This window comes from Triticum aestivum, chromosome 3D (assembly GCF_018294505.1).
Source record: "Triticum aestivum cultivar Chinese Spring chromosome 3D, IWGSC CS RefSeq v2.1, whole genome shotgun sequence".
In the NCBI taxonomy this organism is placed as follows: domain Eukaryota; kingdom Viridiplantae; phylum Streptophyta; class Magnoliopsida; order Poales; family Poaceae; genus Triticum; species Triticum aestivum.
In genome coordinates this window covers 382,841,370-382,912,913 of record NC_057802.1, presented here as the reverse complement: position 1 = coordinate 382,912,913, position 71,544 = coordinate 382,841,370, and the positions used below count along the sequence as shown (strand labels likewise).

The following is a 71,544-nucleotide window of genomic DNA, read 5'->3' as shown; positions in this document are numbered from 1 at the left end:
TAACTGTACCTGCTCCTTTATTGGAAAGCAGTTCATCACAGAAATTTGTTCCTGTGACTCCTACACCAATTAGTGAGGAAGCAAATGATGATGATCATGTAACTTCAGATCAAGTTACTACCGAACCTCGTAGGTAAACCAGAGTGAGATCCACACCAGAGTGATACGGTAATCCTGTTCTGGAGGTCATGTTACTTGACCATGATGAACCTACGAACTATGAGGAAGCGATGATGAGCCCAGATTCCGCGAAATGGCTTGAGGCCATGAAATCTGAGATGAGATCCATGTATGAGAACAAAGTATGGACTTTGATTGACTTGCCCAATGATCGGCGAGCCATTGAGATTAAATGGATCTTCAAGAGGAAGACGGACGCTGATAGTAGTGTTACTATCTACAAAGCTAGAATTGTCGCAAAAAGGTTTTCGACAAGTTCAAGGTGTTGACTACGATGAGAGTTTCTCACTCGTATCTATGCTTAAGTCTGTCCGAATCATGTTAGCAATTGCCGCATTTTATGAAATCTGGCAAATGGATAAACAAAACTGCATTCCTTAATGGATTTATTAAAGAAGAGTTGTATATGATGCAACTAGAAGGTTTTGTCAATCCTAAAGGTGCTAACAAAATATGCAAGCTTCAGCGATCCATCTATGGACTGGTGCAAGCATCTCGGAGTTGGAATATACGCTTTGATAAGTTGATCAAAGGATATAGTTTTATACAGACTTGCGGTGAAGCCTGTATTTACAAGAAAGTGAGTGGGAGCACTACAGCATTTCTGATAAGTATATGTGAATGACATATTGTTGATCGGAAATAATGTAGAATTATTCTGCAAAGCATAAAGGAGTGTTTGAAAGGAGTTTTTCAAAGAAAGACCTCATGAAGCTGTTTACATATTGAGCATCAAGATCTATAGAGATAGCTCAAGACGCTTGATAAGTTTTTTCAATGAGTACATACCTTCACAAGATTTTGAAGTTGTTCAAAATGGAACAGTCAAAGAAAGAGTTCTTACCTGTGTTACAAGGTGTGAAATTGAGTAAGACTCAAAGCCCGACCACGGCAGAAGATAGAAATAGAATGAAAGTCATTCCCTATGCCTCAGCCATAGGTTCTATAAAGTATGCCATGCTGTGTATCAGATCTATTGTATACCCTACACTGATTTTGGTAAGGGAGTACAATAGTGATCTAGGAGTAGATCACTGGACAGTGGTCAAAATTATCCTTAGTGGAATAAGGATATGTTTCTCGATTATGGAGGTGACAAAAAGGTTCATCGTAAAGGGTTATGTCGATGCAAATTTTGACACTGATCCAGATGAATCTAAGTTTCAATCTGGATACATATTGAAAGTGGGAGCAATTACCTAGAGTAGCTCCGTGCAGAGCATTGTTGACATAGAAATTTGCAAAATACATACGGATCTGAATGTGGCAGACCCATTGACTAAACTTCTCTCACAAGCAAAACATGATCACACCTTAGTACTCTTTGCTGTGAATCACATAGCGATGTGAACTAGATTATTGACTCTAGTAAACCCTTTGGGTGTTGGTCACATGACGATGTGAACTACGGGTGTTAATCACATGGTGATGTGAACTATTGGTATTAAATCACATGGTGATGTGAACTAGATTATTGACCCTAGTGCAAGTGGGAGACTGAAGGGAATATGCCCTAAAGGCAATAATAAAGTTATTATTTATTTCCTTATATCATGATAAATGTTTATTATTCATGCTAGAATTGTATTAACCGGAAACATAATACATGTATGAATACATAGACAAACAGAGTGTCACTAGTATGCCTCTACTTGACTAGCTCGTTGATCAAACATGGTTATGTTTCCTAGCCATAGACATGAGTTTTCATTTGATTAACGGGATCACATCATTAGGAGAATTATGTGATTGACTTGACCCATTCCGTTAGCTTAGCACTCGATCGTTTAATATGTTGCTATTGCTTTCTTCATGACTTATACATGTTCCTATGACTATGATATTATGCAACTCCCGTTTACCGGAGGAACACTTTGTGTGCTACCAAACTTCACAACGTAATTGGGTGATTATAAAGGTGCTCTACAGGTGTCTCCGAAGGTACTTGTTGGGTTGGCGTATTTCGAGATTAGGATTTGTCACTCCGATTGTCGGAGAGGTATCTCTGGGCCCTCTCGGTAATGCACATCACTTAAGCCTTGCAAGCATTGCAAATAATGAGTTTGTTGCGGGATGATGTATTACAGAACGAGTAAAGAGACTTGCCGGTAACGAGATTGAACTAGGTATTGAGATACCGACGATCGAATCTCGGGCAAGTAACATACCGATGACAAAGGGAACAACGTATGTTGTTATGCGGTCTGACCTATAAAGATTCGTAGAATATGTGGGAGCCAATATGAGCATCCAGGTCCGCTATTGGTTATTGACCGGAGATGTGTCTCGGTCATGTCTACATAGTTCTCGAACCCGTAGGGTCCGCACGCTTAAAGTTTCGATGACAATTATATTATGAGTTTATATGTTTTGATGTACCGAAGGTTGTTCGGAGTCCCGGATGTGATCACGGACATGATGAGGAGTCTCGAAATGGTCGAGACATGAAGATTGATATATTGGAAGCCTATGTTTGGATATCGGAAGTGTTCCGGGTGAAATCAGAATTTTGCCGGAGTACCGGGAGGTTACCGGAACCCCCCGGGGGCTTAATGGGCCATAGTGGGCCTTAGTGGAAGAGAGGAGAGGCGACCAGGGCAGGGCCGCGCGCCCCTCCCCCTAGTCCGAATAGGATAAGGAGAGGGGGCAGCGCCCCCCTTTCCTTCCTCTCTCCCTCCTCTTTCCCCCTCCACTCCTAGTCCAACAAGGAAAAGGGAGGGAGTCCTACTCCCAGTGGGAGTAGGACTCCTCCTGGCGCGCCCCTCCTGGCCGGCCGCACCTCTCTCCCTTGCTCCTTTATATACGGGGGCAGGGGGCACCCTAGAGACAACAATTGATTGTTTGATCTTTTAGCCGTGTGTGGTGCCCCCTCCACCATAGTCCACCTCGATAATACTGTAGCGGTGCTTAGGCGAAGCCCTGCGTCGGTAGAACATCATCATCGTCACCACGCCGTCGTGCTGACGAAACTCTCCCTCAACACTCGGCTGGATCGGAGTTCGAGGGACGTCATCGGGCTGAACGTGTGCTGAACTCGGAGGTGTCGTGCGTTCGGTACTTGATCGGTCGGATCGTGAAGACGTACGACTACATCAACCGCGTTGTGCTAACGCTTCCGCTTTCGGCCTACGAGGGTACATGGACAACACTCTCCCCTCTCGTTGCTATGCATCACCATGATCTTGCGTGTGCGTAGGATTTTTTTTTAAATTACTACGTTACCCAACACAGACTCCAACAACGCAGCCGAATATGAGGCCTTATTACATGGACTTCGGATGGCCGTCTCCATGGGCATACAACACGTGGAAGTGCGCGGGGACTCAAACCTCACAATATCTCAAATAAATGGAGATTTTGACGCCAAAGATCCAAAATGGCAGCTTACCGTAATGCCGTTCTCAAAATGTCAGCTCGATTCGAGGGGCTCGAGTTCCATCATGTGGCTTGAGAAAGCAATCAAGCGGTGGACGTCCTTGCTCGCATCGGCACCAAGCGCGACCCCGTCCCACCTAATATCTTTCTGGAAAGGCTTTTTAAGCCTTCCGTGGTATGGCAAGGAGAGAGCGGCAACACCAGTCCGGATCCGACCACTTCCCCAGATTCCGAACACACTGACATCATCGGGGGCTCCGCCACCGAAATAACACCGTCAGCCCATCTCATCATGGCAGTCATTGCCCCATGGACCGAACCCTTCTTGGCCTACCTTAATAGGCGAGAACTCCCCGAGGACCAGAATGAGGCCCGCCGCATTATCCGGCGTTCGAAGGCCTACAAGGTTCACGACGGAGAGCTCTACAAGAAAAGTGCTACCGAAGTCCTTCAAAGATGTATCTCCGAGGAAGAGGGGCGGCAACTCCTGGCTGAAATTCACGCCGGTCTCGGCGGTCACCACACCACCGCTTGGGCCGTCGTTAGCATGGCCTTCCGTACAGGTTTTTATTGGCCGACGGCCCGAGCAGACGCACAGGACCTTGTCCAACGTTGCGTCGGATGCCAGCTTTTCGCCAACCAGAGCCATATGCCACCCACCGCTCTGCAAACAATCCCCATCACTTGGCCTTTTGCGGTCTGGGGGCTTGATATGGTCGGACCCCTTAAAGGAGGAAGCCATAAGAAAAAAATATCTGCTGGTCATGGTGGATAAATTCACCAACTGGATAGAGGCCAAACCAGTTAAAACGGCCGAAGCCGGACCAGTGATAGACTTTGTATCCGGCGTTGTACACCGTTATGGTGTTCCACACAGCATCATCACCGATAACGGCTCCAACTTTACAGCCGACGAGATGAAAAATTGGTGCGCCAATCTGGGCATTAAGCTCGATTACGCCTCCGTCTATCACCCGCAAACAAACGGTCAAGTCGAACGGGCTAATGGTCTTATTATGAACGGCATCAAACCTAGGCCGGTGCGGTATTTGAAGGAATCAGACAAGCACTGGGTTGAGGAGCTCGACTCCGTACTCTGGGGGCTGCGGACCACGCCCAATCGCACTACCGGATACACACCTTTCTTCATGGTGTATGATGTCTACTACACAACCTTCTTCTTGTAGACGTTGTTGGGCCTCCAAGTGCAGAGGTCTGTAGGACAGTAGAAAATTTCCCTCAAGTGGATGACCTAAGGTTTATCAATCCGTGGGAGGCATAGGATGAAGATGGTCTCTCTCAAACAACCCTGCAACCAAATAACAAAGAGTCTCTTGTGTCCCCAACACACCCAATACAATGGTAAATTGTATAGGTGCACTAGTTCAGCGAAGAGATGGTGATACAAGTGCAATATGGATGGTAGATATAGGTTTCTGTAATCTGAAAATATAAAAACAGCAAGGTAACTAATGATAAAAGTGAGCGAAAACGGTATTGCAATGCGTTGAAACAAGGCCTAGGGTTCATACTTTCACTAGGGCAAGTTCTCTCAACAATAATAACGTAACTGGATCCCTCAACATGCAACAAAGAGTCACTCCAAAGTCACTAATAGCGTAGAACAAACGAAGAGATTATTGTAGGGTATGAAACCACCTCAAAGTTATCCTTTTTGATCAATCTATTCAAGAGTCCATAGTAAAATAACACGAAGCTATTCTTTCCGTTCGATCTATCATAGAGTTCGTACTAGAATAACACCTTAAGACACAAATCAACCAAAACCCTAATGTCACCTAGATACTCCAATGTCACCTCAAGTATCCGTGGGTATGATTATACGATATGCATCAAACAATCTTAGATTCATCTATTCAACCAACACAAAGAACTTCAAAGATAGCCCCAAAATTTCTACCGAAGAGTCAAGACGAAAATGTGTGCCAACCCCTATGCATAGATTCCCAAGGTCACGGAACCCGCAAGTTGATCACCAAAACATACATCAAGTGAATCAATAGAATACCCGATTCTCACCACGGGTATCCCACGCAAGACATACATGAAGTGTTCTCAAATCCTTAAAGACTCAATCCGATAAGATAACTTCAAAGCGAAAACTCAATCCATTACAAGAGAGTAGAGGGGGAGAAACATCATAAGATCCAACTATAATAGCAAAGCTCGCAATACATCAAGATCGTGCCATATCAAGAACACGAGAGAGAGAGAGAGAGAGATCAAACACATAGCTACTGGTACATACCCTCAGCCCCGAGGGTGAACTACTCCCTCCTCGTCATGGAGAGCGCCGGGATGATGAAGATGGCCACCAGAGAGGGATTCCCTCCCCCTCTCCGGCAGGGTGCCGAAACGGGTCTAGATTGGTTTTCGGTGGCTACAGAGGCTTGCGGCGGCGGAACTCCCGATCTAGGTTATGTTCTGGAAGTTTGGGTATATATAAGAGATGTTGGCGTCGGGAACAAGTCAGGGGGTCTCCGAGGCGGCCACGAGGTAGGGGGCGCGCCCCCACCCTCGTGGTGGCCTCGGTACTCTTCTGGTCCATCTCCGATGCTCCGTGGGCTTCTTCTGGTCCAAAAATAATCTCCGTCAAATTTCAGGTCAATTGGACTCCGTTTGGTTTTCCTTTTCTGCGATACTCAAAAACAAGGAAAAAACAAAAACTGGCACTGGGCTCTAGGTTAATAGGTTAGTCCCAAAAATCATATAAAATAGCATATAAGTGCATATAAAACATCCTAGATGGATAATATAATAGCATGGAACAATCAAAAATTATAGATACGTTGGAGACGTATCAGTGTACAACGCAGAGGCTGTGCTACCCTGCGACATTATTCATGACTCACCTCAAGTGCGCATGTACGAAGAGAGAGAGGCCGAGCTCGATCGGCAGGACAGCCTAGACGCCCTGGAGGAGGAGCGCGACGTTGCAAAAGCCCGTTCCGCATTTTATCAACAATAGGCCCACAGATATCAAAGCAGGGGAGTACGGGCCAAGACTTATAATGTTGGCGAACTCGTTCTACGCTTACCGGAGAAGAAAAAGGACAAACTCAAGCCCAAATGGGAGGGTCCCTTCATCATTGACGAAGTTCTCACTAGAGGAGCGTACCGCCTGCGTGATGCGTTAGACAATCGCCTCGAGCCGAACCCTTGGAACGCGGCCAGACTCCGAAGATTCTATGCCTAGCGCCAAACTCTTTGTTCGTCTCCTTCTCCCTATTGTTCCCATTGATTTTTCCTCTCTTTTCGCTTTTTCCTTTTTTTTGTTTAGCCTTAAAGCCTTTCGTGCGGCTCGACCGTGCACCCGTGACATACACATACTCAAATATGTACGTCCATTATACCTGGGGGCTTCTTTGACAGAAGCTTGTTAATGATATTTTTCGAGCATCAAGCTCATCACATATGCACGTTTTCCCCATATGTACCTTTTCTTCACCATTATATGCATCGATATGACTTAAGTTTTGGCCAAGCTGGGTTGCCTGGCTCCTGTGCTTATGCCCTATGTTCCCGTTAGTTCGGCTAGCGCATAAAGGGAGCACCTCTGTGATTCTTACTGCCGGGTCATCCGGATGTGTACCTCAGACTGGGTGAAGCTGAAAGCTAGCATTCTTAAGGGAATATTCGGTCGGTGGATTAAAGATGTTTTTGCATTCACCCAATTGTGAACCCCCAGATGTTACTTATACTGTGATTGTTCCAATCACAGTTCGGACATGTATTCTTACGCATGCACACCCAGGGAAAGGAACCCTTAACGGAACTATTCTCTCTAGAAGATGTTTCTTACAATCACAATGTAATATAACATAACTATCCGAATACAACTTGTCTGTTCAAGCAACTATGACCCCTACGCCTGGTTTCCACGCATACCCTGGTCTATTTTACCGCTCAGGTATTCGAAAACACTCTGCACCTTCCGGTCGAGAGGCCGAAGTGAAAATGTCTGCCACGACAATTGTTTTTACAGTTCATCTAGAAGGAAAGTACATAGTCACTTGGACTCAAAAATGTCCTCCTCTATCCCGTCCAGAAGGCTGTCTAACTTACAATCCTGCTGGGAATACTTGGCAGCTACTTCTACTTGGTCATATACCAAATTAACGGGAATCTCTTTTCCGTCTGACCCTCGAGGTCCGACCCGGGCCATATGATTTGGATCAAGCTTGGTATACCATGTTTTTACCATGGCCCAGGCTTCTCTTGCACCCTCCCGGCAGGCCGATATCTTCCATAACCGGAAACGCCGCCGCGCTCCCTTGAATAGCTGTACAAGCTCCTCCATACTTCCTCGAGGGGGGGCAGATGGCCATAAGGCCTTAGCAACACTTTGCATCACCTGCCGAGCTTGCTCGTGCATTTGTGATAGCTCTTGTAGCAGATTGCATGAAGATCCGGACATCTCCTCTTCGGGACGGCCAGTCAGCATACCTACAACCATAACTCTGTCAGTTCCTCTCCTTGCCGTCTTGAACGGAAGGTAAGTTTGAACACATACTAAATATGCCGCCTCGCAGCTTCTTATTCTCCTTCACGGAGTCAGCCACCTGGGCCCGCACATCTTTCAGCTCTTCGCCCAGCTGGGTTTTGGAATCCTGGAGTTGGTTTTTCTCCTCCCTGACCCGTTTTAGCACGCGTTCGCCCGCAGCATGTAGCCTTCTGGCTTCTTGTTCATTCGCTTGCGCGACTTCAAGTGCCTCCGTCAGTTTATCTGACAATCATGCCAGGATATATGCAACACTGTTAGCATTACTGGCATATAATTATATTTCCTCGCTGGAGGGGAATATTACCAGGTGACGCCTTCTTGGATTTCTCCAGTTCGGAGGTAACAGCAGTTAGCTGTGTCCGACACTTTTCCAGCTCTTGAGACAACAGGTTGTTTTTCTCTGTAAACACCTGGGTACACAGCGATCCTTAAATCAGTTGTGCCAACTGCTTCAAGTCTCGGGAGCTACTGGTACATAACTATCACATTTGGACAAAGTAAACTTACCTGCATATCTTTCAAATATTGGCTTGTGGCCCTGGCAAGCCCGTCTCTGGCGGTCCGGATGTATGCATCAGCCGCATTGAAGGCATTGAATGCCTCTGTTGAAAAGCCGGGGTCACGAAGAACGGCCCTCCGGCGCCAATGATTCACGGTGCTCTCCACTTCCGAGTTGGTGACGGATACATCATCCGAATCCTCGGCTGGAGGACAATCCGGCGTCACCCCCGTATCAGCCCCCGTCTTTATGGCAGGATCTGGATCCCGGCTATGGGGAGTATGACCAGCCGGACCCCCGAACATAGTCCGGCCCACTCTTTTCCCGATACAGGACAAACATAGAAATTACAATTGGATGCGACTGCTGAAGAACATATTTGCAAATCTATACCTCTTTGACGAAGGCTCGGCCGTATCTTTGTTTGCCTTCCTCTTTGAAGGCTTGCCCGGCATGGGGGCCGCTCTCTTTGGAGATGCCCCTGGGCCAGCATGGCGTGTCGTACGCCTCCCCTTTTGAGCACAGGACGGTGCGGTGGGTGAGGCAGAATGAGAGAACTCTTTCGGACGAGATGTCTCTTGATTACTTACGTGTGAAGCTGGCAAAAGACCGGGATAATCGGCGATGATGGCCACTTCTGTGCCGTCGTAACTCGCCTGGTAAAACACCCCGTCCTCGAGCACCACGAATATATCCGGATCCTCCTCAAATCCGGGGTCAAGGTCCCGATCATGGCCCTCGGGCTGTGGGGCGGGGCTGTGAAGCCCTTCGGAAATCTTTCGCCAGTGCTGTTATAAATGGGCGGATTAATATTCATTGAAAGTAGCTTAGGAAGTGGAATGCGTAGAGCAAAGGGGTTGGGATTTACCCAGCTAGGAGGACTGTACATGGAAAATCCATCTCCGCGCTTGATACGCAGAAATTCATCTTCCTCCCCTTTGAACAGTTCGGCCAATATTTTGGCCAGAGCGGCGGGGGTGTCCGGACCCTTCCTGCCGCAGTGGGAGGCGTCGTCTTCCCCATTGTAGTGCCACATGGGAAGCCCTCGATATTGGAGTGGCTGAACTCCCCGCACTATGGAAGTCGCCATTACCTCAACTATTGATAATCCGGACTGGGCGAGCGTCTTTATCTTGCTCATGAGTTGATGCACTTCCGCACTATCATCCTCCTCAAGACTCCGAGGGCGCCAACTGTGGCGTTTCTTTAACGGAACGCTTGTGAACTCAGGAAGGCCCCTCCGAACTGGGTCTGGAAGTGTGACGTCCTCAATATAGAACCATTCGGACGGCCACTCTTCGGCTGCCTTCTTTGGTGTGCCGGATAGGTATCCGGTCTCGGCGATGCGCCACATTTCGGCTCCGCCCACTTCAAATATTGATCCCTCGTGGTTGCGCGGGACGAGACAAAATAACTTTCTCCACAATTCAAAGTGGGCCTCGCAACCCAGGAATAGCTCGCAAAGGGCGACGTAACCCACGATATGCAGGATGGAGGCCAGGGTAAAGTTGTGCAGTTGGAGGCCATAATACTCCAGAAGCCCATGGAGGAATGGATGAATTGGAAATCCGACACCTCTTAGCAGATAAGGGACGAAGCACACTCGTTCCCCCCGGATGGATTGGGGAAGTCTTTAGCCTGAGCCCCGCCATTGAAGACGGTCAATCCTGCTCGAACAGGGACCAAATCCGTGAGAGGAAGAAATCCCTGTGTTTGCAGCTTCTCCAGCTGACCATGGGATACGGAGCACCTCTCCCACTCGCCTTTTCTTGGGCTGCAGGGACGGGAGGAGGAGCTGGGAGCGCTAGCCATGTTGGAGTGGTCTTTCCTAGCGATCTCTGAGGATTTTTCCGCGTGGTGCCGAATGGATCTGAGATCCAATCTCTTTAAATAGACGCTCTTTTTCATGGCTGGGGTGTTATGTGCAAAAATACTCTGACCTCTCGCATTTGCTCGACACGTGGAAGCTGAAGTTGTTGACGCACAGAAGCCGAGGGGTATGACATTAAATGGAAGGCTGGATACATCACTTTGAAGTCATCGACGGAGGAACCCGCCTTGCAATGCCGAAGACAATCTGCGCGCCGGACACCTCATCATTGAAGTCTGGTTTGGGGGCTACTGAGGGAGTCCTGGACTAAGGGGTCCTCGGGCGTCCGGCCTGTTAGCCATGGGCCGGACTGATGGGCTGTGAAGATACGAAGACCGAAGACTCTACCCGTGTCCGGATGGGACTCTCCTTGGCGTGGAAGGCAAGCGTGGGAAAAGGGCTATAGATGATATGGACACTAATGGCGCACCGGACATGTGGTGCGCCACTACTATATAGCAGTGGCGCACCATGTGTTGGTGCGCCATTAGTGTCCAAATACTAATGGCGCACCACATCCACGGTGCGCCACTAGTAACAAATTTTTTTTAATTTTTTTTCAAAACTAGTAATGGCGCACCAGGGGATAGTGCGCCATTACTAGTTAAACTAGTAATGGCGCACCACATCCACGGTGCGCCACTAGTAATTTTTTTTCAATTTTTTTTAATTTTTTTTCAAAACTACTAATGGCGCACCGTGTGTGTGGTGCGCCATTACTAGTTCAACTAGTAATGGCGCACCACTCCCACGGTGCGCCATTAGTAACTTGCCCCAAAAATTCCACCGAATGCACCCCCCCCCCTGACCGCCTTTTCAGTTTTAGAAAAAATAAAAGAAAATGTTAAAAAAAATAAAAGAAGATAGGTTTCTCATGTGATATGTGGTCTACTTGTTGGGAAAATTTACAAATATGAATTTCGACTTTATTTGCAAAATCTCTCTGGAATTTGTAAAATGGGCATAACTTTTGCATACGAACTCGGATTAAAAAGTTTTTTATATGAAAAATCATCTACTCGAAAAGATACATCCGAATTTAACGGGGGGAACTTGTTAACCATTTTCAGAATCCTCAAAAACCTAACAGAAAAAAAGTTACGGGGCTTTTAAGATCCGGAGAGGCAAAAAAATTCGAAAAAACAAACTCAGTAATGGCGCACCTGCCCATGGTGCGCCATTACTATCTTCCCGCCTTCAAAATTCAAACAATATCAAAAAAAATAGTAATGGCGCACCTGCCCACGGTGCGCCATTACTATCTTCCCTCCTTCAAAATTCAAAATAAATCAAAAAAATAAAAAAAATAGTAATGGCGCACCTGCCCACGATGCGCCATTACTATGCGGTATATATGGCTGGGCGGGGTCCTCTCCTCCTTACCTCTTCATTGTTCTCCTCCACTCCACCTCTCCTCCACTCCATATCCTCCTCTCCTCCACTCCATCTCCCCTTCTCTCCTCCACCATACTCCCCTCCTCCTCTCCGGCGACCTCCTCCTCCTCCTCTCCGGCGACCTCCTCCTCCCTCCTCCCCTCCCCTCCCCTCACGGTTTCTCCTCCCTCCTCTCTGGTGATCTCCTCCTCCCTCCTCTCCGGTGATCTCCTCCTCCCTCCTCTCCGGTGATCTCCTCCTCCCTCCTCTCCGGTGATCTCCTCCTCCCTCCTTTCCGGCGAGCTCCTCCTCTCCTCTCCTCCCCTCCCCTCATGGTTTCTCCTTCCTCCTCTCTGATGCTCCGGTGAACTCCTCTCCGGCGACCTCCTCCTCCTCTCCGGCGATGTAGGCGAGCGCCTCTCCTGTGACCTCCTCCTCCTCCTCTCCAGTGACCTCGGCCCTCCTCTCCGGCGAACTCCTCTCCGGCAAAAGAACACGGCAAAAGAACGTACAAGATCCAAAAACGAGAACAAAATTTGAAAAAATATCGTGCAAAAAACGAGCAAAAAAAAGAGCAAAAAATGGGCAAAAAAATCGCGATCCAGATCCAAATTCAAAATTCAAAAATAGCAATGGCGCATCACCCCACAGTGCGCCATTAGTATGGCAAAGCACATGTGTAAATATCGCCCCCTGGGAGGCACACTAATGGTGCATGTTGGTCTATACTAATGGCGCACGGCGTGATGCACCATTAGTATACCAGATACTAATGGCGCACCAGTGGTGCGCCATTAGTATTTAATACTAGTGGCGTGGTACTAGTGGCGCACCAGTAGTGCGCCATTAGTAGGCAAAACTGGTGCGCCACTCGTAGGCCTTTTCCTAGTAGTGTGGCGATCAAACATGAAGATTCCTTTCTCGGTAACCGACCTTATATAACCCTAGATCCCTCCGGTGTCTATATAAACCGGGGGGCTAGGTCCGTAGAGGCCAAGAATCATAACCATAGTCATACAGGCTAGACTTCTAGGGTTTTAGCCATTACGATCTCGCGGTAGATCAACTCTTGTAATACTCATACTCATCAAGATCAATCAAGCAGGAAGTAGGGTATTACCTCCATAGAGAGGGCCTGAACCTGGGTAAACATTGTGTCCCCCGTCTCCTGTTACCATCGATCCTAGACGCACAGTTCGGGACCCCCTACCCGAGATCCGCCGGTTTTGACACCGACACCAGGGCGCTCTCCGGGAGATTCAAGAGGCCAAGAAGATTGCAGCGGGTAAGGCCTTCATTATGCAAAGCGAGTATGTGAAGAAAAGGTTCTTATTACTAACCCGGATTTGGAGTTCTCCAGGGGCGTTTGCGGATCTGCTGTGCAGCGCTTCCGACGCTGCGGAGTTCTTCTGAGCCGAAGAAGGGAGCTCCACGGAGAAGCTGTTCTGGTCGCAATATCTTGCACCAGAACATCCGGTGCCCTTCAGCGATCAGCTAAAACAGCTGGTTGAACTGCATAGGGTGGCCGAACTGGCCATGAAGGACTTGATAGTCTGGATGTGGCCTGCCGAAGCTATACCCGGCAGCTACTTCGGGCTCGTGAAGCGGCTGGTCAATGTCTGCCCCCGACTGGACGTCATCAAGCGGTTGGTCTGCATTGAAGGTGCGCGGATGGCTTTCGCCCGTGTGAAGATGCAGTGGGCGAAGATGGATGTCGTCAAGCTTGCGACCAAGGGACCGCCCGCTGGCAAGGAGCACCGCAAGCCCGAGCTATATTTTGATAATGTTCTGGAGGGATCCCGCATTGTTGCGGAGCAGTGTGTGAAAGACGTGATCTTTGAATGAATACATTCATATTGTCTCGCCTTGTGTTATGAAACAAAGACAATTTATGTAATATAATGCTTTGTTTGAAAATTTACCTCCTGTGCGGCCGTTTTTATTATATTTGAGAGTTGGCCAGTTGTCGGCTTCAGCCCCCACGTAGGTAGTACGGGGGTGTTCGGGATGGAATCTAAACACTCTTGATCCAATTGTTTGGTCCTTGAAGGAGGTGTTTAGCGCAACGAACCAGGCAATCAGACTATGCGGCTTTAGCACCCTCACTTAGCCATAGGAGTTTGACAATAAAAAATTTAGGCGCAGCCCCTGGCATCCGAACTGGGAAGCTGTAAACACCTGATCGGGCAAATACCGATCCTTCGCGTAATGCGGAAAAAATCTCTAAGGACTTGAGACCTCCGAAGAGCTGACCAGCTCTCGCCGCATCATGACAGTCGGTTTTCGGCTTTCTCTACTGAGGTGCTCATCCGGGTAAACCAGGGCACAATCGCAGTAGTTCTCCCTTTACTACCTTAGCCAATATAGCGGAACGTAAGGTAGCAAGCACAGGAGCCGGGCAACCCAACTATTGACCAAAGACATGATTCGGAGCCAATGCATATAGTGCTAAATTCGGGGTGCCGAACTATACTGTAAAAGTGTTCGGACTTTGTTGCCGTAGTGCGGGGCGCTATGAAGCCCCTGGCAAATGTGAAACGTATCAAAGTGTACGGGTGCTATCTGATACGATTATCAACAAAAACAGGAAAACAGAAAGGGAGTAAAGGTAATTAGCTGGGGCCCTAAAATTTGGGCCGCAAACTATTTCCATTACAATTTGATTAATACGCCAAGGCGCATTGATACAAATGGTGCGATAAGCAACTGGCTATTTAACATGCCAAAACCAAGGGAGAGCAGCGTGTGGGTCCTGAAAACAGGTAGAGTGATCGTGAAAGAAACCACCTAGAAATTCCCCCGTACGTCTGTGCTTTTTGCCATCTTGGTTTATTTATCCTTTGACAGGACCAGTGATCGGGCCGTCAGGGAGGGCATGTGGAAAAGAAACCTGAAAAGGAGAAAAGGATATAGTGAAAGTATATGTGTCCGGGAGCGGTCGAGCCGTACTGTGGATCACAAGGTAGTTATGCCTTCGTCTATGCCCATGGTACTTTAAGTGCGTAGTTATGTACGCGTGGCACGGATGCCGCCACTTGATTGGGGCTGGGACGGAGGCTGAATTGCTAGTCGAGCTCTTGACGAGCTGAGCTGTCTTGCTGCAGAATTGTCCGGACTCTCTTGACAGTGTCCGGGAGGTCGGCCGCTGAAGTAAGGTTCTGCTTGAAAAGGCCCCTCTATACTTCTGCTGCTAAGGCAGCCGTGTGCTCCTCGGTACGGAGGGAGCGTTCCATGTTTCCATTGATTGTTATGACGCCGCGTGGTCCGGGCATCTTGAGCTTGAGATAAGCATAATGTGGCACCGCGTTGAATCGAGCAAATGTGGTTCGTCCAAGCAGTGCGTGATAGCCGCTGCAGAAGGGGCCGATACCGAAGATTAACTCTTCGCTTCGGAAATTGTCCAGAGATCCGAAGACAACCTCTAGTGTGATAGAGCCCATGTAGCGGGCCCCTACACCTGGTATGACTCCTTTAAAGGTAGTCTTTGTGGGCTTGATCCGTGATGGATTAATGCCCATTTTGCGCACTGTATCCTGATAAAGCAGGTTGAGGCTGCTGCCACCGTCCATCAGGACCCGCATGAGGTGGAATCCATCGATGATTGGATCGAGGACCAGTGCGGCTGACCCGCCGTGACGGATACTGGTCGGATGGTCTCGACGATCAAATGTGACCGAGCAGGAGGACCATGGATTGAATTTTGGGGTGACTAGCTCCATCGTGTAGACGTCCCTGAGTGCGCGCTTGCGTTACCTCTTGGAGATGTGGGTAGCGTATATCATGTTCACCGTTTTGACCTGAGGGGGAAACTTCTTCTGTCCCCCTGTGTTCGGTGGCCAAGTCTCCTCGTCATCGTCCTCGCTTTGCGACCCCTTCTCCTTGTTCTCGGCATTTAACTTGCCGGCCTGTTTGAAAACCCAACAATCTCTGTTGGTGTGGTTGGCTGGTTTTTTTGGGGTGCCATGTATCTGGCACGGACGATCAAGTATGCGGTCCAGGCTGGATGAGCCCAAATTGTTCTTATTGTATGGCTTCTTTCGCTGACCGGACTTGGAGCCACAGAATCCGGCGTTGACCGCCGTGTCATCGGTATGGTTGCCATTGTTTCGACGCTTGTGTCTGTTGCGTCGGGGCTTACCGTTGCTATCCTTGGCTTCAAGGTGCCAGGTTTGCTTGCATTATTATTGCAATGGGCTAGCCAGCTATCTTCGCCCACGCAAAAGCGGGTCATAAGTGTCGTAAGGGCCGCCATAGACTTCGGCTTTTCCTGCCCGAGATGTCGGGCGAGCCATTCATCGCGGATGCTATGCTTAAAGGCTGCTAGGGCTTCGGCATCCGGATAGTCGACGATCTGGTTCTTTTTAGTTAAGAACCTAGTCCAGAATTTCTTGGCTGACTCTCCGAGCTGTTGGACTATATGACTTAAGTCATCTGCATCCGGAGGTCGGACGTATGTGCCTTTGAAGTTGTCAAGGAAGGCCTCTTCCAAGTCTTCCCAGCTGCCAATGGAGTTTTCGAGCAGACTGTTCAACCAGTACCGAGCTGGTCCTTTGAGTTTTGATGGGAGATATTTGATGGCGTGTAGATCATCACCACGGGCCATATGAATATGGAGGAGAAAATCCTCGATCCATGCTGCGGGGTCTGTTGTCCCATCGTATGATTTGATGTTCATGGGTTTAAACCCTTCCGGGAATTCATGGTCCATTACTTCGTCAGTGAAGCAAAGAGGGTGTGCGGCGCCTCTATATCGTGCCACATCGCGACGTAGCTCAGATGGAGTCCGTCTGCGGTATTCGGCCCGGGCGTGGGTAGGCTTGTCATGTCCGAAAGGGTAGCCGTCGTCACGTGTCGGGGCATGTCCTCGCGATCCGTAGATCGATCTAGCATGTCCTGCATTATTGTCCAGTTTTTGCCGCAGGTCGTAGGTATGTCCTCGAGCTATTTTATCTCTACCTTTACGGTGAAGTGGAGCGGGCTGGTGTTCGGCTTGAGTTGCCGCCTTGTCCCGACCACGTGGTGGTCGGTCGCCCACATTGCGCGATGATGGTGTGGGCTCCAACGCCTCGTCATCGAACTGAGGTAGCAATTTACGCTGCGGGTAACTTTTTGGCTGGGCACTTGAGGCCGTATTGCTCGGCTGCCAGGACATCAGTCCATCTATCATTTAGCATATCTTGATCAGCTTGAAGTTGCTGCTGCTTCTTTTTCAGGTTCCTTGCAGTGGCTATTAGCTGGCGCTTAAAGCGCTCCTGTTCGAGGGGTTCCTCAGGCACGATAAAATCCTCGTTGCCGAGGCTCACCTCCTCCTCGGAGAGCGGATGATAACTACCGTCCTCCGAGTCTTCATCTATGGCCTGTTCATCAGGCCTGACTTGCCACTCTTCCCGATTGTCCTGTTCGACAGTTTGTTCGTCGGGGTCTTCTATGTCTTCGGCACCGTCCGGAGTGTTATCTTCTCCTGTGGCGGTGTTGCTATCTTTGCTGCGGCGTGATTTAGAGCGGCGCCGCTAACGTCGGCGCTTTGGTTGTTGAAGGAAATATGCCCTAGAGGCAATAATAAAGTTATTATTTATTTCCTTATTTCATGATAAATGTTTATTATTCATGCTAGAATTGTATTAACCGGAAACATGATACATGTGTGAATACATAGACAAACAGAGTGTCACTAGTATGCCTCTACTTGACTAGCTCATTGATCAAAGATGGTTATGTTTCCTAGCCATAGACATGAGTTGTCATTTGATTAACGGGATCACATCATTAGGAGAATGATGTGATTGACTTGACCCATTCCGTTAGCTTAGCACTCGATCGTTTAGTATGTTGCTATTGCTTTCTTCATGACTTATACATGTTCCTATGACTATGAGATTATGCAACTCCCGTTTACCGAAGGAACACTTTGTGTGCTACCAAACGTCACAACATAACTGGGTGATTATAAAGGTTATCTACAGGTGTCTCCAAAGGTACTTGTTGGGTTGGCGTATTTCAAGATTAGGATTTGCCACTCTGATTGTCGGAGAGGTATCTCTGGGCCCACTCGGTAATGCACATCACTATAAGCCTTGCAAGCATTGCAACTAATGAGTTAGTTATGGGATGATGTATTACGGAACGAGTAAAGAGACTTGCCGGTAACGAGATTGAACTAGGTATTGAGATACCGACGATCGAATCTCGGGCAAGTAACATACCGATGACAAAGGGAACAACGTATGTTGTTATGCGGTTTGACCGATAAAGATCTTCGTAGAATATGTGGGAGCCAATATGAGCATCCAGGTTCCGCTATTGGTTATTGACCGGAGACGTGTCTCGGTCATGTCTACATTGTTCTCGAACCCGTAGGGTCCGCACGCTTAAAGTTCGATGACGGTTATATTATCAGTTTATGTGTTTTGATGTACCGAAGGTAGTTCGGAGTCCCGGATGAGATCGGGGACATGACGAGGAGTCTCGAAATGGTCGAGACGTAAAGATCGATATATTGGACGACTATATTCGGACATCGGAAAGGTTCCGAGTGGTTCGGATATTTTTCGGAGTACCGGAGAGTTACGGGAATTCGCCGGGGAGTATATGGGCCTTATTGGGCTTTAGGGGAAAGAGAGAGGAGAGGTTGCGCGCCCCCCAAGGCCTAGTCCGAATTGGACTAAGGGGAGGGGTTGCGCCCCCTCGTTCCTTCTCTTCTCTCTCCCCTTTCCTTGACTCCTACTCCTACTACTTGGAAGGGGGGGATTCTACTCCCGGTGGGAGTAGGACTCCTCCTAGGGCGCGCCATAGAGAGGGCCGGCCCTCCCCCTCCTTCACTCCTTTATATACGGGGAGGGGGGCACCCCTTGGAGAGACAACAATTGATCCCTTGGATCTCTTAGCCGTGTGCGGTGCCCTCCTCCACCATAATCCACCTCGGTCATATCGTAGCGGTGCTTAGGCGAAGCCCTGCGTCGGTAGAACATCATCATCGTCACCACGCCGTCGTGCTGACGGAACTCTTCCTCAAAGCTCATCTGGATCGGAGTTCGAGGGACATCATCGAGTTGAACGTGTGCTGAACTCGGAGGTGCCGTGCGTTCGGTATTTGATCGGTCGGATCGTGAAGACGTACGACTACATCAACCGCGTTGTGCTAACGCTTCCGCTTTCGGTCTACTAGGGTATGTGGACAACACTCTCCCCTCTCGTTGCTATGCATCACCATGATCCTGTGTGTGCGTAGGAATTTTTTTGAAATTACTACGTTCCCCAACAGTGGCATCCGAGCATGGTTTTATGCGTAGATGTTATATGCACGAGTAGAACACAAGTGAGTTGTGGGCGATATAAGTCATACTGCTTACCAGCATGTCATACTTTGGTTCGGCGGTTTTGTTGGATGAAGCGGCCCGGACCGACATTACGCGTACGCTTACGCGTGACTGGTTCTACCGACGTGCTTTGCACACAGGTGGCTGGCGGGTGTCAGTTTCTCCAACTTTAGTTGAACCGAGTGTGGCTACGCCCGGTCCTTGAGAAGGTTAAAACAGCACTAACTTGACAAACTATCGTTGTGGTTTTGATGCGTAGGTAAGAACGGTTCTTGCTCAGCCCGTAGCAGCCACGTAAAACTTGCAACAACAAAGTAGAGGACGTCTAACTTGTTTTTGCAGGGCATGTTGTGATGTGATATGGTCAAGGCATGATGCTATATTTTATTGTATGAGATGATCATGTTTTGTAACCGAGTTATCGGCAACTGGCAGGAGCCATATGGTTGTCGCTTTATTGTATGCAATGCAATCGCCCTGTAATTGCTTTACTTTATCACTAAGCGGTAGCGATAGTCGTAGAAGCAATAGTTGGCGAGACGACAACGATGCTACGATGGAGATCAAGGTGTCCGCCGGTGACGATGGTGATCATGACGGTGCTTCGGAGATGGAGATCACAAGCACAAGATGATGATGGCCATATCATATCACTTATATTGATTGCATGTGATGTTTATCTTTTATGCATCTTATCTTGCTTTGATTGACGGTAGCATTATAAGATGATCTCTCACTAAATTATCAAGGTATAAGTGTTCTCCCTGAGTATGCACCGTTGCGAAAGTTCTTTGTGCTGAGACACCACGTGATGATCGGGTGTGATAGGCTCTACGTTCAAATACAACGGGTGCAAAACAGTTGCACACGCGGAATACTCAGGTTAAACTTGACGAGCCTAGCATATAACAGATATGGCCTCGGAACACTGAGACCGAAAGGTCGAGCGTGAATGATATAGTAGATATGATCAACATAGTGATGTTCACCATTGAAACTACTCCATCTCACGTGATGACCGGACATGGTTTAGTTGATATGGATCACGTAATCACTTAGAAGATTAGAGGGATGTCTATCTAAGTGGGAGTTCTTAAGTAATTTGATTAACTGAACTTTAATTTATCATGAACTTAGTCCTGGTAGTATTAGCATATCTATGTTGTAGATCAATAGCTCGCGTTTAGCTCCCTGTTTTATTTTTGATATGTTCCTAGAGAAAACTAAGTTGAAAGATGTTAGTAGCAATGATGCGGATTGGATCCATGATCTGAGGTTTATCCTCATTGCTACACGGAAGAATTATGTCCTTGATGCACCGCTTGGTGACAGACCTATTGCAGGAGAAGATGCAGACGTTATGAACGTTTTGACAAAAGCTCGGTATGATGACTATTTGATAGTTTAGTGCACCATGCTTTACGGCTTAGAATTGGGGCTTCAAAGACGTTTTTTGAAACGCCACAGAACATATAAGATGTTCCAAGAGTTGAAATTTGTATTTCATACTCATGCCCGTGTTGAGAGGTATGAGACCTCTGACAGTACTTTGCCTACAAGATGGAGGAGAATTGCTCAGCTAGTGAGCATGTGCTCAGAATGTCTGAGTACTACAATCACTTGAATCAAGTGGGAGTTAATCTGCCAGATAAGATAGTGATTGACAGAGTTCTCTAGTCACTATCACCAAGTTACTAGAACTTCGTGATGAACAATAATATGCAAGGGATAAACGGAGACGATTCCCAAGCTCTTCGTGATGCTGAAATCGACGAAGATAGAAATCAAGAAAAGCATCAAGTGTTGATGGTTGACAAGACCACTAGTTTCAAGAAAAGGGCAAAGGGAAGAAGGGGAACTTCAAGAAGAACGGCAAGCAAGTTGCTACTCAAGTGAAGAAGCCCAATTTTGTACCTAAGCCTGAGACTAAGTGCTTCTACTGCAAAGGGACTGGTCACTGGAAGCGGAACTGCCCCAAGTATTTGGCGGATAAGAAGGATGGCAAAGTGAACAAAGGTATATTTGATATACAGATTATTGATGTGTATTTTACTAGTGTTCGTAGCAACCCCTCGGTATTTAATACTGGTTCAGTTGCTAAGAGTAGTAACTCGATACGGGAGTTGTAGAATGAACAGAGACTAGTTAAGGGTGAAGTGACGATGTGTGTTGGAAGTGGTTCCAAGATTGATATGATCATCATCGCATGCTCCCTACACTTTCGGGATTAGTGTTGAACCTAAATAAGTGTTATTTGGTGTTTGCGTTGAGCATGAATATGATTTGATCATGTTTATTGCAATACAGTTATTCATTTAAGTTAGAGAATAATTGTTGTTCTATTTACATGAATAAAACCTTCTATGGTCATACACCCAATGAAAATGGTTTGTTGGATCTCGATCGTAGTGATACACATATTCATAATATTGAAGCCAAAAGATGCAAAGCTAATAATCATAGTGCAACTCATTTGTGGCACTGCCGTTTAGGTCATATTGGTGTAAAGCGCATGAAGAAACTCCATGCTGATGGGATTTTGGAATCACTTGATTATGAATCACTTGATGCTTGCGAACCGTGCCTCATGGGCAAGATGACTAAAACACCGTTCTCCGGAACTATGGAGCGAGCAACAGATTTGTTGGAAATCATACATACAGATGTATGTGGACCGATGAATGTTGAGGCTCGCGGCGGGTATCGTTATTTTCTCACCTTCACAGATGATTTAAGCAGATATGGGTATATCTACTTGATGAAACATAAGTCTGAAACATTTGAAAAGTTCATATAATTTCAGAGTGAAGTGGAAAATCATCGTAACAAGAAAATAAAGTTCTACGATCTGATCGTAGAGGAGAATATTTGTGTTACGAGTTTGGTCCTCATTTGAAACAATGCGGAATAGTTTCGCAACTCACGCCACCTGGAACACCACAGCGTAATGGTGTGTCCGAACATCGTAACCGTACTTTATTAGATATGGTGCAATCTATGATGTCTCTTACCGATTTACCACTATCGTTTTGGGGTTATGCATTAGAGACAGCTGCATTCACGTTAAACAGGGCACCATCTAAATCCGTTGAGACGACACCTTATGAACTTTGGTTTGGCAAGAAACCAAAAGTTGTCGTTTCTTAAAGTTTGGGGCTGCAATGCTTATGTGAAAAAGCTTCAACCTGATAAGCTCGAACCCAAATCGGAGAAATGTGTCTTCATAGGATACCCAAAGGAAACTGTTGGGTACACCTTCTATCACAGATCTGAAGGCAAGACTTTTGTTGCTAAATTTGGATCCTTTCCAGAGAAGGAGTTTCTCTCGAAAGAAGTGAGTGGGAGGAAAGTAGAACTTGATGAGGTAACTGTACCTGCTCCCTTATTGGAAAGTAGTTCATCACAGAAATTTGTTCCTATGACTCCTACACCAATTGGTGAGGAAGCTAATGATGATGATCATGTAACTTCAGATCAAGTTATTACCAAACCTCGTAGGTCAACCAGAGTGAGATTCGCACCAGAGTGGTACGGTAATCCTGTTCTGGAGGTCATGTTACTTGACCATGACAAACCTACGAACTATGAGGAAGCGATAATGAGCCCAGATTCCGCGAAATGGCTTGAGACCATGAAATCTGAGATGGGATCCATGTATGTGAACAAAGTGTGGACTTTGGTTGACTTGCCCGATGATCAGCAAGCCATAGAAAATAAATGGATCTTCAAGAGGAAGACGGACGCTGATAGTAGTGTTACTATCTACAAAGCTAGAATTGTCGCAAAAGGTTTTCGACAAGTTAAAGGTGTTGACTACGATGAGAGTTTCTCACTCGTATCTATGCTTAAGTCTGTCCGAATCATGTTAGCAATTACCGCAATTTATGAAATCTGGCAAATGGATAAACAAAACTGCTTTCCTTAATGGATTTATTAAAGAAGAGTTGTATATGATGCAACCAGAAGGTTTTGTCAATCCTAAAGGTGCTAACAAAATATGCAAGCTCCAGCGATCCATCTATGGACTGGTGCAAGCATCTCGGAGTTGGAATATACGCTTTGATAAGTTGATCAAAGCATATAGTTTTATACAGACTTGCGGTGAAGCCTGTATTTACAAGAAAGTGAGTGGGAGCACTACAACATTTCTGATAAGTATATGTGAATGACATATTGTTGATCGGAAATAATGTAGAATTATTCTGCAAAGCATAAAGGAGTGTTTGAAAGGAATTTTTCAAAGAAAGACCTCGATGAAGCTGCTTACATATTGAGCATCAAGATCTATAGAGATAGCTCAAGACGCTTGATAAGTTTTTTCAATGAGTACATACCTTGACAAAATTTTGAAGTAGTTCAAAATGGAACAGTCAAAGAAAGAGTTCTTACCTGCGTTACAAGGTGTGAAATTGAGTAAGACTCAAAGCCCGACCACGGCAGAAGATTGAAAGAGAATGAAAGTCATTCCCTATGCCTCAGCCATAGGTTCTATAAAGTATGCCATGCTGTGTACCAGATCTATTGTATACCCTACACTGATTTTGGCAAGGGAGTACAATAGTGATCTAGGAGTAGATCACTGGACATCGGTCAAAATTATCCTTGGTGGAATAAGGATATGTTTCTCGATTATGGAGGTGACAAAAAGGTTCGTCGTAAAGGGTTACGTCGATGCAAGTTTTGACACTGATCCAGATGACTCTAAGTCTCAATCTGGATACATATTGAAAGTGGGAGCAATTAGCTAGAGTAGCTCCGTACAGAGCATTGTTGACATAGAAATTTGCAAAATACATACGGATCTGAATGTGACAGACCCGTTGACTAAACTTCTCTCACAAGCAAAACATGATCACACCTTAGTACTCTTTGGGTGTTAATCACGTAGCGATGTGAACTAGATTATTGACTCTAGTAAACCCTTTGGGTACTGGTCACATGACGATGTGAACTATGGGTGTTAATCACATGGTGATGTGAACTATTGGTGTTAAATCACATGGTGATGTGAACTAGCTTATTGACTATAGTGCAAGTGGGAGACTGAAGGAAATATGCCCTAGAGGCAATAATAAAATTATTATTTATTTCCTTATTTCATGATAAATGTTTATTATTCATGCTAGAATTGTATTAACCGGAAACATGATACATGTGTGAATACATAGACAAACAGAGTGTCACTAGTATGCCTCTACTTGACTAGCTCGTTGATCAAAGATGGTTATGTTTCCTAGCCATAGACATGAGTTGTCATTTGATTAACGGGATCACATCATTAGGAGAATGATGTGATTGACTTGACCCATTCCGTTAGCTTAGCACTCGATCGTTTAGTATGTTGCTATTGCTTTCTTCATGACTTATACATGTTCCTATGACTATGAGATTATGCAACTCCCGTTTACCGGAGGAACACTTTGTGTGCTACCAAACGTCACAACGTAACTGGGTGATTATAAAGGTTATCTACAGGTGTCTCCAAAGGTACTTGTTGGGTTGGCGTATTTCAAGATTAGGATTTGTCACTCTGATTGTCGGAGAGGTATCTCTGGGCCCACTTGGTAATGCACATCACTATAAGCCTTGAAAGCATTGCAACTAATGAGTTAGTTGCGGGATGATGTATTACGGAACGAGTAAAGAGACTTGCCGGTAACGAAATTGAACTAGGTATTGAGATACCGACGATCGAATCTCGGGCAAGTAACATACCGATGACAAAGGGAACAACGTATATTGTTATGCGGTTTGACCGATAAAGATCTTCGTAGAATATGTGGGAGCCAATATGAGCATCCAGGTTCCGCTATTGGTTATTGACCGGAGACGTGTCTCGGTCATGTCTACATTGTTCTCGAACCCGTAGGGTCCGCATGCTTAAAGTTCGATGACGGTTATATTATCAGTTTATGTGTTTTGATGTACCGAAGGTAGTTCGGAGTCCCGGACAAGATCGGGGACATGACGAGGAGTCTCGAAATGGTCGAGACGTAAAGATCGATATATTGGACGACTATATTCGGACATCGGAAAGGTTCCGAGTGGTTCGGATATTTTTCGGAGTACCGGAGAGTTATGGGAATTCGCCGGGGAGTATATGGGCCTTATTGTGCTTTAGGGGAAAGAGAGAGGAGAGGCTGCGCGCCCCCCCAAGGCCTAGTCCGAATTGGATTAAGGGGAGGGGCTGCGCCCCCTCGTTCCTTCTCTTCTCTCTCCCCTTTCCTTGACTCCTACTCCTACTACTTGGAAAGGGGGGAATCCTACTCCCGGTGAGAGTAGGACTCCTCCTAGGGCGCGCCATAGAGAGGGCCGGCCCTCCCCCTCCTCCACTCCTTTATATACGGGGAGGGGGCACCCTTGGAGAGACAACAATTGATCCCTTGGATCTCTTAGCCGTGTGCGGTGCCCCCCTCCACCATAATCCACCTCGGTCATATCGTAGTGGTGCTTAGGCGAAGCCCTGCGTCGGTAGAACATCATCGTCGTCACCACGCCGTCGTGCTGACGGAACTCTCCCTCAAAGCTCGGCTGGATCGGAGTTCGAGGGACGTCATCGAGTTGAACGTGTGCTGAACTCGGAGGTGTCGTGCGTTCGGTACTTGATCGGTCGGATCATGAAGACATACGACTACATCAACCGCGTTGTGCTAACGCTTCCGCTTTCGGTCTATTAGGGTATGTGGACAACACTCTCCCCTCTCATTGCTATGCATCACCATGATCCTGTGTGTGCGTAGGATTTTTTTTGAAATTACTACATTCCCCAACAGTTGTGTCCCAGGAGCTCAACTGGATCTTCCTTGTCATCGCCACTATTCTCTTTTGGTGTATCCACCATGTATACGTCGTACGAGGAAGTGGCCGTCCAATGTCTGGTAAACGACGGATTTTGGGCCTCTTCTTCTCTTGCATCGTCATCCATGTCGTTGATGTCTTCAGAGCCATAATCAAGCGTGTCGGTTAAGTCCTCGACAGTGGCTTTGAAGTGGGCGGTGGGTGGGAAACGAAACTCTCCGTCATCAGCCTTCAGTTCGAACCGGATATAATTCGGCTGTGAGTCCCCCCGCTAAGGATAGACTTTTTAATGAGTTTAGCACATCGCCCAAGGGCGAGTGCCGGAAGATGTCCGCGGAGCTGAATTCGAGATCGATGACTGATGGAGCTCGACGCATGTGGACGCGCGTAATTCGGAATCTGTGGTCGGAGACGAGTCCGGGGCTCCGATGACACAGGCTCCACTCGAGGTTGGGTCTGTGTGCGGCTCCGACGCCGCGGGGACTGCGACATCCATGGCAGGGTTGAGCTTCCCGTCGTCGGACGACACGATCTGCTCCGGATCTAAGGCCAGAGCAGTTACAGGTGCTATCTCCTGGGTGTGGTCCGATGACAGATTTACGTCATGTTCATCGTGGTGGCGGGGAGCGGCTGCCGCGGTCTCGAATCCGTCGAGGATCAAGTCTCCGCGGATGTCCGCGACGTAATTCAAGCTCCCAAATCTGACCTGATGGCCAGGGGCGTAGCTTTCGATCTGCTTCAGATGGCCAAGCGAGTTGGCCCGCAGTGCAAAGCCGCCGAATACGAAGATCTGTCCGGGGAAGATGACTCCCCCTTGGACAGCATCATTGTAGATGATCGAAGGAGCCATCAAACCTCTTGATGACGGCACAGAGAAACTCTCGATGAAAGCACCAATGTCGGTGTCAAAACCGGCGGATCTCGGGTAGGGGGTCCCGAACTGTGCGTCTAAGGCTAATGGTAACAGGAGGCGGGGGACACAATGTTTACCCAGGTTCAGGCCCTCTCTATGGAGGTAATACCCTACTTCCTGCTTGATTGATCTTGATGAATATGAGTGTTTACAAGAGTTGATCTACCACGAGATCATAATGGCTAAAACCCTAGAAGTCTAGCCTGTATGACTATGATTGTATCTCTCTAATCCGGACTAGGCCCTCCGGTTTATATAGACACCGGAGGGATCTATGGTTACATCAAGTCGGTTACAAAGAAGGAAATCTTCATATTTGGTCGCCTAGCTTGCCTTCCATGCCAAGGAGAGTCCCATCCGGACACGGGTAGAGTCTTCGGTCTTGTATCTTCACAACCCATCAGTCCGGCCCATGTCCAACAGGCCGGACGCCCGAGGACCCCTTAGTCCAGGACTCCCTCAATCAGGGCTTTAGAATGTGAGGGTTACATAAGGACAATCTAGTAACAAAAGATATAGACCTTAGAGGATTCGAAGAGATTGTACTCAGTGGTTCCGAACGCACAAAGTGACCTGTCCATATAGTCTTGGAGGCTTCGGAGGAAATATACCGGAGGGTCCAAATGAAACTTAGGGTTTGGGTAGTTCACCAATCCCATCTCGGAGGATCTGACCGCTCACCATTCAAAGGGTCAACACTATACTGGGATCCTAGGATTTCCTATTGGATGTTCTCAGAATGTCCAGACGAGTGTCACTCGGAGGGCCCGAATGAGGTTTTGATTACAAACCTAACTGACTCAGAGCTACCAGATAGCTATCACTCGAGGGCATTGAACGTGAGCAACAATTTTATGCAGATCCTGTATATACTGAATCACTCACTTAGAGGGTTCGGGCTGCACATAATGCAACCAACTAACTATCCATGGAAATCTTGGAGGCTCCGGACAGAGACCATTCAAATGTTGAACGTATGAATTCATGCCAAATAGCATGAACAAATCTCGGTCTCGTGGTGTGATTGCCCGTTCGTGTATGATTCTTTCTGCGAGAGTTTTCGTGTTGTTGAGAATTTTGCAAGAGTTTATAGGGTTTACCCCCCCCCAAGCTCCAAAAGCAATTATAGGTGCGTCCTAATTGTTCTTTTCAAAATGGAGGCTCATTAAAGGACCATGTTTCCGTTAACCCCATAAGTAAACCTAGTTAATTCCCCCCAAAAAAGTAAACCTAGTTAAATCACACTAAACGGTTGATCCAAAAAAAATATCACACTAAACGGACGCGAGAGACAGTACCTAGTTTTTTTTGAGAGAACGTCGGCTTTATAGATCAATGAACAACATTACACAGAGTTTGCCGGATGCAATCCGGAACAGAATGGAACACACAAAGACTAGAAGAGTTCATACAAGATTTAGCTAGCACATGAGCAGGAACATTTAAATGCCGACGAACATGTTTGAAGGACACTGAAGAGAAACCTTCAGACAAAGACTTGATATCAGCCACCACCACTCCAATTGAAGAACGGTCCCTCATAGGCGAGTTGATCCTTTGGACAAGTGAGAGACAGTCAGCGGCGAAGATAACATCTGATACTTGTTCATCATGCGCCAAAAGAACAGCACGTCGAAGAGCCATGGCCTCAGCCATTTCAGGTTCCAAGCTACCCGCAATAGGCTCGCTACAGGCCACCACGAATTGACCTCCGTCAACCCTGCCGACGACCCCAATGCCGGACTTATCCAGGCTTGAGAAAGTTGCAGCGTCTGAGTAGAACATAATGGTACCTGACGGCGGCGGAGACCAGTTGGAGCTGGACGCATTGGTTTCACGCCTGTGTTCAGATACTGGAAGGAAAAGATGCTGCAGGATAAGGGCGACATAAGCCTTGATCTTCTCAGCAGTACGTCGTGGATGGGGAGCCTCCGGATTGTTTCTCGTAAAATTTCGAGCCTCCCAAATATGCCAGAGGGTCACAACCAGGACAATACGCACCTGATCAGACGACCTTGCCAAGAAGTCAAAAATCCATTGCCTTGGAGACAGAAAAGTGCCACGGTGCAGCTGAAATTATATTCCTCTTTGACGATATCCCACACGTCCCTGGCATGTGGGCAAAACAGCAGAGCATGCTCAACAGATTCAGACCGAGCACAAAAGCAGCAGTGTTCAGAGTTGGGTACCTGGCGGCGTTTAAGTTGTTCCCCAGATGGTAAACAATCCTGCGCAAAGCGCCATAAGACGACTTTCATCTTGCCCGGTGCTTTGATAGACCATAACAATCTCCAATCCATTTCCTGGGAAGAAAAATTGTAACTCAAACCCATTCCTTTGTTACTATGAGACTCCAGGAAGAGTGCAGACCGAGCCAAATTGTAGGCTGATCGCACCGTGTATTCTCCGAATCTTGTGAATGGCCATCGAACAAAATCCTCACCATGCTTGTAGATAGGGATCCGAAGAATCTCGCATGCGACGTCGTTCCGAAAGAAGGCACGCACCGTTGCTTCATTCCAGGACCCGCTTTCCTCATCCATAAGGCACTTAACTTTAGCATTAGCAGGAATAGGAGAGAGCGGCTGAAGAACACAAGGCGGAGATGATGGGATCCAGTGGTCAGAAATAATGTGAACCTGGCAGCCGTCCCCAATTCCCCATTGAACTCCCTTCTTGAGCAGGTCACGGCCAGCAAGAATGCTGCGCCAAGTGGCAGAAGCCGAACGCGGGGCCGGTGCATTCCAGAAATCCGTGTGAGGGAAATACCGGCCTTTTAAGACACGAGCACACAAGGAGTCTGGATTAGTAAGTAGTCGCCACCCTTGTTTGCCCAGCATTGCCAAATTGAAAATGTGCATATCCCGAAAACCCATCCCGCCAAACGACTTGGGCGTTGAGAGCCAGTCCCATGATCTCCAGTGTATCTTCTTTTTCCCTTCCTCTCTGCCCCACCACTCATCTGCAATAATTTGTCTGAACATTCTGCAGATAGCCTTAGGAAGTTCAAAGCAGCTCATGATGAAAGTAGGGATCGCCTGAATGATAGATTTCAGTACTGTTTCTTTCCCTGCTCTCGAGACCGGTCGATCAGACCATCCATGAACACATCGCCAAGCTCTATCTGGCAAGAACTTGAAGATACTAGTAGGGGATTTACCAACCTCGGTAGGCATACCAAGGTATGTGTCATTGAAGGCTTCATTAGATATCCCAAGACTCGCCTTCACTCTTTGCTTAACAGTCTCCGAACAGCCATGACCAAAGAGTAAAGAGGACTTATCCTTGTTAATTAACTGACCAGAACCAGAGCAATATAGGTCCAGAGTAGTCTTCAAAGCAGCCACGCTACGAGCATCAGATCTTGCAAAGAAGATACTGTCATCGGCAAACAGGAGATGTGAGATAGGAGGACCGGAGCGACCGTTCCTAATGCCATGTAGCTCGCCACAACTCTCCTTTTGGAGTAACAGACTTGACAGTCCTTCGGTGCAGAGCAGAAACAAATAGGGGCTGATAGGATCACCCTGACGAATTCCTCTCGATGGAACAACAGGTGCAGTAAGCTCACCATTAACCCTTACAGCATAGCGGACATTGGTGACACACCTCATCACTGAATTGATCCACGCAGGGTTAAAACCAAGTCTGGAGAGACAACCATGAAGAAAACTCCACTCAACACGGTCATAGGCTTTCGTCATGTCAATCTTCAAGGCAAAGAAGGGTTGTTTAGCTCGCTGATGTCTGATGGTGTGAAGAGATTCATAAGCAATAAGAGAGTTGTCAGTGATCAATCTTCCAGGCACGAATGCACTTTGAAACTCAGAGATGACAGCAGGGAGCAATAACTTCAAACGATTGGCCAAGACCTTCGAGGCTATCTTGTAAAGAACATTACATAGACTAATTGGGCGGAAATTCTTCAGGTGCTTGGGTCGTGTCACTTTAGTAATAAGGACGATCACTGAGTCACAAAAACCCTCCGGAATTGAACTTCCATCCAAAAAGCATCTCACAGCTCGACAAATCTCCTCTCCCAAGAAGTCCCAATGATTCTGATAGAAGAGGGCTGGAAAGCCATCAGGTCCAGGAGCTTTAGTAGGACCCATCTGGAATAGAGCAGCCCTGATTTCCTCATTGGTGTAGGGCTTACTCAAATCCTCATTCATCTCAGGAGAAATCTTTTGAGGGATAGCATCCAGGACTGCATCAGCATCATCACAAGGTTCAGATGTGAAAAGTTTCTCGTAGAATTGTTGCACCAAACCTTTAATCTCCCGTTGAGTATCACAAAAGGACCCATCATCACGGACCAAACGCTGGATTTTGTTGATCCTCTTACGGGCAGCAGCTCGAGCATGGAAAAACTCGGTGTTGCGATCCCCCTCACGCAACCAGTCAACTCTCGAACGCTGACGAGCCATGATTTCTTCTCTTTCAAATAACTCACAAAGTTGAGTCTCAATAGATCTTTCCTCTGCCAAAGATGAGTCCGTGACTGGCATAGACCGGATGGACTTAAGTCGTCGCTCCAGTCTATTGATCTGACGCCGGATAGAACCAAAAGAGTCACGACTCCAGGACTTAAGGGCCCCAGCGACACGGTGAAGATTGTCCCATGTCGCCTGCAGAGAAGAATCACCACTCCGCCCCTCAGTCCAGGCACGTTCCAACTGCTCTCTATAGTCGGCTGCCCGCAACCACATAGCCTCGAACTTAAAACCTTGCTGCACTGGTCGTTGTGCCCTCTGGGTGGGCTGCCCGGCAAGCTCGATCAAGATAGCATAATGATCAGAGGAGGTGGTGATCACATGTTCAACGGCGCATACATCATGCAACCTTATAAAATCTGAATTGGCCACTGCTCTATCAAGCCGGACTTTCACATGGCACTTCGGGTCTTGGCGATTACTCCACGTAAACTTAGGCCCAGAGAAACCCAAATCCATCAACTCACAGTCCATGAGACAATCACGAAAGGCTGAAATCTGAGCTTCAGATCTGTCCCGGGGACCACAATGCTCGTCCTGGGATAGAACCTCATTGAAATCCCCACATACAATCCAAGGACCCTGCCATTGAGCTTTCAAACGTTTCAGCAACTCCCAGAATTGTGGCCTATCCTCTCTCCTCGGTTCGCCGTACACAAAGGTAGCACGCCAAGTTGAGCCTGCCTCCGAAGTAACAAGAACATCAATACATCGAGCATTGCTCCCCTTGAGAGAGACATCAACAGACGCCGTCCAAAATAGAGCCAAACCACCACTCAGGCCGTCGGAATTGACAGCCAAACACCCGGTAAATCCTAGTGACCACATAAAGTTTCTAACACGTGAATCCCTCATCTTCGTCTCAGAGAGACAGTACCTAGTTACCTACACGAGGGACTGACCACCGAGCGGCCTTAACGCACACGCAAAATCGAAATCAAACCCCAACTAACCACCGAAGAAAAAGCTCCACACGAAAAAAACAAACACCGAGGAAAAAGAACAAAACAGAGGATGAGCTGCTGAAACCAAAGCACATTCCAGCACGAGGGGGAGAAGGGAGAGGGGAGCGGCAAGAAAACCCAAACCAAAAGCCCCCAGAGCTCCGGATCCACCTCCCGCATTGCTTCCAGGCCGCCAGATTCGTCCGAATCCGGCGCTTGCCCCGCCGGAGGGCTCGATCTGGCCCCGGATCGACCGGCATTCCGGCCCCGTGCACGCTCCAGTCCCGGCGGTGAGGCATGGGGACCTTCGGTGGCCAGTTCGAGGACTTCCATGCGGGTGAGCCCGTCGATCTGAGCCTTCCCTTTTCTGTTCGCTGTGGGAGAATGGCTCAGTTCAAGCTGCCGAGCTCAAAGCTTGGTTCTTTAAAGAGTCCTCTTTCACGCACCATTCGTGTGTATGTTTGCTGAAACTTCGAACTGGGGAGATTCAGTTCTTGTTGAGCTCCTGGTCAGGCCCAGTGTTTGGGGCGTTGAGGTTTCTTGTTTCCTATTTTGGCAGTGCAAAACGACGCACCTGTTTCTCTTTAGCACCCAGCTTTGCTTAATTTTTGTCCGGATACCGTCGTTTTCTTACTGTATAAAATTGAATTTGGGAGCTCAAGGTTTCGATTTTGACACATGGTACCCATTTCTCACGCTTTGTTTGTTTTGGTGATATACAAACATTTCCAGACGACCGGCGTGCGGAGGTGATAGATTGGCTCGGCGGGCTGCTGCCGGAGTTCGATTTGCCGCTGGATTCTTCAGACGAGGAGCTGCGGGAGTACCTTATCGACGGAACGGCGCTGTGCTACACTGCGGACAAGCTCATGCCTGGTGTTCTGGAGGTGGCCAATCGATCTCAGAGATGGTGGATGCTTTCTGTCTGTTCCCCTTGCTGTGCTGATATAGCTTCCTCTGTAGGGGGTTTGGGGTGGTTATGCATCAGACCATCGGTCAAATGTGAAGAAGTTCCTCTCTGTTATCGCGGAGATGGGGCTACCAGGATTCAGCGTCAAGGATCTTGAGGAGGTAAGCTTGCTCCTGTCACGTGAAGCTGTTATATACTGGAATCATTATGATGCTATTATGTGTTCCAACTGAATGCTGCTATTTCTCATGTCAAGCTGCAGGCTAATATGTTAGGGCAGTTCGTGTTTACTACTTACTCCCTCCGTTCGGAATTACTTGTCTCGAAAATGGATGTATCTAGAACTAAAATACGTCTAGATACATCCATTTCTGCGACAAGTAATTCCGAACGGAGGGAGTACTTACTTGGACCTTTTTGGCATTAAGGATTCTAGTCTTGTAGACACAGAGTAGCAGTAGTGTGGTTACGATTCATATAGATGATTTAATTGCACCTATATGATATGGGACATCCAATTAACTTTGCCCTTGTTATTAGTAAGGCTGGAAGGGATTTATTGATGTGGAACCAGAGTGGTCTTAGTTAGATGTTCATATGCTGCTGTAGAATTCTGTCGAACAATGGAAGCAAGTTCGTTGAAAGTATTGACTGAATGTGCCTCATTCCTCAGATGCTTACTCCTAACACTTATGGTTACGGATCTGTTCAGATGTTCTTAAGAGGCAGATACAATAAAGCTAGATACCTTCAGATCCACTTTTGAGCTGCCAAATGAATTTGTAGTTCTGTGTTCCTGTCCATATCCTTTTATGTTCTCATATTTCCTTATTAACTCCTGTCGGTTCTATGATTACAGGGATCAATGTCGTCTATAGTAGAGTGCCTCTTGGCTCTAAGAGATAATGTGTCAGCAGGATTGGGTGAAAATATGTCTAACTATGCTGCTAAGACTCCTCCAAGGCCTGTGGCTCCAGTTTCCACACCAGGAAGGAGATCTCCTGGAGAGGATAGAAGAAGGGGTCTTTGGGACGCTAAATCCCCACAAAGAAGTCCACTTCTTTCAGGTGTGCCCATCTTCTCGATTCTCTTGCATGAAGTGCCATATGTCAGGACCATCAAACACTATTACTTTCTATTTGAAAGTTCAAACAAGAATACTCAGTATTTGGCTGCATAGCACTGATGATTAGCATTGGCTAGATGTAGCACATCCTGTGAATTGTAGAGTTCTACAAATTGCCACAGTGACGAAAATTTATATGACCCAGCATTGTTACTTCAGCATGGCTTTTGTATATTGGTAACGTTGATTACGCGTGTTGTTATATGGTGCAAGTAACATTTATAACTTCCAGGTTCTGTTGCTTATCCCCTCCAATTTTGACTTAGGGTGTTAATCGATGATTATGTTTTCCATCCTTTGCAGGACAGAAGGCCAACGAGGTTTTCCAATTTAAGCGCGGACAATACACAGATCTTCCTGCTGCTAAGATTTCAGAGATGATCCAGTCAAACAGTTTAGATGTAACATCTTTAGTGTCACATTCCATACCAACTTAATACTTATTTGTCTCACCCTTTTCCTAATGATAACCATCTTTTTTCAGAATGCCCCTACTCAATCACTTCTTAGAGTTGTTAACGGCATTCTGGATGAAAGTATTGAGAGAAAAAGAGGAGAAATACCACATGTATGCCTACTTGCCTAGTTCTGGTGACTTTGAATAAATGAATTTTATGGAACACTAATGTTTATTTCTTTTATCCTTCGTTATTGATGACTAACTTTTTCCTACTTGTCCCAGCGAGTTGTTTATTTACTAAGGAACGTTGTTCAAGAGATTGAGCACCGCATTTCTATTCAAGCAGAACACATTAGAAATGTAAGGATACAGTTTGTTTCGAATTGCCCCTTTTCCATGTGAATTGAATTCCTTAATCAGATGGTAACTTATTTTTCAGCAAAATAGCATCATCAAAACACGCGAGGATAAGTACCGTTCAAAAATTAAAGCACTCGAGACATTAGTAAATGGAACAAATGAAGAAAACGAGGTAAGCCTGAAATTATCGATGGTTAGAAAATGTCTACAAGGCGCTGTAATACTGACAACACGTGCTTATCTTTTCAGATGGCAATAAACCGTCTTGAGCTAGTTAAGGTATTCAATAAATCCTCATATATTTCTATTAGTCTCATGTATTTTTTCATGTATTTTACTTGCTTTTACAACAACAACAACAAAGCCTATCAGTCCCAAACTAGTTGGGGTAGGCTAGAGTTGAAACCCATAAGATATCGAAACCAAGTCATGGTTCTGGCACATGGATAGCTAACTTCAACGCACCCCTATCCCTGTCCAATGCATTTTCTTGCTTTGCTATCTAGAAAACTTTTATTTTTTAGAAATGCTGGAAACTCTATTTTGGACTATATAAATTTGAAGTTACATATTAGTTATGTACTGTATGCATATGCAGTGTCAACTAATTGTGATAAAAATAGTACACATGTGTTTTTCTTATAGGTAGAGAAGTCAAAAATTGATGAGAGAAGAAAGATAGGCGAGCAAGACATGGTCCGGCTGATGCGTGAAAAGGAAAATGCAGAGAATACAGTTACTAACCTTCAGCAGGAAATTCAAGTCATGAGTAGGATGTTCGAAGAATACAGGGAGCAGATGGAAGAAAAAACAAGCCAAATGGAGGAACACTTGACTCTAAGAGCTAAGGAGGCAGAGTTTCTTCTTACGCAATCGAAAAAGAGAGTTGAAGAAGTTGAAACTGCTTCTGAACTACAATCGCAACTCTGGAGCAAGAAGGCAAATACTTTTCGAAGTTTTATGGATAACCAAAAACTGTCTATTAAGGTTAGTGTAGTGTATCTTTGTGTTATTAAGTTCTTTCAGATTTTAGTTTATAGTTTTCTGACTATTCAACTCTTTCAGGATATAAGGATATCGTCTCAGTCAATTAAGCAGGAAATGTTTGCCCTTCAAATGAAATGGAGGGATGAAATATCTAACATCGGTATGTAGACTATTGCTCATGACGTGTGTATTTGCATTGTCCTTATCCACAAATCGTGTTTTGTTACTTCACTATTTTGGTTTGCTTTGTCTTAAAGTTCATAATTGTGTAGGACTTGACCTAAAAGGTTTGGTGGATGCCGCTGAAAATTACCATGGCGTTCTTGCTGAAAATCAGAAGTTATTTAATGAAGTGCAAGAACTAAAAGGTAATTCTTGCGCTGTTTACTGTTGGAGCACACTTTGCGACTGTAACTAATTTGTTAATATATTGCTTCTTATCAGGTAATATAAGAGTATACTGTCGTGTCAGACCATTTCTTCCTGGTCAAGACGGAAAATCAACCGCAGTTGATTATATTGGTGAGAATGGTGAAATTCTCATTTCAAACCCCTCCAAGCAAGGAAAGGATGGCTATCGGATGTTCAAGTTTAACAAGATCTTTAATACACATGTTTCTCAAGGTATATATCCATTAAACTAAGTAATCGATCAAAAACAACTATTTTGGTGTATATTTGAATATTGATCATTAACGAGTTATGTAATAACTTACAGCTGAAGTTTTCTCCGATATCCAGCCTTTGATTAGATCTGTTCTTGATGGATTCAATGTGTGCATTTTTGCATACGGCCAAACTGGATCTGGCAAAACATACACAATGGTATAATCTTTGACTTGTTCAGGAAAACAAACTTGATTAATATACTTTCTTGGGGATATTGCTAATTAGGAAATAATGTGCTTTGTATGGTGATTTAAGTCACACCTTTGCATTTCAATTGAACCCCAAAATAAATCACATATGTGCAACAGTAATTTTGTGAGTGAAGACAGGACCAAATGTGCATTGTACAAAAGAGACCATATGCACAGCTTATTTCTCAAACAGTAAAGTTGCACTCTTGTCCTTTTTGTATACTTCATATGTTAGTATATTTTTTAGCAAACTTTTGCAGATGTACATGTTTTGTGTACCCACCCATACAAGCGAATTATTACTAACTGTATGTGTCGCCATTTTTTGTTTTAGAGCGGCCCCGGCAAATCAAAAGAAGATTGGGGTGTTAACTATCGAGCTTTAAATGACTTGTTTGATATCTCGTTAAAAAGGAGAAACACTTTCTCATATGAGGTGGAAGTGCAAATGGTTGAGATATACAATGAACAAGTCCGGGATCTTCTATCAAATGATATTGCACAAAAGAGATATCCTTTATTAAACATCTATTTTGTTTCTGTTATCATATCTTTCTTTGTTCTGCTATTCGTATAACATGTTATTCTTGACATAAAGAAACACTCGGTATTTGGAGTACTTCTCAACCTAATGGACTTGTCGTACCCGATGCGAGTTTAATTCCTGTCAAATCAACATCGGATGTATTAGACTTAATGGAAATTGGACAAGCAAATAGAGCAGTTGGATCAACAGCGCTGAATGAAAGGAGTAGTAGGTCCCATAGGTATGTAGATTTGACTACTAAGTGAAGTTATCCCAAAAAAATCTTGTGAGAGGACAAGCAAATAGAGCAGTTCTAAAAGCTTTGTTTGCATGCAGCATTTTAACCGTGCATGTGAGAGGTCTGGACGTGAAGAATGGATCTACTTCTCGAGGATGTCTACATCTGATTGATCTTGCTGGGAGTGAGAGAGTAGAGCGATCTGAAGCAACCGGAGATAGATTAAAGGAAGCACAACATATTAACAAATCTCTTTCTGCCCTTGGAGATGTCATCTTTGCTTTGGCCCAGAAGAATGCCCATGTGCCCTACAGAAACAGCAAACTGACTCAAGTTCTTCAGAGCTCTTTAGGTAAACATAAGGTTGCCAGTAATTATGTATGTGGACAAATTTTCTTGTTTTTACAAAATTTACCTTTTCATGTAGGTGGGCAAGCAAAGACGCTAATGTTTGTTCAGATAAACCCTGATGTGGAATCATGTTCAGAAACCATAAGTACTTTGAAATTTGCTGAAAGAGTTTCTGGGGTTGAGTTAGGTGCTGCAAGGAGCAACAAAGAGGGCAAGGATATAAAAGATCTGCTAGAACAGGTTTTTTTTGCCCTCCATCTCTGATGAACTTCAAATTACTTGTTTTGATTTGAACTGTAAACATTGGTGAGCAAGCTTTATGCAGAGTTCATATGGCCAGTTTATATGCTATTTTCCTTGTTGTATCTCCTCAAGTAAAACCCTTGTCTGCAGGGAAACTCAAGTTAACTATTGAATGGAAAACTAAAAAAGAAGATACATTGTCTAGCTAACTGGAGTAAATACATTTATATATCTTAGCCTGTTGTTTATTAATATTGTCTGCTGATGCTTTGCGGTATACTCTTATCATATAGTTTCCACTTTCAGTCATGAATATTCTTTCTATATCAGTTTCTCAAGTGTCATCCTCATTGTATCCAGGTTGCGTCTTTGAAAGACACAATATCGCGAAAGGATATGGAAATCGAACAGCTTCAAGTCAACAAAGTCAAATCTCCCAGTTCATTAACAGATAAAAGTGGCAGTAGCTTGCTAAAACAGTCCTCTACGGCAAGCCAACAGAACCAACTAATATCAGGTAAAAGACCGCTGAAGTCTCAAAACTATACAGCGGTCAACAGAGGCAAGAAATAACCTTTGCTTCCCACTCACCAATATGTATATGCAGGGTCCATTGGATCAGGTGAAACTGAATACGAAGATAATGCATCCGACGATGGTTGCTCGGTAGGTGAAACCGAGTATTCTGTCGGCAGCGCTTCAGAATCAGCAGCAGATCGAATGTAAGTGCCCATTCTGCTTTCTTTCCTATTATCTCTCGTATGAAACCATCATGCACCACACCAGCGCCGGAATTTATTTTACTTCCCCACAAAAGATAACTTAAAACACCGTACTCTGAACTCAAAAGGGTTTCCCATCAGTTCTTTTGGCCTCACATCACAGAAAACGCCTCTCAGCCTGATGTGTAACAAACATTTTGTACAATTGCAGGCAGAAGGGTCCATCAAGACTGACCAGGTTTTTCCTGACGAAGAATGGGCAGCCAGCGGCTTCGAGACCAAAACCAAAGGAACCTGCTCCAAAGACGACGACCATAGGTACGCATTCGCAGGCAACCTGGCATCTCTATGATATGCTTGCTAGGCCACTGGTGCCTGGCATCAACCAGAAAATTCATAAACCAGAAATATTGACATTATGAAACCAGAATCTCAATACTGTACTGACTGGAGCTACTGTATTCGTAAACCAGGTCGCCGGAACTCGATAGCCAGCCAGGTCCCGACCGGGGCTTCTTCGATCAAGCCTCCGAAGAAACGGGTGGTCCAGTAGATGATGCCGATGATGGACAGCTGCAGTGGTGTCTTTGCATCTGTCACGAGACACTGAATGTTGTTGCCCTGTAAACCTGTAGCACAAGGCGCGGGTTAGGATTGTTGTAGTACCTTATGTATCGATTTCACTGGGCAGGCAGCCATGTATGTACCTGTGACACAACTCCGAATGATTTGAACTAAGGATGATGAGCAGCCGAGCTACGCTTGCTGGCCGCTGTGATGAGATATGATGAGTATTTGGGTTTATTGGCCTCCTGTTGTAAAACCTGCATCTGCATGCATCCTGATGCAAAATGCTGCGGCGCGATGTGCCTCCGGATCTGTCACCGCGTCATGCGAGGAGGAGGTGGTGGCGGCCGGCCGGCCTACTGCCGCTTTTGCCACCGGAGACCGGTTGTGCAAGCTGTGCTGTGCTGTCTCTGGCACTGGCTATGGTAACTGTTGTAGCACAAAGGGGCTGATCACTGAAGAGTATGCCTTTAATAAAACAGAAAAAAGAACGCCACATATTTTCCTCTTGTGCTTTGTGGAATGACTTTCCAGAAACATCTTCGTACGCGCAGAAGGGGGGGTAAAAAAAGTGATTGCGGTGAGCGTGGATCGAACACGCGACCTTCAGATCTTCAGTCTGACGCTCTCCCAACTGAGCTATCCCCGCTGTTGATGCCTCTGTTCAAACAAGATTATTTAACCAATACAGCACCTCACGGACTGAGTTGCCAACATTGTTGATTTTTTGTTAATAAAAGAAGGACCAAACAATGCTGTAACGACTAAAGTTAGTTGGAACAAAACACTTCAACCCATTGTTATATGCTAGCTGCTCGTGCGTACTCAACTACTGGCACTGATACAAGATCAACCACTCCAAGCTAACGACAGAAACAATCGTTAGGGTTTTCGCCGCTTCGCGCCACGCAGCCGCCGGCCTGCCTCGCCTCCTGTGGCCTTAGGGCTATGGAGACGCGGTGGATTCCGGTCCTTACTGGCGGGAGGGCTCCGTTTTTAGGTATTTTCTAATTTTCGTAGGGTTTGTGTCATGTTCAAGAAGACGAGTCAGCGGCGACTTCTTAAGATGGAATAAGTTTCTCTCTGCCTAGCCCCCATTTCGGTGGTGCTTCTAGCGTCGTCGGAGGGTGTGTGGAGGTTTGTCTCCGCCGGATTTTGCAGGATTTGGTCGGCGTTTGTCATCGGTGGATCCACTTAGATCCGGTCTTTGTTCGTCTATGTTTGCGTGTCTGGTTGGATGCTTTTGATCTATGCTTCTCTTCATCGTCGGCGGTTGCTGTTCTGGTGTGCTGGTCCTCTGAGACCTTAGCACGACGACTTCTCGACTGCCTACTACGACAAGGTTTGCCCGGCTCCGATGATGGCGGCACGCCTTCGGCTCGCTACAGTGCTTGTAGTCGTCGCTATATGGTCTATGGATTTGGATGTAATTTTTGCTTACAGTGTTTTTTGTACTACAAATTGACGGATGATGAATAGGTGGGAAGTTTTTCCCGCAAAAAAAACACAGCGATTTTCTTTTTCATTTTTTTCTTTGAAAAGGATGATTACCCAGGGCTCTATCAGATAATGCACACAGCGAACAAAAATGCTAGACGTACAAAAGAATACAGGATTTTACAGGCTCTTTTCATCTAGTAACCAATCACAAACTTGCCTCCCCTGATTTTCAGGGGTGGTCCTGATTGAAACGCTATGGAGCGACAGGACGCTGAGCATGCCTTCATTTAAAGCAGTTGAAAGGGAGCAAAGCACTTTGTCGTCCGAGGAACATCTTTAACAGAACGCGGAAGGATATTTAGATAGTACAAACAGCACAGACTGTTCACTAATGATGTACGTAGTACCTAGCATCATTCCACCATCTTCTCTTTCGAGCTGGCAATCTGGTTTCTCATCTCTGCCACAAAGAAAAGGAAGCTTCACACTCTGTCTCCTACAACAAGGGAAGAGCTCAAGCCGGGCGCCTACAAATATTAGAGCAGCCAGAACTAATCCATGAAGCAAATATACGTTGATTGACCACCGGTGCCATGGCTACTGCGTCCTTCGTCGCCTACCTCGAGACGCCTAGAGAGCTCCGGGTGCTGGGGTTCCGGGCGCCGCCCCCGTCTCCGGTCACCGGCGTTCTATCCAACGGTGGCTCTGGATCCCCTGAGTACGGCGAGTGCCCCGACGGCAACGAAGATGACGAGGTCGGCAGGTTCCTGCGCCGCTCCGCCAGGGTCCCGGTGCTGCGGCTGCCGGAGAGGGACATCCCACGGAAGAAGAAGAATGATAAGGCGGTGTGGGCTCCCCCAGTCATCGACATGCGCCTGCTGGCCACGCCGGATACCGGTGGGCTAGTGGTGGAGACGCTGAGGTCGGCGGCCGTCGCGTTTGGCTGCTTCCAGGTGGTTGGCCATGGGGTCAATGAGTGCTTGGTCTCTGCTGCGGCGGGGAGGGCGAGTTCGCCTACGCCGGAGGAGGCCGGTGGAGAAGATGACGAAGATGGTGAGGAGCTGTGGTGGTCACCGAGCGAAGGAGACCAGTTGAGGTGCGAACTTGCCCATTTCATTGGAAGGCAACTAATCAAAGGACTCCATATGATGCTAACCCCTGGTTTTGCTGTGCCCAGGAACGGAGCAGACGATCTGTTCACCCAGCTGGAGCAAACCGCAGCTAAACTCATGGACGCCCTGCGGGACAGCGTTGGCGCCACCGATTCCCTGGCCGGAGCTGACACGAACGGCTCGCTCCTCTGCATCCGCACGCACCACCGCCGGCAGTGCGATGGCGGAAGCGGCTCTGTTGGCCCTATCACTATCAGCCAGGACGCCATCCTCAGGATGCTGATCAAGAGCTCACGCCGCCCACGGGCTCTCGCTCTCCACCTCTGCCCCGGCGCCTCCACGTTCCACGTCTTCTCTCGGCAGCGGGGACGGTCCAGGTTCCGCCCCCTCGGCGGCGCCGTCGTGGTCACCGTCGGAGACCAGCTTCAGGTGACGCACCAATCTCTTGAGCGTGACCTTTTTTGATTCCGAAGCTTACCGGCCTTGCAAATGCACGATGCATCATCACAATCATACATTGCCTTCTGGTTTACTTTCTTCGCTCTCCACGTATGCAGGCATGGAGCAGTGGACTCTACAAGAGCGTGGCCGGGAAACCGGCTTACAGCGACGGCGATCTCCGAGCAGACCGCGGCTGTGATGTCGTCTGGGCGGAGTACCTCCACTCCTGCTCTTCGGCTAGCATGGAGAGCGACGAGCCCCTGGACGCGGATGCCGGAAAGATCATTCAGTTGAATGTGCAGATCATGGTGGCAGCTTCCCTTGTACTCCTTTACCACTTTCTCCTGTCATGCTCGTGTACGATTTGGTCTTGAGAAGCTGCAGCAGGGCTTGTTGCCCTGACGATGCAGCTCGGTTTTTATTTCAAGTTCAGCTCGGCTTGTGGAAATAGATTTGGTGTGTCAGTTTCGGCGAGAATATTATTTAGTACGGGACCAAAAGGATAGGGTAGGAAGCAAGAACCTCTTTGGGGCTCTCACACGACCACAGGACCAGACAGGAGCACAGAACATTTAAGTCAGGTGTTTCGACATCTAAGTATCACCTTACACTGCAGTCAAGAGTCGTCCGCTACACAAAGGATTAACACGACTACAAAACATTTACTACTGTACACACTATTTTCTATAATTAACAGCCACAGGCAGAAACATCTTCACAAGAACACGCTAGGCCGCATTCACAACTTGCCCACGAACACAAAACTACCACTGAGCTGGATCAAAAAGATGAGGCTAACTCGCTCTTCAGCCCACATGGCAAAAGATTTCTACGATACGGTACGCCCATAACAGACTGAAGCAAGGTAGAGATTCTTGGACCATTTCTCCTGCAATGACACAAAGCGGCACAATTTGTCACAACAATTTCACAAGAATTACAGACGTTATCATTAAGTAGTGCAAGTGTGGACCTTCACATGCTGACTGGGGAAAGCAGATGTTCTCAGTGTCTCTTGAGTTTCATCAGTAGGCTTCCTTCTTGGTACACTTAAGATCAATGCAGTCTGATCCCAAGTTGCAGCAACTGCTGTTATCCGGTAACCACTATCCCACCTCTTATGGACTCCCTCACTAGGGTACAAGAAGTCCAGCTCAACAACCTGGAAAATAAATGCATGACAAACAAGGAATGCAAATAAACAAAATAACTGAACTTAGCTTGACAGTGTCGAAGTAAACAAACACCACCAGTGCAAATGATGATACCTGTTCCGAAAACCCTGCATTGCGGGACATAACAATCGCCCATTTATTTCCAGCAGTTGCCATGGAAGTCACATAGAAACCATCACGCCATTTCTTGTTTATCCACTTGAAGGGAAAGGTATCACTTACTTTGTAGGACTGCTGAGTATACAGTGTTCCTGCATAGACAAGCCAGATAGTCAAAATGATATTTCTATTGTAAGACAGAAAGGGCCTAAACTGCCAGCTTGTTACCTTTAGACATCACTACCAGGGAACTCCCATTGTTTGCTCCAGCAAGTGCAGTTATATAGTAGTTCCTATCCCATTGGTCCATTATCCATTCCTTCAAATAACCAGAAATCATGACATATAAATAGGTAATGTCAAAACAGATTATATATGTAATCTTGCTTCAAAAGGTTAAGTGCTTATTTTGCCATGAAAGAAACAGACTGCATGTTACTAACTTTGTGAAGGAAATGTGGTGAAAGTTCATAAACTTGAGAAGAGAACCCAGTGCCAGCATCCATGATTAGTGCCCACAGATTTGCACAAGATGATATGCAACTAATAAACAGCCCATCTTCATTCCCTTTGTCAATGTGTTGTACAAGCCTTGAATCTGCAACATTGTAGTGATACCTGCAACATCCAGAACAGTTATGTTGACAGTGTATATGTACAGTTGCTCAACAAAAAGAAAAAGGTGCACCATGCTGTTAACCGGAGTCAACATACCTTTGTTTCATAGGCCGCCTTGCATTATAAACACTTATCCACTGTGTTGCAGGCATTCCCATCCTGACCTTCTTCTTTGGTTGCTCATCTGTCTCTCCTTCCAACGATATGCGCCCTCTCTTTTGGCCAACTTGGTGTATAAGCTATATAGAAGTTGCAAGAGAGATTAGAAGAACTGAAGCAATGTTTTCAAATAGCAAACTAAAAAATAAGACTACCTTCTGAGCACCGTCTGTGTTGATTGGCCTGATGTCCGGATTTGGGCCCACTATACTATCAAAAAGGGAGATACACTTGGCATAGTTGGGTTCTTCATCAAACTTCAAGTTGACCACATATTCTACAAACTCCTTAAAGGGCTGAGGGCAGAAGCTACAGAGAGATTCTGGAGAGGTGCACATTTTCTTTTTGCAAACAAGAAAACCCTTGTTTTCACCCTGCAGGCAAAAACAATTACCAGTTTACATGTATACATCACTAGAATCAACATAACTGGAAAGGTGAGTCCCACAAATTACCTGGTAGCCTTGCCAAGGTAGACGTCCCCGTAGAAGAAAGACTAGTGTATAAGCCAGAGATTCTAAATCATCCCTCCTGCTGCCTATCCTCCCAAGATGCGCATGAACACTAGCATAACGAACTGTTCCCCTGAAACAACAGCCATGATAAAACAATAAGACAACTAGACCAGTATAACGTATGAATGATCTAACTATGTGTGCAAGCAAGCCTAAGATGCACAGAGGCATGGCAGGTCTACTGATTACTATTACATGAAGTTAAATTTGACATCTCAATGATTTGACAAAAAACAGGCTGTATTTCCTAGTCAGAGCGGGCAGCTATCAACATACTCCCTCCTTTCAGGTATGTGTCACACACACACACACACCCAATTAGCTGTACGAGAGCACGCGCAACACCTACATGGCAAGTAAGAGCATGGCTAATAGAAAAGCCTGCTGCTGGCTCTATGATTGTGCCATGTCACTTGAAGCCTTCACAAAAGTAGACTCATATAATAGGATGGATGTACATTAGCTATTAGATTGCCTATAGCACTGCATCACATGATTGGGAGGGAGGAAGAAACGCTAGCCAAAAGCTCTCACACCAGTTGCATGTGGTGCCTTTTTCTCGTTTCCTGTGCTGCAGCCGACTGTAGAACTAGCGCCCGCTTCGTTCTCTCTCTTCCCTTCTCACTCCACAATCCACACAGGATTTTGCTGACATGGAGCATGTAGTCTGCTGACTAGAACCTATTATACTTGCTCTAAATAACCACGGCTCCGCAAATAATTGGCTCACTCATTGACCATTGGCTGCATGCCTGCATGGTGTACAAGCAACAGCTTGCATGCAGCATTAAGTTAGTTCTCTCATGGGAGAGGTAATCTACCGGCCTAACAAATCCAAAAGATCTAAAAAATCTGAGCAGCCTAAAGATACCCGAACAGAGGGCGTGTCAGTCAGGATCTGTTGAATGGTACCAACTCAAATCTGGTATATTTCGCGATGTTAAGAAGAACATAAAAGCTAGTGGTTTCACAAGATATCGGAACCGGAAATGAGGAAAAATTACAAACGGAAAGTACAAAATGGCTGGCCAGTAACCGAAAAAAAAGGACGGCTTCTGGTGTAACAGCTGGTTGATGGATTTCTCGAAAAACAGGACACAGAGCGCATAGAGGAAATACGACAGAATATTCAACATTCAGAAAGTGTTAGCCACAATGTAAATGATGCATGTCAGTTATCATAAAGGAGTCATCAAGTCACCTGAAAATATCAGGCCGCTGGTCATACTCAACATGATGGCCTGTCGATCTATCCTTCCACTTGGTAGCTGTCATTAATGAAAAAACACCCAATTAATTCAGACTCCTAAATGTATCTCTAACCTAAAGAAGAGCTGAATACACAGGATTGTCGCGATGTTGGTAACTTGAGGAGCAAGTAAAATTAATTACCTAAGCCAAGGTCGACAAGAAACAGTTTTTTCTCTTCAGGAGTTCCAGGAGGTCCTAGCAAGAAATTCTCGGGTTTCACATCCCCGTGGACATATCTGCAATTGTTCACAAATATATGAGACGAAGGGGAAGGGTCGATGACTAAGAGTTAGGGATGCCAACTCACCCTTTTGAGTGCACTTTCTCAAGTATGGAGATAGCTTCGATAGCAATGCAAGCAACCATCTCAACTGACATTCTGCGAAATAAATAGTGATATTAATGGTCAGGTAAGAGCCTAAACGACTATGGAAATTTAGGGTTAATCTGATAACTCACGTGTGGGAATTATTACTACATGCATCCCACAGACTGAGACCTAGCATATCCATAACCTGCATTTTTAAGCAATTTAAGAAAAATCTAGAAATGAGCAAAATGAAATAAGCTTATGTTAGTCCAAAGCAAGTGCCAAGTACCATTACCATAATGAAGTAATCCCCTTGGCGGCCTTTGTAGTGGACTCGAGGAACCCCATGAATGCCACCGAGGATACTATACATGTTGTAGGCATGAAAATTGGTCAGCAGCACTCAGCAGCAATATCTGAGAATTACAGGAAAGCATTTATTTTACTACCCAAAAGTCACAAGGTCATGAATCCACTTACTCATAAACCTGCCACTCATAAGGAGGCCCATGGTTACATCCTTTGCTGTTCTTATGCTCAAACTTCAACGCCACCTATCACACAAAAGCAGAAGTTTTATTTGCCACAGCCAATATTATCTCCACTGTTACACAGGTCAGAAGCCAACTATTCCAGCTTTTTTAGTAGGTTGGTGGCCAGATCATCGATTACCTCAACTGCGCCTGCAGCGTTAGCTGAAATGCGGCGGCCAACGTATACTTGACCAAATCCTCCTTTCCCAAGCTTCCTTTCAACTTTATACCTAGGTGAATTGGCCACCTGGACCTGTATAGAACAACCAGACACAGATTAAACGAGGAAAAAAGGATTATCTGGAACAACTAGAGGCAAAATGCAAGCTAGGGCAAGCAAGCTAACGCATTTGCGGGTAGAATAAACAGCACAGAACAGGACCATGCGAGCTAAAACACATATATTCACAATCTATCGAGTAACATCGGGATAGTTTAAACGCTCGCAACCAATAACCTGCTTATAGCCTTATAAAATTCCATTATAAAAGAACTCATTAACAAAGTGAACCTCAGGGTAGTAAGTATGGGTGGATCGAAACATAGGAGAAGCGAAACATAGTATGAACAGCTCACCGTCTCAGGGATTGGAGAGGCATCCTCGCCGGCCTGTTTGTCGGCGCTGTCCTGGTCATCCATCGGTTCCTCACCGGCGCGTTCCCCCGAGACCTCCGCGGGCGCGATCTCCTCCGCCGCCGCCCTCTCTTCCTCCGCAGCGGCGGCCTCGCGGACGCCTCGCGCCTCCTGCCTTCTCGCCGCCCTGCGCCTCCTCGCCGCCGGTGGCACAACCGGTGCCTCCGCCGCCGCCTGATTCTCCTGCGCCTCACGGGCCCTCCGAGCCGCACTACGCAGCACAGGCATCGTCAGCGATTGAGCCCCATGGCCCGCGCCCCCGCCGCTGTCGATCCCTCAGATTCCGCCGCCAAACAGCAGTAACGGCGCCGATCTCGAAGGGGAGGGGGCGGTGCGGCAAGGTTCCGGTCGCGGCGTGCGGTGGCGAGTGCGGGGAGCGGGACGGGAGCGGTAGTGCCGGCGCAGATTTGAGGGAAGGAATGGGAGCGAGGGCCGAGGGCGGAGGCGGTGGTGCTGATGTATACAAATCGGCTAGACGCGGAGTGTGTTCGCTGCGAGAGAGAGGAAGGAAGGAAGGAAAGGATTAGCACAGCACCGCGTGTACCTCCGCCCAAACATTACAAACTTGCAACACGTGACGGCGTAATGAGCTCTAGATTTTTGCTTCCAGGACCTCACAAGCTACACACAGACTTGGAATGATCGTCTAAACAAAGACCTACAAAATCGACCTATACTTCTTTACCATCCAAATTTTCCTTTTCTGTGCAGCTGCCAACTTTTGTCCGACTACGTCCAACCCTCCCACCATCCGTTTATGTTTGTTCTTACGTCGTCTTTCGACACCGCACGAAGTATAAGCGAAAAATTCGGCCGGGCTAATCCCACATGCGCATGTCTTATAATTCACATCCTTCTCCCCTCCCTCAGCATGGATCGTTGTCGAAGCGCGCCGCCCCTAACTCCCACCTCTCCACGCTTGCCATGTGCTAACCCTAACCGCGCTGCACATATGCATGCCGCCGCCTTCAATCTCTAGGGCGAAGTTATCTCAGGATGACTATGGGGGCTAGGGATGCACAACGTCGCATTGAATCGCTCTCAAGGGAGGTAGGCGCGATGGTGCTTATGCCCATGGGGAACGGGAAGGATGACCAGTTGGAGGAAGCGTGGGCGTCAAAGCATGATACCGGCCTACCGGGAGGCCTTGGGGCTCCAGATCAGGGCGGGCAGTGCAACTACATGCTGGTAGTAGCGCAACAATGGTGGAAATCCATTGCCTCCTCCACTGACCATAGTCGGTGAGGCATGGCCACGTGGTGAGCATGTGGGGGCTGCTCAACCTAGCGCCTAGGTGGGAAGGGCCTCCACTTAAACTGGTACGGGTGCCCGGAGGTGCAACCCTGCTATTGAAAATGGGGGCACTCAACATACTGTCTATTGTGTTGAGAAGATGGAGTTTCACTAACCTACTGGTCACGTTGATAGGTATATAGGTGATCTGAGTTTTCATTATAAGTGTGTGGTTTGCATTTGGGACGCATGATGCAATGTTTGCCTATAGTTATTAATGTTGGTTACGCATGGAGGGTTCCAAATCAATGGGGAGTGGCTGGCTATTCGAGCACGGATCTCTGATTATGACGTCATCCTGGAGATATACTGCGAGACAACGGAAAAGAGTGCAGGTGAGACAACGCCGGAGAGTGTTGTAAGGGGTTATGCAGGTGAGTCGGGGTGATGACGTGGAGCGCTGTAAAGGCCACGACGAATATTGTTAGGGCTTCTACAACGTAAAGAAATATTTCACCTTGCTAGTGAAATTCTTTTGGTATTTGTGTTATCATATTAGCATTCAACATTCAATCATATTTTGTATCATATTTATTGTGTGTTGCATAAGTTATGGAATTCTAAAAGTTTTTTTGTGAATATTTATTGCTAGGTCTCTCACCTAAAGTTTGCACATATAGGGGGACAGGATTTGGTTGCAGGATATTTTGGTTGCCAAAGTTCTATGATTGATCTGTTGGACAATAGCACATTTTTTTATAAACGGGGAAGCAATTAATCACTTAGCCTTGTATTTCTTAAGATGGTTTAGGTACCCTCCTCATGGGTCGGCTTGAATGCCTATAATTTCACTAAAGTTTTTTTATGCTATTATGTTCAATGTTAAATATCTGCTATATCATATGTTGAGCAACACTAAGTTTCCTATGTTGTTGGGTATCTGGTAGGCAAAGTTTCACACGTGTTTCTTGCATGCATAAGGATGCACTATTAGCATCAAGGAATTAAGCCAATTGTGGCCAACCAAGGTCTTGTTTGGTAACTTCATGAGTCGGCATGGGCATGGAACTAACTTCCTGGATAGACAAGATTCTACTTGTTGATCAAATGACTGTGTTTATTGGAACACTATTACGATATGAGTCAATGTGATGGGTCTATTAGGTTAACAAAGTAATTTTTTTATATATGGAAGGATTATGTTCCATCTTCTTCTTATACTCTTTCAACCTCGATCAAACACTCTTTTCAATTCCTTGCTTTTACTATTCATTAAAATCAAATCTTCCATACACTTGTGCTTTTAATCCTTTTAGCTGGTAGGCTAGTGAGACTAACAAACCTCACTAGTTCCATTGGGATTCGGGCAGTTTTGTATCTGTGTGTGTAGGTATTGATCATTGGTTGTGCTATTAACACTGGTACATCGAGGTGCTATACAAACGGTTTATAACCCTTTATCGCGACGGCGTTTTGAACCGTCGCCAAGTGAGCGTGTGCGATAGGTGGTCCTTCCCACATGATCCAGAAACCGTCGGGGATAGGCCCTCCGGTCACACACGCTGGGCAAAATGAGGTCGTGTGCGACGGGCGAGCGATCAAATACGGTTATACATACAGTTGTGTTAAAAAAATATAATTATACAGGCCCAATGTTTTCGGTCGTAAGTACATCCCACACAGTCAGTCCCAGACAAACTTTTCCATAGGTATGTACATTCCATACAGTCAATCCAAGGAATACGTTTCCGTTCGTATCCCACACAATCAATCCAAGAAGTACGTTTTCATTTTTATGTACATCCTACACGGTCAATTCAGGGAAAACGTTTCCGTTCATACGTACATCACACACAATTTTCCCCATTAGATCGTTTGTGATAGCGTTGCCATTACAGACGATATTAATAATTTTACCGTTTACGTTATTAAATGCATCACACATGGTGAGTAGAAGAAATTGTGTGGCATAGATTGCCCATCGCACACACTTTTTATGTGCTAAACGTTTACGCATGGTGGCATAACGCAAACAGTTTTCAAGAGGAAGTCGTGTGCGATTGTTCATTGATCCAACACGTTTTATTCCTAGAAACTATGTGCATTGTCTAAGGTCATTGCACGGTGTTTTCTCAATAACCGTTTGCAAGAGAAAAACCCAATTAGCAGGCTAATTGGCCTATTATTAATAATGCATTTATTAATCTAATTGACATTTCATATTAAGCACGCAATATATTTCATTTTTGTATTAAGGAATCATGATTTTATAATTGAAATACATCAAAGTACAACATCATATAGCTTCAGCACTCAACTACCCCATTACACAACTACACCAGCACCAAGTTTCACATGCAACATCTATAACCTTTCAAAATTAGCATCATAGACGGTACATAGACAAATGAATCTCATCTGGAAAACTGCTGAAGTGGAAGGCGAATATTGAGCCTTCATTGGTGTTGAAGGTCTTTACAACTTTAGGCCAGTGACTTTGGATGATTGACCGTCCATCCTTCGTCCTCTTCAGAAACACTTCAATATTGAACCGTGGGTGTTGTATGAATACCTTCCTCGCCTCCTGACCATATAGGTGGTTTGAGAGGTAATCATGAGTGAACTGCTTTAGAAAGGCCTGAAAACAAGGATATGCATAAATATCTTCTCTATATTTGCAATGGCACAAATGAATTAAAAAGACAAGGTATAACAGTTAGTACCATGTTGTAGTGAACTGATGTCTTCTTCATTGTGCAGACAAAGATCTTGTTGTTTTTTGCCGCTAATTTCTTTATCCTAACAATCTTTTCCGAGTTTCTTGACTTGGCTGATATTCATGGACAACTCATTTCCCCATATGCAAAAAGGGTCGAAAAGTGGGTCAAAACCTTTGACAGCAGGACCTACATGTGCAAGACCAAATTGTTAAAAACCTAGTATTTAAAAACAAGAAGTGGAAAGGTGTGTTATTAACTGCAACAGGCCTAATATTTAAAAACAAGCAAACATAATTATTCAAACTTGTATTGTGCATGTCTAAGTACACTAGTTATTGGCCCTGTTTGGATCAACGGGTTAGAGTTACTTTGAGCTAGTTTGGGCTCAAATAGCCCTAAAGTATCAAAACACGAGGGCTAGTTTGAGCTAGTTGCGTCTAACCCACCCAAAAACAACTATCCCACCTAAGAGGTGCTAATTGAGACTAGTTCTCCTAGTGCATTTATTGTCAATCTAACCTTGTCATCCAAACACCTCTTTGGCTAGAGTTAGTTTAGGGTTAGTCATTGTTGAGTATCATTGTTATTTAGGAAATGTAGGATATCATAGGATTTATTCTACCTTGACTTGTACTCCTAGATGAACATGTACTCCTATATATATGGCCACGAGGCTCAAGCAATACACTCAACTATTCCACCAATCTCTCTCTCCCTTTTAACTGTCATGAGCTAGAAACTAATTCTAACCTCTAACTAAGTTAGAGTATCCAAACAGTGCCATTGTTAAATCAAATGAAAAGGCGTGTTAAATACTCCCTCTGGTCCTTTTACTCCGCATATAAGAATTGTCTCAAGTCAAATTTCATAAAGTTTGACCTTATTTATATAAAAAAAATATCAACATCTACCATGCTAAAGTTATACAATATGAAAATTTAAGTCATGACACATCTACTGATATTGATTTCATATTGTGAATTTTGGTATTTTTTTCTATAAAGTTGGTCAAACTTTACGAGGCTTGACTTTAGACAAATCTTATATGTGAACTAAAGATTCGGAGGGAGTACAACATGCTTAACAATAACCAAGTATAGTCATTCATAGAGCTATTGTTAAAATTGTTACTGATGAAATTGAACTGCATAGTTCATACTAGCACATATAGAACATCACATTGTGAATAGCTGAAATAAACAAGGCATACTACGAACAACCAAAGATGGCAATTGAAACTGGACATATGCTAACTACAAATAACCGAACAACCAAAAACCGTATAAATAAACAAGGCATAATGCAAACAACCAAATATAGCAATAAATACTAGACAGGTTCTCACTACAAAAGGGGTTTGAGAAAACAAATAATGGGTTTCCTCACTTGTCACGGATTGGCTCCTCCTCGTGGTCGCCGTCGATGAGGTCTGACTTGCCAGCTGAGGATCCCAAGCCAGCGTCGTAGAACATGTCCTTCAGAAATGACAAAAGGGGCTCCATGGCGATGAAGGATGGCAAATTGTTCATAACGAGCCGCGGGAGATCAGCGGCAGGGCCATCAATGAGATCGACAGCTGTCGAACCCGAAGGGTCAGGGTGGGCAACTTAACCTGTGACATAGCCCGCGTCAATCCGTCGCTGTCGATGACCTCGATGTCGTAGCCGGCGTCCGTGACATGCCAAAATACTCTAGCCCGTTGATTGAAAGGCTCCATCCAGGTCCAGCCATCGTCATCAGATTCCTCGGCGGCCACCTCGTCGACGACGGGCGAAGAGGCCGCGGTAAAGCTCTTTTGGGCTATTCACTCCTCGAGCTCCCCGGGAAGCATAGCCGGTCTTAGGCCGCAACGCTCTGGAGTGGGGGAGGGGGTGGGGATAGGGATCTGTGGGAAGGGGGCGTTTCACAAGCGTCATCTAAGAACATCAGGGCGGCGAGGGTATGTATATCGGTGGGTAAACTACACGGGCAGACCGACAGAGGTTGACGATGGAGGCGGCACGGCGGCGGCGACCTAGCTAGGTTTCGAGCGAGGAAGGGTGGTGTGTATGTGTGTGAGCGGGGGATTTGGGGTGAGCGTAGGATTTGGGGTGTGTGTGGAGGGGGTCCAAGGTGATGTTTGAGGAAATGCGTGGGTACTGAAAATTTTACTAGGCGGGAGTAAAATGGCATAGCTACTGAAAATTTGGATCAAGGGATTGAAGCAGAGCGGGGCGGGAGTAACGAACATCACACATGGTTAAAACATAAAAATCGTGTGCTATCAAACAGAAAAACACTCCAGCCGAGCAGATATTTTTGAGATTGCGAGGGATGCAGTCAGGAGTAAAATGCCGGGGCTACTGAGAATTTGGATCTACTGAGTGAAGCAGAGCGGGAGTAACAGACATCGCACACGGTCCACACATACTAATCGTGTGCTATCAAACAGAAAACCATCTAGGCGGGTAGATATTTTCGAGATTCCGAGGGAGTAGATATTTTCGAGAGGGGGAGGGTCGGAGGGATGCCTTGTGGAGCCCAATCTACTATGATCATGTGGGTGACATGGGCAGGGTCGCGGCACATGGGTAGTCCTAGGGAACCGTGTATGTTTCGTACCCGATCACAGACGGTTGTTGCGTCCGACTCGTCCGATGTTTATAAATTTGGCGAAAAAACGCGGGAAAGGGTCAGAACATGAACACACTTGCATGTGGACCAAATATATGTATGAAAAGGGTGGTTTGATGTTCAGATACCCAATGCACAACTTTGATGTGGCACCTGTCGCACAAAGCGCACGTTATTATTGCTAGCCCCCCCCAGACACACACACACACACACACACGCTTCGTGTAATCATGTTGGCGGCAGGGGAATCCTAGCTACGAAAGCATGCCCCCAAATAGCTAGGTCTGACATCTCACCCTACCGTAACACAAAACCAAAAGGAGTACATCATGGTCACCCCCTTTGCTTTCGATCAAATGTGGACCGTGTGTGAGCCCACAGATGTGTTCTTCTGGCGTTAGATGGGTGAGATCACATACGAACCACACGTGCGGGTGGTCCGATATGTGTGTGTATCTGTGTGTGAAAACGATGTGGTGCGTGATATTTGAATAACCAAATCACAATTTTGATGTGGCACATGTGCATCGCAAATTAATCGGACATCCCCGACCCCACGGAGGTTCATCTAGTGCGAAGTACTACTGTGCCCTGATACGTCTCCAACGTATCTATAATTTTTGATTGTTCCACGCTATTATATTATCTGTTTTGGATGTTTTATATGCATTAATATGCTATTTTATATTATTTTTGGGACTAACCTATTAACCTAGAGCCTAGTGTCAGTTCCTGTTTTTCCCTGTTTTTGAGTTTCGCAGAAAAGGAATACCAAACGGAGTCCAAACAGAATAAAACCTTCGCGATGATTTTTCTTGGACCAGAAGACAACCAGGAGACTTGGAGATGAAGTCGGAGGAGCCATGAGGTGGCCACAAGGACGGAGGGCGCGCCCCCACCCTTGTGGGCCCCTCGTGCACCTCCTGACCTAATTCTTTCGGCTATATATTCCCATATATTTCCAAACCACCAGAGGCATCCACGAAAGCACTTTTCCACCGCCGCAACCTTCTGTACCCACGAGATCCCATCTAGGGACCTTTTCCGGCACCCTGCCGGAGGGGGATTCGATCACAGAGGGCTTCTACATCAACTCTATTGCCCTTCCGATGAAGCGTGAGTAGTTTACCATAGACCTACGGGTCCATAGCTAGTATCTAGATGGCTTCTTCTCTCTCTTTGATTCTCAATACCATGTTCTCCTCGATGTTCTTGGAGATATATTCGATGTAATACTTTTTTGCGGTGTGTTTGCCGAGATCCGATGAATTGTGGATTTATGATCAACTTATCTGTGAATATTATTTGAATCTTCTCTGAATTCTTTTATGCATGATTTGATATCTCTGTAATTCTCTTCGAACTATCGGTTTGGTTTGGCCAACTAGATTGGTTTTTCTTGCAATGGGAGAAGTGCTTAGCTTTGGGTGCAATATTGCGGTGTCCTTTCCCAGTGACAGTAGGGGCAGCAAGGCACGTATTGTATTGTTGCCATCGAGGATAAATAGATGGGTTTTTCATCATATTTCTTGAGTTAATTCCTCTACATCATGTCATCTTGCTTAACGCGTTACTCCGTTCTTTATGAACTTAATACTCTAGATGCATGCTGGATAGCGGTCGATGTGTGGAGTAATAGTAGTAGATGCAGAATCGTTTTGGTCTACTTGACACGGACGTGATGCCTATATTCATGATCATTGCCTTAGATATCATCATAACTTTGCGCTTTTCTATCAATTACTCAGCAGTAATTTGTTCACCCACCGTATTATTTCCTTTCTTGAGAGAAGCCTCTAGTGAAACCTATGCCCCCCGGGTCTATTTTCCATCATATAGGTTTCTGATCTACAATATTAGTTGCTGATCTACTCTTTTTGCAATCTTTTACTTTCCAATCTATAAACCAAAAATACCAAAAATATTTACTTTATCGTTTATCTATCTCTATTAGATCTCACTTTTGCAAGTAACCGTGAAGGGATTGACAACCCCTTTATCGCGTTGGGTGCAAGTTTGTTTGATTGTTTGTGCAGGTGTTCGACGATTTGTGCATTGTCTCCTACTGGATTGATACCTTGGTTCTCAAACTGAGGGAAATATTTACTTATCTTCAAGGGAAAAACCAACGCAAGCTCAAGAAGTAGCAGGAAGAATTTCTGGCGCTGTTGCCAGGGAGATCTACGCCAAGTCAAGACATACCAAGGACCCATCATAAACTCTCATCTCTTGCATACATTATTCGCCATTCGCCTCTCGCTTTCCCCTCCCCCACTTCTAAAACGATTTTCGAAAAGATTTGCCTTTTCTTCACCTCTCTTCCGTTGGTCTTCTTCGTTTGCTTTTTGTGTGCTCGTGTGTTGGATTGCTTACTTTGTCACGATGGCTCAAGTGAATACTAAATTGTGTGACTTTTGCACCACCAATAATAATGATTTTATTAGTACTCCGATTGCTCCCGCTACTAATGCAGAATCGTGTGAAATTAATGCCGCTTTGCTTAATCTTGTTATGAAAGATCAATTTTCTGGCCTTCCTAGTGAAGATGCCGCATCCCATCTAAACAACTTCGTTGATTTGTGTGATATGCAAAAGAAAAAAGATGTGGATAACAATATTGTTAAATTAAAGCTATTTCCGTTCTTACTTTGAGATCGTGCTAAAACTTGGTTTTCATCTTTGCCTAAAAATAGTATTGATTCATGGAATAAGTGTAAAGATGCTTTTATTTCTAAGTATTTTCCTCCCGCTAAGATCATCTCCCTTAGGAACGATGTAATGAATTTTAAGCAACTTGATCATGAGCATGTTGCACAATCTTGGGAGAGGATGAAATTGATGATACGAAATTGCCCTACACATGGTTTGAATTTGTGGATGATTATACAAAAAAATTATGCCGGATTGAATTTTGATTCTAGGAATCTTTTATATTCGACCGTGGGAGGTACTTTCATGGAAATTACTTTAGGAGAAGCTACTAAACTCCTAGATAATATCATGGTTAATTATTCTCAATGGCATACCGAAAGATCTTCCACTAATAAAAAAGTGCATGCAATTGAAGAGATTAATGTTTTGAGTGGAAAGATGGATGAACTTATGAAATTATTTGCTAGCAAGGGTGCTTCTATTGATCCTAATGATATGCCTTTTTCTACTTTGATTGAGAATAATAGTGAATCTATGGATGTGAATTTTGTTGGTAGGAACAATTTTGGTAATAACCAGTATAGAGGTAATTTTAATCCTAGGCAGTTTCCTAGTGATTCCTCTAATAATTATGGTAATTCCAACAACAATTCTTATGGAAATTTTAATAAGATGCCCTCTGATTTTGAGATTAGTGTTAAAGAATTTATGAGTTCGCAAAAGAATTTCAATGCTTTGATTGAAGAAATTTTTCCCAAGATTGATGATTTGGCTAGGAACGTGGATAGAATTTCTCTTGATGTTGATTCATTGAAACTTAGATCTATTCCACCCAAGCATGATATTAATGAGTCTCTCAAAGCCATGAGAATTCCCATTGATGAGTGCAAAGAAAGAACCGCTAAGATGCGTGCTAAACGAGATTGGTTTGTAAAATCATGTTCTTCTAGTTTCCGTGAAAATAATGATGTAGATCTTAAAGTGATTGATGTGACTCCTATTGAATCTTTGTTTTCCAATATAAATCTTGATAAAGATGGGACTGGAGATGAGTCAACTTTAGTTAAAAGGTGTCCCAGTGATTCAGAGTTTTTAGATCTTGATGCAAAAATTGATAAAAGTGGGATTGGAGAGGTCAAGACATTAAGTAGCAATGAACCCACTCTTTTGGATTTCAAGGATTTTAATTATGATAATTGTTCTTTGATAGATTGTATTTCCTTGTTGCAATCCATGTTGAATTCTCCTCATGCTTATAATCAAAACAAAGCTTTTACTAAACATACTGTTGATGCTATGATGCAATCTTTTGAAGAAAAGCTTGAATTAGAAGTTTCTATCCCTAGAAAACTTTATGATGAGTGGGAACCTACTATTAAGATTAAGATTAAAGATCATGAGTGCCATGCTTTGTGTGATTTGGGTGCTAGCGTTTCCACGATTCCCAAAACTTTATGTGATGTGTTAGGTTTCCGTGAATTTGATGATTGTTCTTTAAATTTGCATTTTGCGGATTCCACTATTAATAAACCTATGGTAAGGATTAATGATGTTCTTATTGTTGCAAATAGGAATTATATGCCCGTAGATTTCATTGTTCTTGATATAGATTGCAATCCTACATGTCCTATTATTCTTGGTAGACCTTTCCTTAGAACGATTGGTGTAATTATTGATATGAAAGGAGGAAACATTAGATTTCAGTTCCATTAAGGAAGGGCATGCAACACTTTCCAAGAAAGAAAATTAAATTGCCCTATGAATCTATTATGAGAGCCACTTACGGATTGCATACCAAAGATGACAATACCTAGATCTATTCTTGTTTTTATGCCTAGCTAGCTAAGGGCGTTAAACAATAGCGCTTGTTGGGAGGCAACCCAATTTTATTTTAGTTCTTTGCTTTTTGTTCCTATTTTTCTTTGAATAATTCATCTAGCCTTTGGTTAGATGTGGTTTTGTGTTTTAATTAGTGTTTGTGCCAAGTAAGACCTTTGGGATAGCTTATGGTGATGGTTGTTTTGATCTTGCTGAGAAACAAAAACTTTTGCGCCCAGGACAATAATTTTCATAATTCACAGAAGCATGATTTTGATCTAATTATTTTTGCACTGGATTGGTACACAAATTTTCCAGGTTGTCCTAATTTTTCAGAATTTTTGGAGTTACATAAGTGTTCGAGAGTTACAGATTGCTACAGATTGTTCTGTTTTTGACAGATTCTGTTTTCTTTGTGTTGTTTGCTTATTTGGTGAATCTATGGGTAGTATCGGGGGGTATGAACCATGGAAAGTTGGAATACAGTAGATATTACACCAATATAAATAAAGAATGAGTTTAGAATAGTACCAAAAGTGGTGATTTATTTTCTTATACTAATGGAGCTTATGAGATTTTCTGTTGAGTTTTGTGTTGTGAAGTTTTCAAGTTTTGGGTAAGGATTTGATGGACTATGGAATAAGGAGTGGCAAGAGCCTAAGCTTGGGGATGCCCAAGGCACCCCAAGGTAATATTCAAGGACAACCAAGAGCCTAAGCTTAGGGATGCCCCGGAAGGCATCCCCTCTTTCATCTTCGTCTATCGGTAACTTTACTTGAGGCTATATTTTTATTCACCACATGATATGTGTTTTGCTTGGAGCGTCTTGTATGATTTGAGTCTTGGCTTCTTAGTTTCCCACAATCATACTTGCTGTACACACCTTTTTGAGAGAGACACACATGAATCGCGATTTATTAGAATACTCTATGTGCTTCACTTATATCTTTTGAGCTAGGAAATATTGAAGGAAATATGCCCTAGAGGCAATAATAAAGTTATTATTTATTTCCTTATTTCATGATAAATATTTATTATTCATGCTAGAATTGTATTAACCGGAAACATAATACATGTGTGAATACATAGACAAACATATTGTCACTAGTATGCCTCTACTTGACTAGCTCGTTGATCAAAGATGGTTGAGTTTCCTAGTCATAGACATGAGTTGTCATTTGATTAACGGGATCACATCATTAGGAGAATGATGTGATTGACTTGACCCATTTTGTTAGCTTAGCACTTGATCGTTTAGCTTACTGCTATTGCTTTCTCCATGACTTATACATGTTCCTGTGACTATGAGATTGTGCAACTCCCGAATACCGGAGGAACACTTTGTGTGCTACCAAACGTCACAACGTAACTGGGTGATTATAAAGGTGCTCTACAAGTGTCTCTGATGGTGTTCGTTGAGTTGGCATAGATCGAGAATAGGATTTGTCACTCCGATTGTCAGAGAGGTATCTCTGGGCCCTCTCGGTAATGCACATCTCTATAAGACTTGCAAGCAATGTGACTAATGAGTTAGTTGCGGGATGATGCATTATGGAACAAGTAAAGAGATTTGCCGGTAACGAGATTGAACTAGGTATTGAGATACCGACGATCAAATCTCGGGCAAGTAACATACCGATGACAAAGGGAACAACGTATGTTGTTATGCGGTTTGACCGATAAAGATCTTCGTAGAATATGTAGGAGCCAATATGAGCATCCAGGTTCCGCTATTGGTTATTGACCGGAAACGAGTCTCGGTCATGTCTACATAGTTCTCGAACCCGTAGGGTCCGCACGCTTAACGTTCGGTGACGATCGGTATTATGAGTTTATGTGTTTTGATGTACCGAAGGTTGTTCGGAGTCCCAGATGAGATCACGGACATGACGAGGAGTCTCGAAATGATCGAGCCGTAAAGATCGATATATTGGAAGGCTATATTCGGACATCGGAAATGTTCCGAGTGATCCGGGTATTTTTTGGAGTACCAGGGAGTTAGGGGAATACGGGAGTACATATGAGCCTTAGTGGGCTTTAGGGGAAAAGGAGGAGAAGCCACGAGGGCTGGCCGCGCACCCCCCATGGGCCTAGTCCGAATTGGACTAGGGGAGGGGCTGCGCCCCCTCTTTCCTTCTCCTCCCCCTCTCCTTCCTTTCCCCTCCTAGTAGGACTAGGAAAGGAGGAATCCTACTCCTACTAGGAGGAGGATTCCTCCCTCCTTTGGCGCGCCTAGAGAGGTCGGCCGGCCTTCCCTCCCTCCTTTATATACGTGGGGAGAGGGGCACCCCAGAGACACACAAGTTGATCATTGATCTCTCGTAGCCGTGTGCGGTGCCCCCCTCCACCATAATCCATCTCGGTCATATCGTAGCGGTGCTTAGGCGAAGCCCTGCGTCAGTAGCTTCATCAACACCGTCACCACGCCGTCGTGCTGACGATGCTTTTTCCCGAAGCTCTACTGGATCGTGAGTTCGCGGGACGTCACTGAGCTGAACGTGTGCTGAACGCGGAGGTGCCATACGTTCGGTACTGAAGATTGGTCGATCGTGAAGACGTACGACTACATCAACCGCGTTGTCATAACGCTTCCACTTACGGTCTACAAGGGTATGTAGATGACACTCTCCCCTCTTGTTTCTATGCATCACCATGATCTTGCGTGTGCGTAGGGATTTTTTTTTGAAATTACTACGTTACCCAACAGTGGCATCCGAGCTAGGTTTATGGGTAGATGTTATATGCACGAGTAGAACACAAGTGAGTTGTGCGCGATACAAGTCATACTGCTTACCAGCATGTCATACTTTGGTTCAGCGGTATTGTTGGATGAAGGGGCCCGGACCGACATTACGCGTACGCTTACGCGAGACTGGTTCTACCGACGTGCTTAGCACACAAGTGGCTGGTGGGTGTCAGTTTCTCCAACTTTAGTTGAACCGAGTGTGATTACGCCCGGTCCTTGTTGAAGGTTAAAACAGCACTAACTTTACGAACTATCGTTGTGGTTTTGATGCGTAGGTAAGAACGGTTCTTGCTCAGCCCGTAGTAGCCACGTAAAACTTGCAACAACAAAGTAGAGGACGTCTAACTTGTTTTTGCAGGGCATGTTGTGATGTGATACGGTCAAGGCATGATGCTATATTTTATTGTATGAGATGATCATGTTTTGTAACCGAGTTATCGACAACTGGCAGGAGCCATATGGTTGTCGCTTTATTGTATGAAATGCAATCGCCATGTAATTGCTTTACTTTATCACTAAACGGTAGCGATAGTCGTAGAAGCAATAGTTGGCGAGACGACAACGATACTACGATGGGGATCAAGGTGTCGCGCCGGTGACGATGGTGATCATGACGGTGCTTTGGAGATGGAGATCAAAGGCACAAGATGATGATGGCCATATCATATCACTTATATTGATTGCATGTGATGTTTATCCTTTATGCATCTTATTCTGCTTTGATTGACGATAGCATTATAAGATGATCTCTCACAAAAATTTCAAGGTACAAGTGTTCTCCCTGAGTGCACCGTTGCCAAAGTTCGTCGTGCCGAGACACCACGTGATGATCGGGTGTGATAAGCTCAACGTTCTTATACAACGGGTGCAAGCCAGTTTTGCACACGCAGAATACTCGGGTTAAACTTGACAAGCCTAACATATGCAGATATGGCCTCGGAAGACTAAGACCGAAAGGTCGAACATGAATCATATAGTAGATATGATCAACATAGTGATGTTCACCATTGAAAAACTACTCCATTTCATGTGATGATCGGTTATGGTTTAGTTGATATGGATCACGTGATCACTTAGATGATTAGAGGGATGTCTGTCTAAGTGGGAGCTCTTAATTAATATGATTAATTGAACTTTAATTTATCATGAACTTAGTCCTGGTAGTATTAGCATATCTATGTTGTAGATCAATAGCCCGCGTTTAGCTCCCCTGATTTAGTTTTGATATGTTCCTAGAGAAAACTAAGTTGAAAGATGTTAGTAGCAATGATGCGGATTGGATCCGTGATCTGAGGATTATCCTCATTGCTGCACAGAAGAATTATGTCCTTGATGCACTGCTAGGTGACAGACTGATTGCAGGAGCAAATGCACACGTTATGAATGTTTGGCAAGCTCGATATGATGACTACTTGATAGTTCAGTGCACCATGCTTTACGGCTTAGAATCGGGGCTTCAAAGACGTTTTTTGAAACGCCACGGAGCCTATGAGATGTTCCAAGAATTGAAATTAGTATTTCAAACTCATGCCCATGTCGAAAGGTATGAGACCTTTGACAAGTACTTTACCTACAAGATGGAGGAGAATAGCTCAGCTAGTGAGCATGTGCTCAGAATGTCTGAGTACTACAATCACTTGAATCAAGTGGGAGTTAATCTTCCAGATAAGATAGTGATTGACAGAGTTCTCTAGTCACTATCACCAAGTTACTAGAACTTCGTGATGAACTATAATATGCAAGGGATAGCGCAAACGATTCCCAAGCTCTTCGTGATGCTGAAATCGATGAAGGTAGAAATCAAGAAAAGCATCAAGTGTTGATGGTTGACAAGACCACTAGTTTCAAGAAAAGGGCAAAGGGAAGAAGGGGAACTTCAAAAAGAACGACAAGCAAGTTGCTGCTCCCGTGAAGAAACCCAAAGCTAGACCCAAGCCTGAAACTGAGTGCTTCTACTGCAAAGGAAATGGTCACTGGAAGTGGAACTGCCCTAGATACTTGGCGGATAAGAAGGATGGCAAAGTGAACAAAGGTATATTGGATATACATGTTATTGATGTGTACTTTACTAGTGTTTATAGCAACCCCTTGGCATTTGATACGGGTTCAGTTGCTAAGAGTAGTAACTCGAAACGGGAGTTGCAGAATGAACAGAAACTAGTTAAGGGCGAGGTGACGATGTGTGTTGGAAGTAGTTCCAAGATTGATGTGATCATCATCGCACACTCCCTATACTTTCGGGATTAGTGTTGAACCTAAATAAGTGTTATTTGGTGTTTGCGTTGAGCATGAATATGATTTGATCATGTTTATTGCAATACGGTTATTCATTTAAAGTTAGAGAATAATTGTTGTTCTGTTTACATGAATAAAACCTTCAATGGTCATACACCCAATGTGAATGGTTTATTGAATCTCGATCGTAGTGATACACATATTCATAATATTGAAGCCAAAAGATGCAAAGTTAATAATGATAGTGCAACTTATTTGTGGCACTGCCATTTAGGTCATATTGGTGTAAAGCGCATGAAGAAACTCCATGCTGATGGGACATTGGAATCACTTGATTATGAATCAGTTGATGCTTGCGAACCATGCCTTATGGGCAAGATGACTAAGACTCCGTTCTCTGGAACAATGGAGCGAGCAACTTTCTTATTGGAAATAATGCATACTGATGTATGCGATCCGATGAGTGTTGAGGCTCGCGGCGGGTATCATTATTTTCTGACCTTCACAGATGATTTAAGCAGATATAGGTATATCTACTTGATGAAACATAAGTCTGAAACTTTTGAAAAGTTCATATAGTTTCAGAGTGAAGTGGAAAATCATCGTAACAAGAAAATAAAGTTTCGACGATCTGATCGTGGAAGAGAATATTTGAGTTACGAGTTTGGTCTTCATTTGAAACAATGCGGAATAGTTTCACAACTCACGCCACCCGGAACACCACAGTGTAATGGTGTGTCCGAACGTCATAACCGTACTTTATTGGATATAGTGCAATCTATGATGTCTCTTATCAATTTACCACTATCGTTTTTGGGGTTATGCATTAGAGACAGCTACATTCACGTTAAATAGGGCACCATCTAAATCCGTTGAGACGACACCGTATGAACTATGGTTTGGCAAGAAACCTAAGCTGTCATTTCTTAAAGTTTGGGGTTGCGATGCTTATGTGAAAAAGTTTCATCCTGATAAAGCTCAAACCCAAATCGGAGAAATGTGTCTTCATAGGATACCCAAAGGAGACAGTTGGGTACACCTTCTATCACAGATCCGAAGGCAAGACATTCGTTGCTAAGAATGGATCCTTTCTAGAGAAGGAGTTTGTCTCGAAAGAAGTGAGTGGGAGGAAAGTAGGACTTGATGAGGTAACTGTACCTGCTCCCTTATTGGAAAGTAGTTCATCACAGAAATCTGTTCCTGTGACTCCTACACCAATTAGTGAGGAAGCTAATGATGATGATCATGTAACTTCAGATCAAGTTACTACCGAACCTCATAGGTCAACCAGAGTGAGATCCGCACCAGAGTGGTACGGTAGTCCTGTTCTGGAGGTCATGTTACTTGACCATGACGAACCTACGAACTATGAGGAAGCGATGATGAGCCCAGATTCCGCGAAATGGCTTGAGGCCATGAAATCTGAGATGGGATCCATGTATGAGAACAAAGTGTGGACTTTGGTTGACTTGCCCGATGATCGGCAAGCCATAGAAAATAAATGGATCTTCAAGAGGAAGATGGACGCTGATAGTAATGTTACTATCTACAAAGCTAGACTTGTTGAAAAAGGTTTTTGACAAAGTTCAAGGTGTTGACTACGATGAGATTTTCTCACTCGTAGCGATGCTTAAGTCTGTCCGAATCATGTTAGCAAATTGCCACATTTTATGAAATCTGGCAAATGGATGTCAAAACTACATTCCTTAATGGATTTCTTAAAGAAGAGTTGTATATGATGCAACCAGAATGTTTTGTCGATCCTAAAGGTGCTAACAAAATGTGCAAGCTCCAGCGATCCATCTATGGACTGGTGCAAGCATCTCGGAGTTGGAATATACGCTTTGATGAGTTGATCAAAGCATATAATTTTATACAGACTTGTGGTGAAGCCTGTATTTACAAGAAAGTGAGTGGGAGCACTACAACATTTTTGATAAGTATATGTGAATGACATATTGTTGATCGGAAATAATGTAGAATTTTCTAGAAAGCATAAATGAGTATTTGAAAGGAGTTTTTCAAAGAAAGACCACGGTGAAGCTGCTTACTTATTGAGCATCAAGATCTATAGAGATAGATCAAGACGCTTGATAAGTTTTTTCAATGAGTACATACCTTGACAAGATTTTGAAGTAGTTCAAAATGGAACAGTCAAAGAAAGAGTTCTTGCCTGTGTTACAAGGTGTGAAATTGAGTAAGACTCAAAGCCCGACCACGGCAGAAGATAGAAAGAGAATGAAAGTCATTCCCTATGCCTCAACCATAGGTTCTATAAAGTATGCCATGCTGTGTACCAGATATATTGTATACCCTACACTGAGTTCGGCAAGGGAGTACAATAGTGATCTAGGAGTAGATCACTGAACAGCGGTCAAAATTATCCTTAGTGGAATAAGGATATGTTTCTCGATTATGGAGGTGACAAAAGGTTCGTCGTAAAGGGTTACGTTGATGCAAGTTTTGACACTGATCCAGATGACTCTAAGTCTCAATCTGGATACCTATTAAAGTGGGAGCAATTAGCTAGAGTAGCTCCGTGCAGAGCATTATTGACATAGAAATTTGCAAAATACATACGGATCTGAATATGGCAGACCCGTTGACTAAACTTCTCTCACAAGCAAAACATGATCACACCTTAGTACTCTTTGGGTGTTAATCACATGGCGATGTGAACTAGATTACGACTCTAGTAGACCCTTTGAGTGTTGGCCACATGACGATGTGAACTATGGTTATTAATCACATGGTGATGTGAACTATTGGTGTTAAATCACATCGCGATGTGAACTAGATTATTGACTCTAGTGCAAGTGGGAGACTAAAGGAAATATGCCCTAGAGGCAATAATAAAGTTATTATTTATTTCCTTATTTCATGATAAATGTTTATTATTCATGCTAGAATTGTATTAACCGGAAACATAATACATGTGTGAATACATAGACAAACATATTGTCACTAGTATGCCTCTACTTGACTAGCTCGTTGATCAAAGATGGTTGAGTTTCCTAGCCATAGACATGAGTTGTCATTTGATTAATGGGATCACATCATTAGGAGAATGATGTGATTGACTTGACCCATTTTGTTAGCTTAGCACTTGATCGTTTAGTTTACTGCTATTGCTTTCTCCATGACTTATACATGTTCCTATGACTATGAGATTGTGCAACTCCCGAATACTGGAGGAACACTTTGTGTGCTACCAAACGTCACAACATAACTGGGTGATTACAAAGGTGCTCTACAAGTGTCTCCGATGGTGTTCATTGAGTTGGCATAGATCGAGAATAGGATTTGTCACTCCGATTGTCGGAGAGGTATCTCTGGGCCCTCTCGGTAATCCACATCACTATAAGCCTTGCAAGCAATGTGACTAATGAGTTAGTTGCGGGATGATGCATTACGGAACGAGTAAAGAGACTTGCTGGTAACGAGATTGAACTAGGTATTGAGATACCGACGATCGAATCTCGGGCAAGTAACATACCGAAGACAAAGGGAACAACGTATGTTGTTATGCGGTTTGACCGATAAAGATCTTCGTAGAATATGTAGGAGCCAATATGAGCATCCAGGTTCCGCTATTGGTTATTGACCGGAAACGAGTCTCGGTCATGTCTACATAGTTCTCGAACCCGTAGGGTCCGCATGCTTAACGTTCGGTGACGATCGGTATTATGAGTTTATGTGTTTTGATGTACCGAAGGTTGTTCGGAGTCCCAGATGAGATCAGGGACACGACGAGGAGTCTCGAAATGATCGAGCCGTAAAGATCGATATATTGGAAGGCTATATTCGGACATCGGAAAGGTTCCGAGTGATCCGGGTATTTTTTGGAGTACCGGGGGAGTTACGGGAATACGGGAGTACATATGGGCCTTAGTTGGCTTTAGGGGAAAAGGAGGAGAAGCCACGAGGTCTGGCCGCGCACCCCCCATGGGCCTAGTCCGAATTGGACTAGGGGAGGGGCTGCGCCCCCTCTTTCCTTCTCCTTCCTCTCTCCTTCCTTTCCCCTCCTAGTAGGACTAGGAAAGGAGGAATCCTACTCCTACTAGGAGGAGGATTCCTCCCCCCTTTGGCGCGCCTAGAGAGGTCGGTCTGCCTCCCCTCCCTCCTTTATATACGTGGGGAGGGGGGCACCCCAGAGACACACAAGTTGATCATTGATCTCTCTTAGCCGTGTGCGGTGCCCCCCTCCACCATAATCCATCTCGGTCATATCATAGCGGTGCTTAGGCGAAGCCCTGCGTCGGTAGCTTCATCAACACCGTCACCATGCCATCATGCTGGCGAAGCTCTTCCCCGAAGCTCTACTGGATCGTGAGTTCGCAGGACGTCACCGAGCTGAACGTGTGCTGAACGCGAAGGTGCCGTACGTTCGGTACTAAAGATCGGTCGATCGTGAAGACGTACGACTACATCAACCGCGTTGCCATAACTCTTCCGCTTACGGTCTAGGAGGGTATGTAGACGACACTCTCCCCTCTTGTTGCTATGCATCACCATGATCTTGCGTGTGTGTAGGGAGTTTTTTTTGAAATTACTACGTTACCCAACAAATATTGCTCTAGTGCTTCACTTATATCTTTTTAGAGCACGACGGTGGTTTTATTTTATAGAAATTGATGAACTCTCATGCTTCACTTATATTATTTTGAGAGTCTTTAAACAGCATGGTAATTTGCTTTGGTTATAAATTTAGTCCTAATATGATAGGCATCCAAGAGGGATATAATAAAAACTTTCATATAAAGTGCATTGAATACTATGAGAAGTTTGATTCCTTATGATTGTTTTGAGATATGAAGATGGTGATATTAGAGTCATGCTAGTTAGTAGTTGTGAATTTGAGAAATACTTGTGTTAAGGTTTGTGAGTCTCGTAACATGCACGTATGGTGAACCGTTATGTGATGAAGTCAGAGCATGATTTATTTATTGATTATCTTCCTTATGAGTGGCGGTCAGGGACGAGAGCGATGGTCTTTTCCTACCAATCTATCCCCCTGGGATCATGCGCGTAGTACTTCGTTTTGATAACTAATAGATTTTTGCAATAAGTATGTGAGTTCTTTATGTCTAATGTTGAGTCCATGGATTATACGCACTCTCACCCTTCCACCATTGCTAGCCTCTCTAGTGCCGCGCAACTTTCGCCGGTACCATACACCCACCATGTACCTTCCTCAAAACAGCCACCATACCTACCTATTATGGCATTTCCATAGCCATTCCGAGATATATTGCCATGCAACTCTCCACCATTCCCTTTATTATGACACGCTTCATCATTGTCATATTGCTTTGCCTGATCATGTAGTTGACATCGTATTTGTGGCAAAGCCACCATTCATAATTCTTTCACACATGTCACTCTTGATTCATTGCACATCCCAATACACCGCCGGAGGCATTCACATAGAGTCATATTTTGTTCTAAGTATCGAGTTGTAAGTAAATAAAAGTGTGATGATCTTCATTATTAGAGCATTGTCCCATGTGAGGAAAGGATGATGGAGATTATGATTCCCCCACAAGTCGGGATGAGAATTCGGATGAAAAATTAAAAAAAAAGAGGCCAAAAAAATGAGAGAAGGCCCAAATAAAAAAATGAGAGAAAAGAGAGAAGGGGAAATGTTACTATCCTTTTACCACACTTGTGCTTCAAAGTAGCACCATGATCTTCATGATAGAGAGTCTCCTATATGTTATCACTTTCATATACTAGTGGGAATTTTTCATTATAGAACTTGGCTTGTATATTCCAATGATGGGCTTCCTCAAATTGCCCTAGGTCTTCGTGAGCAAGCAAGTTGGATGCACACCCACTTAGTTTCTATTTGAGCTTTCATACACTTATAGCTCTAGTGCATCCGTTGCATGGCAATCCCTACTCACTCACATTGATGTCTATTGATGGGCATCTCCATAGCCCGTTGATATGCCTAGTTGATGTGAGACTATCTCCCTCGATTTGTCTTCTCCACAACCACCTTCTGTTCCACCTATAGTGCTATGTCCATGGCTCACGCTCATGTATTGCGTGAAAGTTGAAAAAGTTTGAGAACATAAAAAATATGAAACAATTGCTTGGCTTGTCATCGGGATTGTACATGATTTGAATATTTTGTGTGATGAAGATGGAGTATAGCCAGACTATATGATTTTGTAGGGATATGCTTTCTTTGGCCATGTTATTTTGAGAAGACATAATTCCCTTGTTAGTATGCTTGAAATATTATTGTTTTTATGTTTGAATCTTACGGATCTGAACATTCATGCCACAATAAAGAAAATTACATGGATAAATATGTTAGGTAGCATTCCACATCAAAAATTCTATTTTTATCATTTACCTACTCGAGGACGAGCGGGAATTAAGCTTGGGGATGCTTGATACGTCTCCAACGTATCTACAATTTTGATTGTTCCATGCTATTATATTATCTGTTTTGGATGTTTTATATGCATTAATATGCTATTTTATATTATTTTTGGGACTAACCTATTAACCTAAAGCCCAGTGCCAGTTCCTGTTTTTTTTCCTGTTTTTGAGTTTCGTAGAAAAGGAATACCAAACGGAGTCCAAACAGAATAAAACCTTCGCGATGATTTTTCTTGGACCAGAAGACAACCAGGAGACTTGGAGATGAAGTCGGAGGAGCCACAAGGCGGCCACAAGGACGAAGGGCGCGCCCCCACCCTTGTGGGCCCCTCATGCACCTCCTAGCCTAATTCTTTCGCCTATATATTCCCATATATCCCCAAACCACCAGAGGCATCCACGAAAACACTTCTCCACCGCCGCAACCTTCTGTACACGTGAGATCCCATCTAGGGACCTTTTTCGGCACCCTGCCGGAGGGGGATTCGATCACGGAGGGCTTCTACATCAATTCTATTGCTCTTCCGATGAAGCATGAGTAGTTTACCACAGACCTACGGGTCCATAGCTAGTAGCTAGATGGCTTCTTCTCTCTCTTTGATTCTCAATACCATGTTCTTCTCGATGTTCTTGGGTTCTATTCGATGTAATACTTTTTAGCGGTGTGTTTGCTGAGATCCAATGAATTGTGGATTTATGATCAGTTTATCTATGAATATTATTTGAATCTTCTCTGAATTCTTTTATGCATGATTTGATATCTTTGTAATTCTCTTTGAACTATTGGTTTGGTTTGGCCAACTATATTGGTTTTTCTTGCAATGGGAGAAGTGCTTAGCTTTGGGTTCAATCTTGCGGTGTCCTTTCCCAGTGACAGTAGGGGCAGCAAGGTACGTATTGTATTGTTGCCATCGAGGATAAAAAGATGGGGTTTTCATCATATTGCTTGAGTTAATTCCTCTACATCATGCCATCTTGCTTAATGCGTTACTCTGTTCTTTATGAACTTAATACTCTAGATGCATGCTGGATAGCGGTCGATGTGTGGAGTAATAGTAGTAGATTGATACGTCTCCAACATATCTATATTTTTTGATTGTTCCATGCTATTATATTATCCATCTTGGATGTTTTATATGCATTTATATGCTATTTTATATTATTTTTGGGACTAACCTATTAACCTAGAGCATAGTGCCAGTTTCTATTTTTTCCTTGTTTTTGAGTTTCGCAGAAAAGGAATATCAAACGGAGTCCATTTGACATGAAAA

At 44.8% G+C, this 71,544-nt stretch overlaps 3 protein-coding genes and 1 non-coding gene across 5 annotated transcripts; 2 read left to right on the top strand and 2 right to left on the bottom strand.

Annotated features, from left to right (window-relative positions):
* The first annotated feature begins 32,319 nt into the window (after positions 1-32,319).
* On the top strand, positions 32,320-39,814 carry LOC123079046 (kinesin-like protein KIN-14C). 2 transcript variants are annotated; one of them, XM_044501717.1, is made up of 22 exons: positions 32,320-32,624; positions 33,020-33,174; positions 33,251-33,358; positions 34,057-34,264; positions 34,627-34,724; positions 34,808-34,891; positions 35,006-35,083; positions 35,163-35,255; positions 35,333-35,362; positions 35,729-36,070; positions 36,149-36,230; positions 36,343-36,438; positions 36,515-36,694; positions 36,789-36,895; positions 37,265-37,440; positions 37,533-37,697; positions 37,793-38,046; positions 38,122-38,285; positions 38,649-38,805; positions 38,896-38,954; positions 39,222-39,328; positions 39,484-39,814. In XM_044501717.1, exons 1-22 carry the CDS (start codon positions 32,585-32,587, stop codon positions 39,635-39,637), a joined length of 2,937 nt encoding a protein of 978 aa, XP_044357652.1. In that variant the 5' UTR covers positions 32,320-32,584; the 3' UTR covers positions 39,638-39,814. The 2 variants fall into 2 exon arrangements, with proteins under 2 accessions (XP_044357652.1, XP_044357651.1); XM_044501716.1 differs by having other exon boundaries at positions 32,325-32,624; positions 38,896-39,010.
* A 339-nt stretch (positions 39,815-40,153) lies between these two features.
* TRNAF-GAA (transfer RNA phenylalanine (anticodon GAA)) lies at positions 40,154-40,226 on the bottom strand. The gene has a single exon. It is a non-coding gene; the product is annotated as a tRNA-Phe (tRNA).
* Positions 40,227-41,466: 1,240 nt separating this feature from the next.
* On the top strand, positions 41,467-43,113 carry LOC123079045 (uncharacterized). Its single transcript, XM_044501715.1, has 3 exons — positions 41,467-42,113; positions 42,195-42,558; positions 42,687-43,113. The coding sequence occupies exons 1-3, from the start codon at positions 41,611-41,613 to the stop codon at positions 42,942-42,944; spliced, it is 1,125 nt and encodes a 374-aa protein (XP_044357650.1). The 5' UTR covers positions 41,467-41,610; the 3' UTR covers positions 42,945-43,113.
* Positions 43,114-43,136: 23 nt separating this feature from the next.
* Positions 43,137-48,389, bottom strand: LOC123079044 (casein kinase 1-like protein HD16). The gene is made up of 16 exons (XM_044501714.1): positions 47,807-48,389; positions 47,370-47,483; positions 47,178-47,251; positions 46,993-47,062; positions 46,847-46,902; positions 46,695-46,766; positions 46,529-46,623; positions 46,338-46,404; positions 45,077-45,206; positions 44,777-44,995; positions 44,559-44,701; positions 44,288-44,462; positions 44,073-44,163; positions 43,839-43,996; positions 43,544-43,732; positions 43,137-43,459 (listed from the first exon to the last, which is right to left on the bottom strand). Exons 1-16 carry the CDS (start codon positions 48,089-48,091, stop codon positions 43,400-43,402), a joined length of 1,998 nt encoding a protein of 665 aa, XP_044357649.1. The 5' UTR covers positions 48,092-48,389; the 3' UTR covers positions 43,137-43,399.
* Between the last annotated feature and the right edge of the window lie 23,155 nt (positions 48,390-71,544).

Bases quoted from the DNA above. Each gene is read 5' to 3' on its own strand.
- LOC123079046 (XM_044501717.1), top strand. From the start codon at position 32,585: ATGGGGACCTTCGGTGGCCAGTTCGAGGACTTCCATGCGG. The intron at 35,256-35,332 runs GTAAGCCTGAAA...TTATCTTTTCAG, and splicing joins GAACAAATGAAGAAAACGAG to ATGGCAATAAACCGTCTTGA. The intron at 38,047-38,121 runs GTAAACATAAGG...CTTTTCATGTAG, and splicing joins AGTTCTTCAGAGCTCTTTAG to GTGGGCAAGCAAAGACGCTA.
- LOC123079044 (XM_044501714.1), bottom strand. From the start codon at position 48,091: ATGCCTGTGCTGCGTAGTGCGGCTCGGAGGGCCCGTGAGGCGCAGGAG. The intron at 44,996-45,076 runs GTAATTTGTGGG...TTTTGCCTGCAG, and splicing joins TACCTTGGCAAGGCTACCAG to GGTGAAAACAAGGGTTTTCT. The intron at 43,997-44,072 runs GTAACAAGCTGG...TTGTCTATGCAG, and splicing joins CCTGGTAGTGATGTCTAAAG to GAACACTGTATACTCAGCAG.
- LOC123079045 (XM_044501715.1), top strand. From the start codon at position 41,611: ATGGCTACTGCGTCCTTCGTCGCCTACCTCGAGACGCCTAGAGAGCTC. The intron at 42,114-42,194 runs GTGCGAACTTGC...TGCTGTGCCCAG, and splicing joins AGCGAAGGAGACCAGTTGAG to GAACGGAGCAGACGATCTGT. The intron at 42,559-42,686 runs GTGACGCACCAA...CCACGTATGCAG, and splicing joins CCGTCGGAGACCAGCTTCAG to GCATGGAGCAGTGGACTCTA.